This window comes from Amblyomma mixtum, chromosome 5, assembly GCF_055824585.1.
Source record: "Amblyomma mixtum isolate Tamu chromosome 5, ASM5582458v1, whole genome shotgun sequence".
Classification (NCBI taxonomy): domain Eukaryota; kingdom Metazoa; phylum Arthropoda; class Arachnida; order Ixodida; family Ixodidae; genus Amblyomma; species Amblyomma mixtum.
Genome location: NC_143016.1, coordinates 142,226,366 through 142,296,759, shown reverse-complemented (window position 1 = coordinate 142,296,759; position 70,394 = coordinate 142,226,366). Strand labels below are relative to the sequence as shown.

Sequence of the window (70,394 nt, the reverse complement as noted above, 5' to 3'; positions counted from 1 at the left end):
TACGAGAACGTGGTTCGAAAACTACGAATCTTCCCTCACGACCTGGGCGACGTTCAAGAAGCAGTTAGTGGGTTCTTTCACTAGGGTCGTACGGAAGTAAAGAGCGGAGGTCCTGCTGCAGTCACAAACTCAAATCCCAAACGATACCGTAACTGCAAGGATAATAAGCTCAACTTTCTTATGCGTGGCGTAAAGGAGCAATTGTTCGCCGGTTTGAGCCAAGCTCCTCCAAAAACCGTCGCCAAGTTTCTAGTTGAAGCTTCTACCATTGAAAAGACCCTTGACGCCAGGACCAGTCACTACAATCGATCACTTCGAGTGCTGACGGCAAGTCCCCCAGAAGATACCCTTGAAAGCGGGGATAACCTGCGAGGTTTCAAGTGTTGATGGCAAGCCCCGCAGAAGATAACCTTGCAAGCTGGGATAACCTGCGAGATTTCATGTGAAATTGTTCGCGAAGAACTTCGTCGGCTGCTGCCATAACCAACGCAGCAGACGCACCAGACTCAGGTGGCGTTGCTCACGGATATTATCCGCGAAGAAGTACAGCATGCTCTTGGCTCCCCGTCACCAAAGACACCAACGGAAGTTGAAGCCATGAACTACTACGCCGCCGCAGTACGCAGTCCTGCTCCCCGACGAGACCTCCCAAGCCCTTCGATGGGCACTAGCTCTACAAGAACGACGACCTCTGGCTCCCGCTAGCCCACCTCACGAGCGAAGCAACGGAACTAGGAAATGAGAGCAATGGAGGACTCCTGAGAAGCGCCCACTGTGTTTCTATTGTGGCTATGCCGGGCACATACTTCACCGCTGCTTGTAGAGACGCATCGGCCTGCGAGGTTTCGCCATCGACACCCCATGGCCGCTCCCCGGCCAGCGACCACGAGAAATCGACGGCTAACTGCGCAGAGGGGAGTACGTGCCGTAAAGCCGCCTTTCCCGCTCGCCATCGGCGTCCACCGCACGTTTTGCATCACCGGGCTGCACCTACGCCGCGGCTGTCCGAGGAAGGTCCCCTAGCCCCCGTAGGGAAAACTATACAAAGCAACCTGTGGAGGTCAGGTTGCCTGCCAAAGAAATGACGAAAATCCTCCAGCGACCCCGTCGTATGAAGACGCCGTACCCACTACACCGACGCCGCATACAACGACAACCTCGACCACGACGCGAACCACCTTCAGAACGACGCCGCCATCATTGAAAAGCTCCGACCACAAGCCCCACCCACGATTCACATACCCGACGAAGCAGTGACCCGAAGCCGAGGACGACGTGCAACTCCAGAGCCAGGACATACGATTAGCAGTGGTTATCGATGGCCGGAAAGTCACCGCTGTAGTCGACAGAGGAGCCGATTATTCGGTGATGAATGGACCATTCGATGCGCAGCTGAGGAAGTAACGACTGCGACGGCCTACAAATTCTCACCGCAGGGGCCACCTCATTACGCCATCAGGACGATGCACAGAGCGAGTGACTCTCAAGGGGCATACCTATCCCGCGACCTTCGTAGTGCTACGGTAATGCTCCCGCGAAGTGATCTTGGGCATAGATTTCTTTGATGAGCATCAGGCGATCATCGACCTGCGAGCCACGCTGATCATACTTTCCACGGAGGAGGCCATCCCGTCGATAGGAACTCAGGAACAACACGTGGCACTTAGTGTCCTGGAGGAACAAGTGAGCGGCCCACCTCACTCAAGCGTCACCGTCACCGTAGGTGCCACGGAAACGAACAACACTGAAGCCATTATAGGGGGAACATGCAGTTGCTTCTCGACCGAGGAATCCGCATCGCAAGAGGCATCACACATTTCCGCAAAGGACAAGCCGAACTACTGCTCACTAACTTCCGCGAAGAATACCGGCACGTTAGCAGAGGAACGACGATTGCATTACTCGACAAAATATCCGACGTACGAGACTTCTTCGCCCTCTCCGACCCATCGGTAGAAGATTCGCCTGACCAAGAGAACTCGCCAACTTTCGACATAAACCCAGCCTGCCCCGGAACAAACAAGACTAGATCCGCAATCTCCTTCGATGCTACAGCGAGTGCTCCTCGTCATCGCCGAAGGTCCGACGAACGTCGATTGCCAAGAATCGCATTATAACCGACCAGCACTCCCGACCTCTTCGCCAAAGCCTCTACATAGGGTCGCCGCGAGAAAGACAAGCCATCCAGGACAAAGTGGAAGAAATTCTTCGCGACGACGTCATCCAAGCTTCAAAGAGCCCCTGGGCGGCGCCGGTTGTTCTAGTGAAAAAGAAAAACGGCACACTTCGATTTGCGTTGATTATCGCCGCTTGAACAGTATCACAAAGAAGGATGTATACCGCCTTCCCCGCATCGACGACACACTGGACCGGCTATGCAACGCTAAGTATTTCTCATCTATGGACCTCAAGAGCGGCTACTGGCAAATTGAGGTCGATGAAAGAGTTCGCGTGAAGACCGCATTCGTCACTCCAGATGGCCTCTTCGAGTTCAAGGTGATGCCGTTTGGTCTCTGTTCCGCACCAGCGACATTTCAGCGAGTAATGGATACAGTGCTGGCAGGCCTGAAATGTCAGATTTGTCTGGTATATTTAGATGACGTCGTTGTCTTCGCCTCGAACTTTGAGGAGCTCCTAAAAAGGCTTCGAACACTACTAGGCGCCATCAAATCGTCCGGCCTAACCTTGAAAGCAGAGAAGTGCCATTCTGCCAATGAAGAGCTGCTGCTTCTAGGCCACATCATTAGCAAGGATGCAGTACACCCAGACCCGCAGAAAACCGCTGCTACCGCAATGTTTCCGTCAACGCCCGATAAGAAAGCTGTGAGCAGACTCCTCGGACTGTGCGCGTATTACCGACGATTTGTCAAGGACTTTTCGCGCATCGCCGAGTCACTGACCCACCTGACAAAGCCAGGCGTGCCATTTAAATGGGAAGCGCCTCAAGTGGAAGCCTTCAAGGAACTTCAGCGACATTTAGAGTCCCCATCGATCCTCGCGCACTTCCATGAAAAGGCCGAGACTGAAATTCATACCGACGTAAGTAGTGTAGACCTAGGCGCTGTCCACGTTCATAAAACTGACGGAGTGGAGAAGGTCATCGCATACACTAGCCGTTTCCTGTCTAAAGCGGGGGCTAATGTTTCGACAACCGAGAAGGAGTGCCTTGCCATCATCTGGCCCACGTCACACTTCCGCCCCCCCCCCCCCCTCCCGAACGGACGACTATTAAGGTGGTCAGCGCGCTGTGCTGGCTTGCCAGTTTGAAGGACTCCTCCGGCCGCCTCGCTCGATGGAGCCTGCGCCTCCAAGAGTTCGACGTCCCCGTCGTTTACAAGTCCGGACGCAAGCACTCTGACGCCGACTGCCTGTCACGAGCCCCTGTAGATGCACCACCGCCGGACGACGATGAGGATGCCTTCCTGGGACCCATAAGCTCCAGCTGTTTTGCACAACAGCAGCACTCGGACCCCGACCTAAAATACCTCATCGAGTACTTGGAAGGGAAGGTTTCTTCACTCCTTGCCTCGTTCAAGAGAAGAGTGTCTTCGTCATGTTTACAGAATGATGTCCTCGTCAAGAAGAACTTTGTAACGAACAAAACAGCCTACCTTCTTGTGTCTGCAAGTATGCGCGAAGTTCTTTAGGCTTCACACGACGAGCCGACAGCTGGACATCTCGGGTTTTCTCGCACCCTCTGCTGCATTCAAGACAAGTATTACTGGCCCCGACCACTGCCGAAGTCGCACATTATGTGAACACCTGCCGAGATTGTCAGCGACGAAATACCCCTCCAACCTGACCAACAGGATTTCTGAATCCCATTGAACCCCCCTCGAAGGCTATTTCAGCAGATCAGCATGGACTTGCTTGGCCCTTCTCCGAAGTCAGCATCTGGAAATAAGTGGATCATTATAGCGACTGACTACCTGACCCGCTACGCCGTGGCAAAAGCCCTGCCGAAAGGAACAGCAGCAGAAGTCGCCAACTTTTTCGTTCAGTGCATTCTTCTGCGACACGGCGCTTCCGATGTGCTCATCACGGCCAGAGGAACCGCATTCACGGCGGAATAGACGCAAGCCATCCTGCGTTACAGCCAAACCAGCCACCAGAGGAAAACTGCAAACTGCATGCCATCCAAATACCAACGGACTGACCAAGCCCTGAAAAAAACCATCGCCGATATGCTCGCCATGTATTTCGATGCCGAACACAAGACCTGGGACGTTATCCTACCTTACGTCGTCTTCGCAAATAACACCGCACTGCAGGAGACCATCCAGATGACGCCTTTTAGACTCATCCATGGCAGGGAGGGCGCGACCACGCTAGACGCCAAGCTGCCCATTGTTTCCGAAGAAGATAACGTCGACGTCGCCGCCTACCTTCAACGCGCAGAAGCCCGAAGACTTCCCAGATTACCGATCAAAAACCAGCAGCGCACCGACGCCAGACACTACAACCTACGAAGACGCAACGCGGAATACAAGTCAGGAGACCGAGTTTGGGTTTGGCCGCGCAGTCGCCGCCGCGGATTGAGTGAAAAACTTTTGCGCCGCTATTTCGGCCCGTACTAGGTTCTTCGTCGGCTAGGTGAACTGGACTACAAAGTCGTCCTTGACGAAATGACGCCATCCCAGCGACGCCGCGTACGACCAGAAGTTGTCGATGTCATCCGGCTAAAGCCCATTTATGCGCGCTGAACACGTTGTGTTTATACCCTCGGTGTTTATTTTTACGCATTCCGTTTTAGTTGTTTGTGGCCGCATTATGTAATAAAGCATCGAGTCGATGCTTCTTTTAGAGGGGAGTAATGCCGCGAATGTTTGTAGTGTTTGCTTGTTCATTCTTCAAAGCTGTCGGCACACTGCTTTATCGAATTGTTTGGGATGCAAGGAACACCTAGATTTATCTCAATTTATCGCATCCAGGCGGAGCCGATTCTATGTTGTACAAAAGTGTTCTAGTAACGTTCCAAGTTTTATCTCGAATGTTCGCTATCAGCTTTAAAAGGAACATGGCCGAGAGAGGCCGGCATTCTGTTCGGCGACCGCCGAGCACGCTTATTGCTACGCCGTCCCCGAGTGATTCAATTCTTTGCGGGCGCAAGTCAGCCGAAATAAGGGGTTTCGTTTCGAAGACATCGTCGCTGTTTTCCTGTTCGCCGGACTGCAGTCACCACTACATGGCAATATGCTATTGCGGCTAGTAAATCCCGATACCCTCGCCGATTTTCCTGAGCATCGTCGAGGGGTATTACTTATGTCTTCTTGATATTTGGAGCAATTTCTTTCCTGACTTCAGCGTTCTGCTTACAAACACCAACGCTTGCAATGTGTTAGTCTAAATGCACTGATACACGAGCCTTTAAATGGAAGAAACAGCGCAGACAAACATGGACACACGAAGAATCGACGCACACACACCCGATCGCTCACTCACAACTCATTTCTTCTTGTGTCGTATTTCTTCGCGCTGTTTCTTCCTTTTAAATCCATTACCAACTAGCCCCGCACATTGCTCTTCTGCACAAGAGCTTCGTCTGGACGCCACGGACCACGGGAAAAGAAACACATTCTTCTAGCTTCTCCTCCCTGCAAGATTTCACATCAGATTTTGCAAGGTCCGTTAATGTGGTCCTTGCAGCTTATAACTAATTGTGTCTACGGGTGTATATTGACGGATGCAGCGGATGTAAAAGGTTGCGATGGATCATGCCCTCTTAGAGTGCTTAGAGTGTGGAGCGTCGCGTGGTGCTTCATTATGCCGTCGGCTTCATTGCAAGCGTTTTTTCCCCATATTGATCTGCCGATAACATCCTCATAGTAGACGGGCAGTTGTTAATCTGGGCTGGTAAATTTGGCAGTGATTTTTAAAGTAATTAGATGCGTCATCGCTGACATATGACACGGGAGTATACAAAGACGTCTAACGTCTACCTACTTGCGGACCTTCATAAGAGCGTAATACGCGTGGGCAGAATAGTGGGCCGTGTCAGCACTTACGCAAGTAAAAACATGAGCTCTTTGCCTTTTCGTGACGAGCAATGTTTATGTAGACAGTTGGAATTTTTTTCAATGGCACTACTGCTTTTCAATAGGCACTTAGTAGGCAAGGGTACGGACATGAGAAGTTGGTTGTGCAACACATTCCTAGAAAAACAAGAGTCACCGAAACCAAGGAAAGCAATATTTTGGTGTGCTCATGTTGGTAGTGTAATAATATTTACAAGGGAAATCAGTAATTAGCAAGTGCAAGAATAACACGGTCTCATTCAGGCAGTGTCATAAGACCTACGACCCCCGTATGTCGCGCACGGTGCTCTCTACACTCAGCTCTGGCGGTGGCAGTCCAGCCTTCTGTTTTCAAGTGCATAGGTCTTGAGCGTAACCTAACCCTAAAACATTCCACATCGCAGCTCTCGTCCTTTTGCATCGAGCGTAGAGCATTCTGTAATACCGCAAGTGAGATGTGCAACGTGATCGAGCGGTGAGGGCGACGTTTGTGAAAGAACCCTCTTGCGACCAATGCATCGAGACTACCAGAAGTGAGGCCGTCATCAAGGTCAGTTAAAAAGTAAGAAAACCTCATTATTAAGTTGCATGCAATACGAATACATTCCAAAACAAAACCTTGGACAGTCGCTGCCATAGCTGAGTTGGCAGAACACCGATCGCAACATACAAATGCAGTGGGTTCGCAACCTACTGGCAGTATGCAATCCCTTTTCTCACGCTTTCGAATAAATTAGCTGTAAGGAAGAAATGATTTCACTATTAATTTCCGAATCATCGACCCCTAAATCTTCATAAAATGACCGCTATGCATTCCTTGGTGTTGGGGAAATGTTTGCTCTCTACTAATTTCTTCAGGGAAGAGAAGTGAGCAATTTCCTGCTTAATCAAAGTGGCCGTTAATGCTACATTTCAGCAAGAACTACGTTTCTTGAATAAGGGCTTTCCAGTGAAGACGCTTACTGTAGTCATGAGGTTTCTACCTCTTGACAAACTCTTGAAGGAGTTCCAGGAACTAGTTCGGATTCGCTTCCTTTGTATTTCGATCACCTTTTCCGAACGTTGCGTGCACTTCCTGAAAAAAGTAAAAGCCTCCCTGCGCTGCCTTCCGGGCCCTTTTCCACATCTTACTAGCCGCTGGTATGCTTTAGTTAAACGAGCGTACATTCACCTACCATTAGACCTCTACAATCACCACATATTGAAGCGCTCTGGACACCGCCGCTGTCAGATATATGGCGCCTACCATGACAACACACGCACTTACTAGACCTGCCTACTAGCCACAAAGGAAACAAGCTGTTTCCAACGCGGATTCCTACCCAGCCAGATACCCTATTCTTAATTGGCTGATAACCTAGTTTAGCGACAAAAAGTGTTTCTATGTTGCAACTGGTTGCCACGGTGTTGTGATGCGTACTTAAAAAAAGAGGTAGTGGACTACACATGCATTTCAGCTATATATTTTACTTATAAGTTAGCGACATTAAGCTCTTCACCCTGGCAGCGACGATCACATTGAAGAAGCCTGAGTGACGTCGACCCGGTTGCGCCGCCGTCTGCAGCAAAACTACAGTAAGCACGGTCGCTGCGTTGCACAGCGCGCGCCTACTCTCCGGCCGTGGCACACTTTGGTGAAGTCGGCGAGATTGGGGAGAAGCTAGACAAAAATGGGAAGGACACAAGCATTTGTTTCCTTTGTCTTCTTGTCGTGACTTTCCCCTTCCCACCTCCGCACCCCTTGCCCGAACAATGATCTTCGCATTCCCCTAAGCTCCTTAATTGAATCGTTCAGTCACGAGCAAGCATTTGACCGTTGGCTTATTTCGTAGTGGATCCCGAGCGCTCCAGTGTTGCCTGATATCCACGTGGTTCAAAAAACCTTTTAAATATTTTATTAAAACGTATTTGCGCACGAAATGAGCTCATGTTTCGCGCACGTGTTCTGATATGCATAGCTTACAAAATTCTGCAACAAGCAGCTAGAGTTTGAAAAATGGTGTCATGACCCTTTTACACGATCTAGGTCACTCCTTTTTTAACACTCCGCCCAATACTGTAACCACTGCTCGTGATCCATATAGCCAATGCGTTGGGCGATATGGGCTCCGATTTTCCGACTTGAGCCGGCGACCGCTACCGTGGTTCTTCTTTTTCATCATCCTCTTTACAATGGCACATACCTGCATGGGGGGATTGGCCAAGAAACGTGAATGTTGAAAAATGTATCCATGAAAAACGACAGAAGAATATTTAATGTTAAATAACAAATAACATTTCGGTGAAAAAAGAGAAAAACGCCAAGGCTTTTAAAGGAGTTAGCTAATCAACGTAACAGTTAAAATTTTGTAATCATGGATATTCCCACAAATTGAACCCAATGCAAATCTTTTGGCGCTCTCACCGAACGATTATAACACTGGCAGATATAACGGGAGCCCTAACCTGGAGAGAGGGACCTCCAGGTAAACCTTTCTCTATAGTGTGAACTTTGGACAGTAGAGGAGGAAATGATTCCCAGATTCAATGTTCTCGCATGAGTCACATAGGTTTATCGGTGATCACCCACATTTGCATCAGTATAAATTTAAACTGCGAATCCTGCACCGCAACCGCGTCATTGATACCTCACACTGCCTGGTTTTACACGAACGGAAGTAATTGTTTTCTTTCTCCCTTTACTTGACGTTGATAATTCAAATGCGTTTCACTTCTTCACCAACCTGCTAGGAGGAAAAAGAAGACTATTCATCTGTTCAGGTCGCTTCTTGCCACTTCACAGGGACGCTGCCGAAAACGCCATGAACCAGTAAGTCTTTTCAGGTCACAGTATACGAAATCCTTCCACTTACCACCGCACGCCTCAATTTTAAGGAGGTGCTGTGAAATGAGCTCTTTCTATTCAATAAGTCCTTCGAATGCATCCTTTATTTGAACCCCTGAATTCTTTGTCCAACCTTTTTGCGTCTGTGCGAGGTAGTAATATTTATTCACGTTAATCGCAAAACTATGAAGCGCAGTCTAACGTTTCTTTGATCGGCCGCACACTCGCGGCCATACCTTCACATGCTCTGATGCCATTCAGCCCTCGATGTATTGAAGCACTTAGACGACAAGTTTCCTGTAAGAAGTGCTAATGTGGATGACAGTCTAGCCCTGACTATATTCGCGGGTGAGTGAATTGGCGCGGCCTAAAACCACCACTCCATGTTTCGTAACTCCAATTTAAACCAGCGTTGCCGGTTTGGGGGCGCCAGAAGAGAGTCAGACGACTTCTTGCTCTGGCCATTGGGTTGTCATCGTATGAGCACCGTTGTTCTCGCGGCGTTCACGGTGGGAGTCTACTGCCTTTCAAAACTTTTCGCGCTGCGTGCAACTGCCAAGTCGTATAGGTCTGGCAGATCCATAACCAGCCCCGATATTATCATCTGCGGCACATTATACTTAGCACAACGCGACGCAGTCATTGTGCTGGGAAGCTTCGTTGTGAGCTTACTTTTCGCTGCCTTACTTTCAAAGAATGTAGATAAAGTGGTGCCACACTGACTGAAGAAATGTGGTTTCGTTGATGTTCCTTTTGAATTACATGCTCAAGTGCTAGAAACGTTGCTCTCTCTGAAGTGCCTAGGTACTTGCCTAAGGCCGCAGAGCGTGCTTTGTACTTTCCCTGATCCCTTTTAGTGAATAGTTCTTGCATAGCTGGTGGAGACAGTTCCAACCAGTGGCAGACAACATGTGCATAAGGAAATGAATACTGAGAAAACACGACGTCTCAGTGAAGCTACAGTGTGTCGCAGTCAACTACTATATCAAGTAGCAGTCGTAATCACATGCGGTGTTATCGAATTGTCGTTTGGCGTGCCGTCACCATGGTCTCTTTCTGGACCACATTAGCGCCTTCCACGCGCACCCCCGTCGTTTAACCTATAAAAAGCTAAATGCTTTCGAAGCAGCTCGCCAATATTATTTGTAAAAGTTTTTCGCCTGAGCACATCTACACAAGTATAAACTCAGTGAACGTGCTAAACACGTTCACTGCGTCGTGGGTCACTCGTGGGGCATGTCGTATACGCCTTCTGAGTGCCACGCATACTGAGTCACGTGATGAAGGGGCGATACAACTCAGATTTTTTACGAGCATTGCAAAATGCACACATGCCGGACCGTTACTGCCCTGTGCTTACGGTTCTGAAAAGTCGGCTTCACCGGTCAGTCACTTGTGGGTCACGTCGTACCAGTGGTCCGCGACGTACAGTGATTAGGGGGGCGGAATTTGCTTACTTTGTACGTTAAAATACCCAAGGGGGTTAAAATTTCTGTTGTCCTTCACTACGGCGTCCCTCGTAACCTGAGTCGCTTTGGGACGTTAAACCTCAATAAACCAATAAACCAACCGAAATCGCTTTCACAGTGAACGTGCTATCGAATCCAATTTGGCTTTGCAGCACGAAATGACGGCTCCTAAATTTGTGCACATATGCTCGAAAGCCCTATCATCCAGTAGCTGGATGCTATAACGAACGCTCCAGTGGCCGTGAGGTCACTGATATTTTTTCGGACATATACAGGCCGCTATAAATGAAAAATAGAGTTCTGGTATTTCGAACCATGATAAAGTTCTGTCTACGTGATTATATCGAAAACGGCACGGTGTCAAACTCATTAGAGATTAAAAAAAGTTGTGGGGGGCACTTTGCTCTCATTAAAGTGCAATAAGGCGAAAGCCATTTTCACCCCTGTTGCTGCCCCTCTTACGGTGGTGAGGACGTCATAGGTGACGTCCCGCGCATGCGCCAGCGCCTGCCAGGGTGGAGTCGGAGTGAGTGTGTGGGTCTGTGAGTGAATTTAGAAGGATGAGGGTTCGGGCTCGTGGGTAGTCAACATGAGGATCCATAGCGCATAAACTTCTAGGGGCCCAACAGGAGCGCTGATCTTCCACTCAACAATCTTTATTTGGTGGCTGACAGCCTCATGAAGATCAAGTACGGTACAGGTATAGGCAACTGAGAACGATTATGTTGTCAAGGCCGTGATGTGTCAGGGAATGAGAACAAAAAGCACATTAAAAACTACCAATCAGTGAGCACGTTTCACACTATCGCCCGCGGCCTTGAATCTAAGAAAGCTAAGACTTTCCTTGATAATGACACCGAAGGATCGCTGACCAAATTTTACAATCCCTCTATTTCCATCGCTGCAACTTCAATTATCTACCTCGTTTTTTGAACGCTATTTTTTCTTAACACTGAACTCTCCTCGAACTTAGGCGCGCACTTGTGTCCACGGCAGTGACGAGCCAACTTACCTGTCCCCTCATCTCCGACGTTTCTGTGATACTCGCTGAGTACCGCTTTCAGGCACCGGCCTGTCTGTCCAATATACAACATGCCACATGAAAGCGGAAACCTGTATAGAACGTTATTGGTGCAAGTTACCAAGGGGTTCTGGTGCCGTACAGAGCAGGCCTTCCTTTCCTGCTCGTCAGGACATGTGTCCTTACACATGCGGGGCTATTTTTCTGGGGCTGACATGCAAACTTTAAGCCCAATTTCCTCTCCAATCTTTTTGAGACCGTGGGAAAGCCTGTGAATAAAAGGCATTACTTCAATTTGGTTCGGACCTTCTTCTTTATCTGTCAGCCGTGCGTTTTTCATTGTCTGCGCATGCTTCCTGTTACTGCAACTACGTGGAACCTCTGGTAACCCGCTTTAGACATAGCTTTCTTAGATCAGAAGACTTAGCGATCTGAGATTCAAGGCAGTGTGCGATAGTGTGAACCGTGCTCACTGATTGGTGGTTTTTATTGTGTTTTTTGTTCTAATTCCTTGGCACCATGACCTTGTTAAGATAATCATTTTTATGTCTATACCTGTACCATACGTGATCTTTTTAAGGCTGTCAGCGCCTAATAAAGATCGTTCAGTGGAAGTTTAGCGCTCGTGTTGTGTCTCTTGAACTTTGTACGCTATGGATCTCGTGTGTGAGTCAGTAGGGTGCGTCATTAGAAGTGGAAAGTGGGAAGGCAATAGCTTGTCTGCTGGTGGCTAACGACCACGCCCACTGCCGGCGTGCCGACTGAAGCAGGGAGGGGAGGGCGATGGTGCCGGAGCGGCAGTCGGCGCACCATATATAGACTGTGATGATGACGTTATAGGTGACGTCACGCGTATGCGTAGTACATTTCCGGTTACGACCTACTACGCTGTTTGAAGACGTCCTTAATTTTTGTTAATTTTAATTTTCATTGTTTATCAAATATATTCTCATTTTAATTTATTTCTCGTTTCTTTTTTATTTTTATTTCTCATATTTTCGTTTTTATTTTTTTATAAATTGATGTTATTTTTTATTAGTTTTTATTTATTTTTAATTTTATTTTTTAGCTTTTTTATACTTCGTGTTATTCATCTTACGTTAATTTTTATTTCACTTTGTTATTCTTATTTTATGATAATTTTAATGATTTTTTGGTTACGGCGTATTACACCACTGATGACGTCGTGAGGATGATTGACAGCTTTTGTGGGACAGTTTTCGCGAACGGACGGACAACGAAGAGCCATTAAAGGCTTTCCCCTTAGTATCATTTACCAGCATTGTCTAGAGAGCATAAACAAACTTCCTGGCTACGAAGGCTGATTAGCTCGTTTTGGTGAAGAAAATACTGAGAGATGTAGCTTTCTCTCAGAGACATCTAATTCGCCAGTTGGAGATTGTTCATGACTGAAAGAAGGTTACTGCGCTACACAACACGAAAAGAACAGCACACACGAAGGATATATGCGCAGACCAGAACATGCAATGTTGTTTTTACGCGTTCTATGAACATCTTGTAGTGCAGTACCTTTCTCTCACTCATTTCAGACCCGGTGTTAAGAACAGTGCCTTCAGTGGTTAAGTGGTACATCGCGCCAAATTTTTTTATACCTTTCTGACAATTTGGCGCGTTTCTAGCTCAGGCCATTCTGGCACGCAAATGGTCGCAGCAGGCGCCTATCCCACACAGGCCCACAGCCGTGCGGGAGGCTTCGGAACACGACACACATGCTGCCCCTGCTTCACCCACCATCACTGCTGCTTCGCCTGGCATAATTTCCGAATCCCAGAACGAGCCGGAACATGCTGCGCCTCCATCGAAACCACCTCCAGCCGACGGCCGCGGATACAGACAAAGCCCGCTATTTTGGAGCGGCGCTTTCGTGGCAGCGGCAGGGGTTATTGTCTTCATCGTGAAGCTCCTAAGCCTCGAGTCCGGCATTGACCGCCGCGACAGAAACCTGCCCAGTAACAGGTCGCCGCACATCGTATTTATCCTGGCTGACGACTTGGTGAGGGGCTCTTTCTTCTATCGTTATTTCTTCCTTTCTTTCTAGCTTTCTTTCTCTACTATCTGTTGTGCTAGTTCTTCATTTCATTTTGTCTTGCTTGATGGCTTGCTTCCTCTCTTTCCTTTCTTTCTTTCTTTCTTTCTTTCTTTCTTTCTTTCTTTCTTTCCTTCTTTCTTTCTTTCTTTCTTTCTTTCTTTCCTTCTTTCTTTCTTTCTTTCTTTCTTTCTTTCTATATTTCTTCCTTCCTTTCTTTCTTTTTTCTTTCTTTCTTTCATTCATTCTCTCTTTCTTTCTTTCCTTCTTTCATTCATTCTTTCTTTCTTTCTTTTTTCCTTCTTTCTTTCTTTCTTCCTTACTTTCTTTCTTTCTTCCTTTCTTTCTTTCTTTCCTTCTTTATTTCTTTTTGTCTCTCTCTCTTTCTCTCTTTAATAATTCATATTTAAGGCGTGCTGCCATAAAACTGGGTCTTTTTCCCTGCATCAAAAGATGTGCAATGGCTTTACAGCGTCCGTAATCGAGTCCACTTATAAAATTTTGTTCACCAGGTCTCCTGCAGCTGTGTGCAATTGACTGCATAAAAGAGTTTTACAAAATGGTGCTTTATGGTACTGGGTCACTTTTTCGTCGCTGCGCTTTCGCATTTCTAGGCGCAGTTTGTTATCAAGGGCGATTTTCTCGCGGACTTGGCATTGCTGCGGTCACTGCTAACATCTTTCTGCATGACAGAAAACATCACGTAACAGTAAAATTTCAAATTTCTTAAAAATATTTCGTTATCGGCATAGCCGCTGTGATACGTCTTGACACTATATTTCAACCTGCTGTGCGCTTAAGCAATCGCAAAAATTTTCTCCCTATCGTTCTCTGCCATTTTTAGCAGGAAATTAGAACGCTCTGCCACTGAAAAGGTTTAACTCGTTTTGCTACGCTTCATTGCTACACCAAAGAGGAATCAATATGCGAACATATTGAGTTTAATATCGCATTATATTTTCTAGACGCCCCTTCGCTAGTTGGGTTTAATAGTTTTACAGAACAGTGTGAAGAACAACAAGAAAAAAAAGGACAAGAGGTCAGTGAGCCCTGTGAGGTGAACGCCCATTGCAGCCTTTGGCGGCAAAAAAAAATGAGTCTTGAAATGGAATGGCATGAGCTAACTGTGGCACAACAGTGCTTGTGCGGCTAGTGCAGAAGGAAGCCTGAGTGAGAGCATATTAGCTGGTCATGTCACAGCAAAAATTTAAAAAGACCTGAAGTTTCTGCACGGCATGAAAAAATTTGAAGATTCACCTTCAGGGCGGTTTCACTGGAGCTTCAACAATAGCCTTAGAGAATAAAACAAGCGACTCTGGTCTGAACCCATTCCAGGATTATATTTAAGTTAGATATGTGCCATGTGTTGTTACAATACCCAAGCTGATGCCACACAGGAATCTTAGCGCAACTAACTTGCAAGACAGCGATACTATGGTCACGTCATGATGTAAATATCCTATGTTGTGGGTGGGTGTAAAAATATTATTACGTGAGTATTTGAAGCAGCATACAGTGAATACACCTTTATCGGAAGGCCTTTTAAGTTGGCAAAATGTAACGCTTGCAAAAAAAATAATTGTGTATTGTTAGTACAATACCAAACAGGCCATTCGAGAGCATGTAAAATGTTTAGGGGTGTGCGAATATCAAATTTTTCGTACACGAGCCGAATACGAATATTTGGTTCCAAATATCGAATCGAATATCGAATAATCAAGGACAGACGCATTTAACCACTACAAAACATTTATTTGAGCACCTAAGAACATCACAGTTCAACTATCAGCGATGAAATAAGCACAAAAGGTGTGTGTGTCTGCACAAAAAGTATCAAAGTCTCGAGCATTGTTCTTAGAAGAGTGGAAATATCAGAGAAGACGGCTAGTACACAGCATTTATCAAGGCTAGCTTGCCATAAGCCCGAAAGCACGTTGCTGAGATGAACATAAAAGGTTGTCGTGAAGGAAAACCGGCTGCTCCACATGGTCAGGCAGAAGTAGTTCCATTCTAGCTGAAACGACTTCTACAGCCGCAGAAAATCCCCTCTCAATTGGCCCTGAACTGGCACGTCTTGCGAGGTATTTCGTGCACAGCTCTGACTATACCAGCTCGCAGGTATAGCCACAAAGAAACTCACCAGCGCAGTCAGCTACTCCATGGCCCGACGTTACGCATTGCTGTGGGCGCCGCCATGTTGTTATGTCTATGTCGATAGGACTTGCCGACCGAAATGAATGCTGGTGCTCGCAATAGATATATTCGGCTAGAGACGAATATTCGCGTCCTGTCGAATATTCGAAACAACACGAATACTTGGATTTCGAATCGAATACGAATACTAAAAATATAATATTCGAAATATATTCTATAATTTCGAATTTTCGCACACCCCTAAAAATGTTGTTTCGGAGAAGTGATATGCTGGTATTGATTGCAAGATGGCAGACCCCATATAGCTGTCAGTGAAGGCATATGTCCAACTAATGTATGGGAGGTCATAATGTGAGTAATAAAAAGCTAAGGCCCAAGGGAATGCCTTGGGGACGTCCAAGATTGCAGGCAAAGGCAGGATGCATAAGAATGGCCAAAAGAAATCTCTCGGCGGCTCGCTGTTTCAGCTTGGATCCAGTTTATAGTTATGGGATACATGTTAATGCACGAGAAAACCAGCCTTACATAAGTAAGGTAATTAAATGCTTTTTCAAAGGAAAGAAAAAAAAAGCATCACAACGGGACGTTGCGGTGAAGATGCATGTCTTGAAGAACAGGAGCAAGTTGGCTATTGCAGAAGTGTTTATAAAAGCTTCAGGATTTGTAATGAAACAACTGAATTGGCCAAAACAATCTTTCAGGGGGAAGAGTGCGAAATCTGTTTATTTGCAGCACATGCCAATGACACAAATTGGGTCATAGGTGCTTGGCTATGAAGGGTAAGAAATATAGACTGGCCAAGCTATGATGAGGCAAGAAGCTATCTGCACAGCCTGCACTAGATATACCGACACAACCAGCCCTCTGTCCCGTTGTTGCTTTGTGTAAATTTCGCATAACTTGATCAGAATGTACAGTGGGGTGAACCGCTGGCAAGCTAGCGTGTCGAAACACTGCTAAGGAACGATAAGAGAGCAATAAATGTTAACCTGTGCAGTGGTGTTGTTCCCGTCGCCTTTGTTTCTAACGTAGCTTTACCATCCAGTGAGGACACGTTCAGGAGTCTGTAAGTAACCATGTCTGTAGCAAGCAGTCACAGGCAAACGAAGGTAGCAGATAGACATGTGCATGTGCATCGTCATCTTCTAAAGGCTTCGAGAATCTCTTGTGAAACAAACTTCGGCAGCTGACACAGAAAGCTATGGTGGACATTCGCTTAACACCAATACTGCCTATTTCGCGAGCTGCTTGATCTCTGGCAATATCATTGTGAACACATCATCCAGTTGCGTACCGTTGGCCTCCCGATCCAAAGGGAGCGTGTGCAAAATCAACAAATGCTGTCAATGCCCAGGAGGCGCTTCAAGACCATTGCATTTTTCTGATTGCAATGGAAACCAAGACCCCAACACTGCTATGCAAAAAGAGACCAAAAGCAATGGCAAAGTTTTTTCTAAATATTTTTTTTTGTTTTTCAGCAAGAATCCTTATGCCCAACTTGTTGTGTGGACAGTTTTGATTGCATAAGCTGCTGCAGCACTTTTTTTTCGTTACATCAATTTAAATGCTCATGAAGAATAAACTCATGAGTTGGCACATATTAGAGCTTTGCACACTCTCAACCAGCCATGATATAAATGCGGTAATTTTTCTTGTTTGTAAGCGCGTGATACCATGTTGTCACAACCTAAACCGAAATGTTCAGTTCAGTTCAGTGCATTTATTTCAGCCATGTACAATGGCTGACGGGAAAGGAAAAAAAGCCGCGCACGCGGCCTGACAAAGCTCCCATCTCCCGTAGCGGCTTTTCACGGCGATGACAGACAGCAGTAAAACAATAACAAGAGAATGCATAAAATAACAAATATGTACAATATCTTCATAACAGATTCCCAGAATAGTCTCTGTGCTGTTACACCCACGCAAATGATAATTTAATCACAGCACATGGATACTTTGTTTATTATACAGTTGGATATTATTCGTTCTTTTGTAAGAACATATTTCTGACAGCGTGATATGAAACGGAAAGAATGGATAGATTAGTGAAAGTGTTTCTATTGAGGAAAGACGGCAACACATACCTGAGAGTTTCAAAACCGTAATTTGTGCGTGGACAAGGTACATACCATTATTCGTAGTGTCTTGTGTTGTGAACAGCGGTATTTTCCTGTAGATTCGCAAGGTCAGCAAAAAATGTGGTGTCACTATGTACCTGAGATTTGTACTGCTGAATTACACGGTACTGTCCAATAACCCTTGCATCCATAATGCGGTATTTTGCAAATAGAGCACTCGTATGTGCTAAGTATGTAGCGCCCGCAATTGCTCTGACTGAATTTTTTTGTAGTGTCAAAACCTTCTGAATATTAGTTTGCGTCGTTGTACCCCAAACCAAATGACAATGTTCAACATGAGAGTCAAGAGGAAGTGCTATAGAGGAAGAGCTCAGTGACCCATTCATCTCGCAAATGTTCATTGCAGACAAATGTCCACACAGCCGGCACGAAAAAAAAATGAAATTACGCTGCCGAAGATAGATTTGCTCGGTGCCAAAGCTTTCACACAGGCAATACAGTTCCTCCGGAAGTTGTAACCAGAGCACCCATTGTCACAAAATGTATTGAATGGAGCACCAAGGCGCACAAGGATGGCGACGTTGCTGTTGTCGCCGCAGGGAACAGTCCGACGGCCGTGCAGCCTTGCGAGCACCACGTTGCATACATGGCAATTCTCAAGCACTGTGCCCCCAAGAATCGCGATCAAAATGGTAATGAATGCGCAGCAGAAACAAGGCCGTGTGAACGCTTCGGACGAGATCACTGCAACCATCGCAATGAATGCGGCTAGCTGCACAACGTCACGTTCATTCAGGCATTCGGAAAGCACGGCGTGCGCAGTGAGCTTTCGCAGGTTCACATTTCGCTGCCTTGACGTAAAAGCACTCGCGTTGATCGCAATCACTTTCACTTCGCGGGGTCTAGTCACCGTGATATGTAGCTCATGCACGCACAAGAAATTCACTGTGAGCACCTGCTACTCGCCGCTGTCCATGATGATCCTCGCAGGAACGCTTGCAACAACCACAAACAGCTCCATATAAACACTTCATGACACCGCCACCACGTGGGCCTTGCGTCGGTTTTAAAAGGGGCTTTGTCAGCCACCATCAGCGTCGATGATTATAGAATTGATGTCGGCGAACTTTCGCTGGCCGCTGCCGCACGCGGAGAAGTTCGTTGTCGCTATGAACACTCGTAAATCAACATATGACCGATTTAATATGCTTCGAGGCATAGCTGCAACCACCTATGCCTCGCTCCCCGGTTCAATCGATGGACGGCCATCTTGGCCCGGATGAAGCGGAGGTGGAGAAGCCTGAGACGTCACCTAGAAAGCAGCCAATTGCTGCAATCGGTCACCGGCTGGATCTGCTCATCCGAACAAAAGTTGAAGTTGACCAATTTTCTGGCCGGTCGCCGGACCGAGCGGACGCCTACTGCGTGGTGTGCGCGGTCCATCGCCCGCATGCCGTCTGGAAGCCATAAAAAAAAATGGCTGAGGCTTAACTTGGTTAAGCCTGGAGAATGCGAAGCATCATCGTGTCGCGTAATTTGGAGGCGCACAACCACAGCGACGGCGCGAGGTGGGCCACCGTTTCTCCACTGCCGTGACGTCATCGTGTCACGTGGTGTGGCATCATCGTGTCACGTGATTTGGAGGCGCACAACCACAGCGACGGCGCGAGGTGGGCCCCCGTTTCTCCACTGTCGTGACGTCATCGTGTCACGTGGCGTGACGTCATGTATCACGTGATTTGGAGGCGCACAACCACAGCGACGGCGCGAGGTGGGCCCCCATTTCTCTACTGTCGTGACGTCATCGTGTCACGTGGTGTGACGTCATGTATCGCATGATTTGGAGGCGCATAACCACGGTGAAGGGCTGAAGTGGTAGCTAAAGTAGTATGCTTAGCATAAAAGCGATCGTACAACGGCCCTTATTCCACACGAGTTGGCTGGAAATATTCGTGGTCGCTTGCAAATCAGCACCAGCAGCTTCGGGATCCTGCAGTGCGGAGTCTGTCGAGGTAGCGACGTTTCCACTTTGTGCTACAGTCGTCTAAGACAGTCGAATCTCCGACGTTGCAGCATTGACAGCACTTTTGAAATATTCTAGATGCGACAGAAAAGTCCGTGCAGATAAGGGCAATTCACACTAAGCTATAAGGTAAGAACCCCTAGCAATGAATAGCCGGGAAAATTAGAGCAATTCAACCGAAAAAAAGATATATCCACTTAAACGCACTAAGTATGGACCAACACTAAGGACGACTCCATTCAATTATTCTTCTGACTGAAAACTGATTTTGGACCCACCACGGTGGCTCAGTGCTTATGACTGTCGGCTGCTGGCACGAAATACGCGAGTTCGAACCCGGCCGCGGCGGCTGAATTTCGATGAAGGCGGAATTCTAGAGGCCCGTGTGCTGCGCGATGTCAGTGCACGTTAAAGCACCCCAGGTGGTCGAAATTTCCGGAGCCCTTCACTACGGCGTCCCCCATAGCCTGAGCCGCTTTGGGACGTTAAACCTCAATAAATGAAATCAAAACTGATTCTATCTCATTTTCTGGCTATGCTGATGTTCGTTCAGCAACCAAGCAGAAATTCATGGCCGAGAAAATTGGAGTTAAAAATATTTCCTCTCCAGGTTTCAAATTCTTGAGGTCCTTACTCAAAAAGACATGTAGCCACTATTCTGGCCTGAATGGCTGTGTAGCTTGCTGCCAAGTACACTCTTGAAAATGCGGTGTCGACGCATGCATTTTACTTTCCATATTTGCTAGTGCTGGCGACACTGGTATTTTTCTTGTTTTCGCCATATCTAGCTGGTCATTCTATGCCAAATGTCCCAAGCTTCGCGCTTGAATCTCGCCGCTATCTTTCAGAAAATAGCAGGGTTTTGATCGTACTGTAGAAAGCAATTTGATGAAATATTTATGTGGCAAAAACTTCCCGTCGTTTCTGGTTTAGTTTTCCACGCAAGGGCAAAGCTTGTTTGCATTAAAATATCAAGAATGCTAACTGGTCCTTTACATGCGCACGAAAGTTTTTATAAAGAATGTAAAATCACTGCGCTTTAGTATCAGCTATGAATCAACTGCTAGCATAAAGAGGTTTTTTTTTAATATTCTAGGTTTTATTTTAACCCAACAAGAAAAATGCTTATCTTTCTTAGAAAACATATGCTACAGCCCTGAGCAATGCAAAGCGTTTAATCAGCTATATGCGATGTATAGAAATTGGTGGAAATGTTTTACCTCGAATAGAAGAAAGTAAATTAGCAGAAAAAAAAGTATCAGTTTCTGAACATATGTGATTTCCGTCGTACTCTTTCTCTCTTTCATTCTTTCTCTCTTTTTTTCCTGCTTTCTTTCTGCTTTTCCTTCTCTTTCTTTCTGCCTTCGTTTCTTTCTTTCTCTCTTTCTTTCCTTCTTTCTCTTTTGTTTTCTTTGTTTACTCCTTTCTTTTTTTCTTTGTTTCCTCGTTTCTTTTACTTTCTTTTCTTCTTTCCTTCTTTCTATCTTTCTTTCCTTGTTTATTCCTTTCTTTCGTTCTTCCTTTCTTCTTTTCTTTCTCTCTGTTTCTTTCTGTCTTCCTTCCTTCTTTCTTTCTTACTTTCTTTGTTTCTTTCTTTCATCTTTATTTCCTTTCCTCTCGAAAATGTAGGAGTCGGAACTAAAAGCTGTCAAAACAGCCTGACAATGGCCCTAGCCCCTACATAGTGGCACTGCAGCGTGTCAGACAAATACCACCATAACAAAGGAAAAATGAATACAGATACAGATTACAGAGGCAATATAATTAAAGAGCAAAAAATAAATACATGGTCAACATCGCAAGAAAAAAAAACAGATGTAGGCACAACGTGTTCGACATTCTCGACTCAGTATATAACGAATTGAAGCAACAGTAAATTTCTACATGCGGCATGTGTGCAATAATTACAGCACAGGAAATATTTCACATTACAAGATCTAAGAAACCTATAAATTTCTGCCGATAGTATGTTTAGGTTTGTATGCTGGGTCGAAATTCGGTGACTCTCAACTATTGAGTAATGTGGGAATAGTACATTTAAAGGATTTCGTGTTGTATGGTGTGCGAGGTGCAGGTACAAACCATTTTTTCATGCCCCTCGTAAGGCGAGGTCTCAAGTTTTTTTGCAGCTGGGCTTAAGATATTAAAACATTACGTTTTTCTTTCAGAAAAGATTCAGCCTTTGATCCCACACTACGATGTTTCAATTAAAAACTCAAATTGCAGCTGATTGCATATCTGACACGACCGTTCCGCTCAACGTTTTTTAAAGAAGCAATCTTCGTTCTGGGGAAGAAAAAAATTTAGAATTTCATTTTTCCCGGTCCTTTTCATTCAGTTGCTCGATGATCAACTGGCACCGTTCCATATTATAATTATTTCTTCGTTTGGCTTCATATTTTATTTTCCTCTTACCCTTACTTGTGAACGTACGCAAAAGTTCCCTAAAAAACTACTGGCAGTTGAAATAATGGTCAATTAATCACATTGTTTGGGGTAATTGCTACCGTTACACCTCCGCTAAAATAAAAGCTGTTAACACCAATCTGCTTTCCTCTTCAGGGCTGGGGTGACCTCAGCTACAACGGAAACCCTCAAATTCGGACTCCAAATATTGACGCACTTGCATGGAGTGGAGTCCGACTCACCAGGCTCTACCACCAGCCGTTGTGCACGCCTTCCAGAGCTGCCATCATGACTGGCCGCTACCCCATACACACAGGTGCGCTGCTTTTCTCGCTCTTCCCTCGTTTTGCAAGAGCGTGAACTACCAGCTTTACACGACGGGTGTCTACCTGCATGAAGGAAACTATAAACTATGACTATTAGCTGACTTATCATTGTCGCTGCGCGGGAAAAAAACTGAATGTTAACAGCTATGATGGGGCGCATTTCCACTATTTCCCTAACTATGGAAAACGAACCCTTTCAAGTGGTGGGGTAAAATTCTCCGCCTCCGTACAAACAAACTTCGTATACCTAAGACAATACGTTTCGAAAAAGCCAGAAATATATACCCTAAATGTAACCGTGAGTATAACCTTAAGCTAAACCACGAGCATCACCACTGCTTTTCGCTTCGCGATATTCAGGCTTAACATTAGCTGAGGCACAGCCAATTTTTTCTATTACTCGTAATGGTTTATAAGTATGAATTATGAATACTATTAAGGCACGCGTTTTATGTACCAATAAAATGGAATGTAATTTTTCATCGGCGCTTTGTCACACATCAAAGAACTCTTACAATTTTAAATTTTAACTACAATACTGGTTTTTCTACGGCGTACAAGGGCAACAAAGACGTTAATAACTATTCTCGTGGAATCGTAGAACACTTTATTATCCCCTTTATAACATGTCTCGCTGTGTGCCGACTTAGCGTCCCCTCGTAGTGGCAGCGTTTCGGTTACGCTAACACGCGTGGTGTATTTAACGAGGATCGCTTCCCCCGTCCCTGTCCTCCACTTTTCTGACCTGAAATGCTTGGTCTTTAACATTTCTTTATCAGGTCTTTAACAGATTTTTAACATTTTCGTAGAAAACACGTGGCAACGCTGGTTTTCCCTTTGAAAAAAAAAAACGCTCCCTTTCAACAGCTATGGGATGGTAGGAAAGACATTAGGACAAGCACTATTATTACGTCAGTCTTGGAAGGAATTTAAGGCCTAGAAACAAGGAAATACAGTACTAGAAAGAGAAATCCCCAAACTTTCAGACAACAGCAGAGTCTGCGAGTTTAGCTGAAACTTCCGACATGAAATTTTAAACACTTAATTCAAGGCGCGGAACGCAACTGAACACGCTTGTTATGCCAGATATTTCACGGAAGATTTCAAGAAATTTTCAAAAATAGGCTTTACGTGGTAAAAGTATTGCTTTTGCGGCATAGTATTACAAATGTTGGCGAGCACAAGAAAGCCGATCAGTTCTCTTGAGTAGTAAGCGCAGTGATTAATTTATGATAATTAGATTTTTAACTATAACACATAGGCAACTACTTGTGTTTAGAGATTTGCAGCCGGTCATCAGTAATAGCGATATGAGCATTTAGAATTTTGAAAGCGCGATTATTATTAGCGCTGTGGCTCGACAAAATTTTGTTACATCGTTACAAAGTACATGCGTTTTCGAAAAGCACAGGCAAAGCAACCTTACCAGTGCGTATAAGGAGTCATATGAGCTAAATTTTGTCGAGCCACTGTGTCAAAGGTAATCGCGTTTTCGAAATTCTAAGAACTTTTTGGCTATTACTAACAACTGGCTACAAATTTCTATGTACAACTCAGGGCCTAACTCTACTAGTTAAAAAGTTAATTACTAAAGAAAGTGCTAACCGGCTAACTACTTCAGACGAGTCACCGATTTGGCGCCAACACTGGTAATGCTACAATGAAAAAGCCATATTTTTGCTTAAAGGGACAGTAAGGAGAGCTGTATTAATATTGTTTTTAAAGCAAAATCCGATAGTTCGGCATTTCATGGCTTTGTTGCCACTAGGCCGGCAGCGAAAGATGCATTTATTTCTAAGAAATTTGGATGCGAAGTTGAAAAAGTTTTTCCCGGTGCTCTCATTCAAACTTGTGATTCTCTTATGACGACACAGGACTAAATGACGTGAAACATGATGTGCACATGACGTAACGCAGACTCCGTGATTTCTGGCTTCCAGCAGTGCGGCCTAGCAGCAGCCGAAAAGAAAGCTACCGCCGGGCGCACGTTGAAGGCATCTAACGGTTATTGTGGCCGTCACTACCGTCGCTTCGCTTACGTTTGCACCGGCGTTTTGCCAGCGTTACGATGGATCCCGCTCTCGAAGTCGTCAACGAAGTTCTCGCAAATAGACAAATTTAGCATACCGTGTACCTTGTTACCGTTAGCGGAATACCGCGCCGGTGAGCAGGCGCTGATTGGTTCCAGTGCTGCAGGCGCGCGCGTAGCTGCCGGGTACGTGGCGCCATCTGGCAACGTCAAGGAGATTTGCACATGCTTTGGCACGGCCACCTGCATCGAGTGCGCGGCGGGCATTGGCTATGCCTCAGTGATTCGTGGCTTCTCGTGGCCTAGTGTTTCTAGAACCATTGGTTCTGGCAACACTGTTTTGTCGTATTACGTTATCACGCTTGTACTTGCGAGTTTGGACTGTGGCGGCGTACCTGTATTTTGGGTTTTGCTCTTTTCTACGTTAAAAGAGCTTAAGAGTAATCAGGAGCTGGTATTCTGTCGATACAAGCCAACTTCAATTTCTCCTCAGTGTCCCTTTAAAAATTCGGTCTTTGAGAATTATTTAAGCTATTCCCTGAAACACCTGGTATAAGTATTTCGAAATGAAGGATTTTGTTATGAAACCAGATGGATATAAATCAGATCAAGAGTGCCAAATAACGATTAATTTAGATAAAACTGGCCTTGTAGTCGCTTTTAGTTTTCTGGTAGTTCTGCCAACGTTTGTAGCATTCATATAAAAAATCAAATCACATTTGCTTAGCAATTTATGTACGATCTAAACCCGACACACACCAATTCATGTGGGAAATCATGCCATGTTTACGTACTCTCTTCCAGTGTTCATTGAGCGTAAGAGACGCAATGCCACGTGGTGTAAATTGTGAAGTGAGGTGGAACTGCGTTCTAATTTTAGAACTGTTTTGTTCACAGAAAGCTGAAAAATATACACAACTCGCGCATAAAACTGGCTGCTTGTGTTTGAACAGATATGTTTAGTGAACATTATTTTATGCGTTTCTGTATTCAGTCAATCAACCTATGGAAGCAGTGGTCCCGTAATATCTGCCCTACATTGCACAAACATGACACGGGGGTTCACCTTTCATACATTGGCCTCAATCAGTCCTCAAATTACCCGTCGCATTGGCGTCAAGCTGCGGCAGAGTCACGCAAGCGAATCACGGGAACGGCGGCCGCCTTCGTACACACGCAAAATACAGAGCTACTGTGTGCTGTGGAATGCCAAGGCACGTTAAAAAACCCTTGGGATCAAAATTAGTCTGGCGTCCTCCACCAGGACGTGTCCTTGCCTCATTAACACCCCACGCCATACCTGTCGTTCATGGTATTCTTCTACAATGGTCCTATACATTTCTTCCCAGGGATGCAGCACTATGTGCTCCTTTTGGATGAAGCCAGAGGGCTGCCCCTGGACCTGAAGCTTCTTCCTCAGTGGCTCAACGATCTAGGCTATACATCGTACATTGTCGGAAAGGTATGTTTTTGTGTTGAAGGGTTTTTTTCGTGCGTGCCTACGCTACGTTCAGTAAGCAGCCCTACGGCCACAGGGCGCTCTCACAACTCTCTTATGAGGCCTATATGAAAAGCACTCTTTTTGGTCATTAGACTATTGTCACGTACTGGTGGCTGCAGTCCAGCGAGCAGGAAGACAGCGAGAATAGCTTCCAAACAAAACTGTGTATTTGGACTGACTTGCGCCCGAAAAGAACTGAATCAGTTTTCAGCGGGGTAGCAACAGGCGTGCTCGGCTGTCGTCGAACAGAATGCCCGCCGCTTCCGGCTGCATAGCGAACTTTCGAAATTTCGATAGCGAACTTTTCGATAGCGAACTTTCGAGACAAAGTGTGTAAAGTTAGTAGAACATTCTGGAACAACGTAGAATCGGCTCCGCCTGGATGCGATAAATCGAGACAAATCTGGTCGAGTTTTGCATCACAAACACAGCAATAAAGTAGTGTGCTGGCAGCTCTGAAGAATGAAGCAACAAACACTATAAAGATTCGGTGCACTATTTGTTAGCCTAATTATTTCCTGTCCAGTGCTCAGCCTATGCTTTAATGGTAGGAAATGCGAAAGCAGTTTGCCTCGCTATCAACAGAACTGTAGTTATCACTGCTGGCGTGTGATGTAAAATTAAAAACTTTTAAGGTCAAAAATATTTAAGCCTGTTTTAAAACCTTTTGTGGGATAAAATATTATGTTTCAAGAGTGACTACTAATTTGCTGTTTGTATTGGCACTTAAAATTTTGTTTCCACAGTAGTCTGATACCTTAACTCGATTTCCTATAAAAGCTATTCCATGAACACAGCGCCACGAACGGGACATAGAAGAAAGGAAGGCAACACAAAGAATACCGTCCGGGACACAACACAGGGCCAAAATGCCGGGACACAATACATGAAATACCACCACCAACTCGCCCAACAACTTACTTCTAGATGTTGCCGCCAAGGAGGTCACTTTACACGGAGTTAGCGTGATTGTTTCATCATCGGTGCCTTGGGCGCAAGAACACCGTGGTGTTTAGTATGACATGGCTATGCCTCCATTCTCTGCAAAACAAAGCCAAGCATACCCTTACTTAAGTACGAACTTTATGCCGAAGCTAAACCAATTCAGCTCACAGTCATGAATTGTCTTCATCGACTGATACACGAAAATAACATAGCCTGTATCTTTGTCGACAGTAACCAAAACCCTGAAATGTTTTTCAGGCAAGGTTTTGCGCATTCCAAGACGGCTACTTTTTAAGACGTATGTGTTTCAAGTTGCGCGCGTTTCTCCGCTTGTAGGATGCATCGAGCGGAAATGGTGCTGTCTCGGCTCTTGTGGGGTTGTGTTCTTTCGAACCCAGACAAACTGAATCTGCGGCACGGGCTCTCAAAGAGGCGAAGTGCTCGATTATAGACCTGCCGCCTGTCTCGTTATTCAGCCCCAAGTTAGAGCGTATTGGTTTAATTTCGTCATAGAAGGTTGTGGCCAAGTACTACACCAGGGTGGCCAAATCCTGGTCTGGTGAGGTACTACGTTGTAGGCTGTGGTCACCGAGATCAAGCCGCACCCCAGTCCAGGTTAAGCAATTTCATCGACACGCGGAATTGCCTGGCACCGGGATTCGAGCCCAGGTCCTCTTGCACACGAGGTGGATGCTCTTGTCGACGCCACCGCTGCACCACTGGAAACTGAACCTGGCAACATTTAACACTAGAGTCTTATCCAGTCAAGCTAGCCTAACAGTGTGGTTCGAGGAATTAGCGGGTGTAAATAGGACGTCCTAGGGCTTAGTGAGGTTAGCAGGGCAGATGAGGCGTACATAGTACTGAGGGGTGGGCACGTATTGTGTTATCGTGGATCAGCGGATATACGAGAACTAGGTGCGGGATTATTCACCAAACGGGGTACAGCGGCCAACATAGACGAGTTCTAAAGTAGTGACGAGAGACCAATGACGACCAATGACAAGGGAGTGGCAGCTATCGTAATTAGGCTTTAATAAGAGGTACAAGCTGAAAACTGTGCAGGCCTACGCCAATGCATCCATCTATGTTGACCATTCGCTCAGAGCTTCAAAGAAGGTGTGGAATCGGGAATGTACAAATTAAAAATCACACCACACTGTACTAATGGGCTACTTCAATGCGAAGGTATGTAAGCAGCAGACCAGAGACCAGGCGCTTGGTGACTATTGCCTAGGCTCCAGAAATAGCAGGCGGGAATTATTAGTAAAGTTCGCAGGAAGAAATAATTCACAGGTCATGAATACCTTCTTTCGGATACGAAAGAAGAGGAAGCGGACCTAGAAGAGCGCCAATGGTGAGAATAAAAATAAAATTGACATCATACTATGCGTTCTCACTGGTATCGTGCGGGACATAGAGGTCCGCGGAAAGGTGCGATGTATTGACCACAGATTGGAGAGATCTTAAACTAGCTTAGATCTGAAGAAGGAACGGAAGAAATCAGTGAAGTGAAAGCTCATTAACGAGTCAGCGGTTAGAGGGAAAGTAGAGAGATACAGGATATCGCAGAAGAGATATTCGGCTCTAACTAAGGAAGACGATATTAATGTTCAAACAATGAGCGATAATCTCACAGCTATCATTAGTGAGTGACTAGTAAAAGTAGATGGCAGGATGGATCAACAGGATACAGGCAATCAATCTCGGCAGGCGGAAAATCTGATTAAGATACGCGAAAGCATGAAAGCGTCTAACCATACTGGCGGAATAGAATTGGTAGAGCTATCCATGTTAATAAATAAGCTTAAGACAGCCAATATAAAGAAGTTTAGCATAGAGAAAATGGAGCATGCTGGAAAGAAAGGAGGAAGCCTCAAAACAGTGAAGAGAAAATAGGCAAAGGCAAAAACCATATGCATGCGCTGAGAGACCGAGGGGAGAATGTCATTAACGATATGAATAAGATAGAATGGCCGAGTTTTACACTAACCTCTGCAATAGTCACTGTAATCCGAACGCAAATGAGGGAAGCATTAGCGCACAGCAATGGATATCTGGCCAGCAACGAAAGAGGAAGTAAAGAGGGCCTTAAGAGCAATGCGAAGCAGGAAAGCGCCTGGTGAGGATCAGGTAACAGAAATCTCTTGAGGAACGGAGGGAAGATTATGATAGGAAAAACAGCCACCCTCTATACGAAATGCTTTATCACGTCGAGCTTACCAGAGGATTGAAAGAACGCTAATATTATTTTGATTCTTAAGGAAGGAGATGTCAAGAAGTTCAACAATTACAACCCGATCTGCTTACTGCCTGTTGCCTAGAAGGTATTTACTAAGATAATCGCAAACATAATCAGGATAACCCTGGACTTTAATCAACCAAATCAATAAGGCAGGCTTTTGTAAAGGATATTCAACAACAGGCCGTATTCACACTATCAAACAGGAGATAGAGAATATGCAGAATAGAACCAACCTCTATATATAGCGTTCATTGAGTTCGAGAAAGCCTTTGACTCCGTGGGAACCTCAAAAGTAATCCAGGCATTGCGGAAAGAGGGTGTAGAGTCTTATGTGAAAATGCCGAAAGATATCTATCACTACTGTGCAGAAATGCTATTCCCTGCCTTATTACAGTAGGTGTTCCGAAGCCTTGATTGGGAACATGGGGATAACAGTTAATGGAGAATACCTAGATAATTTTATACTCGCTGATGACGTTGCCATGCTAAATCACTCAGCAGGTGAGCTACAATGCATGATCAATGAGTTAGACTGGCAAAGCAGAACGGAAAGTATTAAAATTAACACGCAGAAAAAGAGCGCAGTGTCCAACAGTCTCGCAAGAGAACAGCAGTTCACAATTGGTATCCAGGTGCTTGAAGGGGTTAGGGAATACATGTACTTAGGACAGATAGTGGCTGGAGATCGTGATCACAAGAGGAAATAACTAGAAGAATAAGACTGGGGCGGAGCGCGTATGGCACATTCTCTCAGGTCATGATCGGTAGTTTACCAATATCCCTCACGAGAAAAGTATACAACAGCTTTACAACAGCGCCTGTGTAGAACAGCGCCTGTGTACGTCCTTCCTTGCTTCTCGTGTCCCGTCCTTTGCGCTGCTCCAGCACGATGCAACAGCACCAACTAGCCCTACAACTTGCTCTTCTGAGCTTTATCTTACCGGCACTCACCTACGGGGCATAAACGGGGAGGCTAACGTGGAGGACAACAGAGCGAGCTGTGGATAGAAAAATGTTAGGTTTAGCGTTACGAGAGCGGAAGCGCGCAGAGTGGGGGATGAAACACGCGCGGGTTGATGAAATCTTAGTCGAAATCAAGAGGAAGAAATGGGCTTGGACACGTGATGTAATGCGAAGGCAAGCTTACCGGTGGTATATTAAGGGTAACGGAGTGGATTCCACAAGAAGGCAAGTGTAGTAGAAGGCGGCAAAAAGTTAGGCGGGCGGATGAGATTACGAATCTTTGGGGGGTACTTTGTCGCAGCATGTAAAAGAATGGGTTAATTGGAGAGACATGGGAGACGTTTCGCGCTGCAGTGAGTGTATAATGATAACAGCGTATTTCTTCTCGCCATTCCGCAGTCAGGCGCGTCTTCATACATTCGAACGGCGAACATCAATTACACGCTGTGCCGGGGACCCAAGGAATGTTCCGTTCGCCAACTTTCCTGCCCGCATGGCGCGCTTCCAGTGGCGGCATCCCGATTTCTTACGTCGGGCTGCAAGCCTTCCGGAAAGAATATTTCGTCAGGATAGGATCAGATTCGGCTTTATGTTATTCACTCCTCCCGTTTGGTGTCAAATTCTTCGTCAGGCTCGGGAATGACTGCGGATGATATTAACCTCAGTTTTGATAAGAGGCAAGAGAGAAGCATTTCATGCTTTGAGAATTTGAAAGCGCCGTGAGCTCAATCAAAATACGCCAGCGCGAATGCAGTATCTTGCGTGACGTACACTTAAGACCGCTCGGGCATCGCAGCAAGGGTGAGGAAATATTCTTGCAGGTATTTCCACTCATGACCCCGCCGCGGTGGCTCAGTGGTTATGGTGCTCGGCTGCTGATCCGAAAGACGCGGGTTCGATCCCGGCCGCGGCGGCTGAATTTCTTGAAGGCGAAATTCTAGAGGCCCGTGTGCTGTGCGATGTCAGTGCACGTTAAAGAACCCCAGGTGGTCGAAAATTCCGGAGCCCTTCACTACGGCGTCGCTCATAGCCTCAGTCGCTTTCGAACGTTAAACCCCAATAAACAAACAAACAAACAAACAAACATTTCCTCTCATGAAACGCACTTGGTTGCGGTTAAGTTACTGCACTAAATGGCGCTGGATACTCCGTCAACATCATCATTCCGGCCGCCTGGCGTATTGCTTACACGGCAAGCTAATGTAGTAGTGTAAGGGCTCCGATGGTGACTCTACGACAAAGAAGGTGGCGATGGTTCCCACCCACACCGAAAGGTGAAGGCGTCACTCAAATCACCATCGGTCACCCTTCATACCCTGGCTACCATACTATAGGCGGCGGCAGCAAATTAGGTGGGCGATGGGTTTAAAAGCCTGCGGGGATATGGTGGCCACAGCTGACAAAAGACGGAGTTAATTGGCGAGACATGGGAGAAGCGTTTGCCCCGCAGTGGGCGTAGTGACGCTGAGGATGACCGTGATCAACAGATCGCACTGAATATTTTATGCTCTTGCACAAGTTCTTGCGAAGTTCTTGGACACTACCAGCACCGAGGCCTTCGTTAAGCTGTTGAGCAGACAAGGGTTAAGACATGGAGGACTCGTTGTGACATACATTTGAAGGGAGGCGGTTTTGAATAAAAGCAGCAAACGCAGCCTTGCTGCCATTGGCAGCGTAAGATGGTTCTGGTCCAGTTGTTGTCGTCACTGCTGGACAGCGTCCTATGTGGCACTTCTGGTATGGCACTTCCCTCGCCGCTAAAAAGAGAGGATGGCGCTCGAAAGCTCTGTGAAGGTTAGGTTACAGGTAAGGCGAATACAATCGGCAGTAGAAGGTTGGACAGCCGCTGCCGTAGCTCCCTTGGCTGAGGTACAACCGGACATAGTGGAATCATACCCGATTGTTAGCATGAATTTTTAGGCTTCATTTTCAGTTCACTCATCTGTCAGGTAAGAAATGATTGCGCTACTAAAGTCGCTGATCAATGACACAAAAAAAAAATCATTTCCTTATGCGTTTCCTGCTTTCGGTTACGGTTAGCTTCCTTCAAGCAACACCATAACGTATATGAAGCATGCAAAAGCGATCCGAATTGGTGCTTGTTCATTACGGGTCATTACAGCTCGTAGGGCAGGTTTGAAAAATAGCGCGAATGAGTTAAAACTGCAAAGAAATCATCCTAGTACAGATTTCATGTAACTTGTGTGACCTCGTGTCCTCTTGTACTCTCTTTGCCAAACGTAAGCAGGCAGTTCTTTTGACTTCTTCTGATATCAAGAGTCTTTATCACGCAGAGGGAGACAGACATGACGCAAGTTGATGTGGCGCAGTTTTTTTCTCGTTTCCGCCGACCGCTAGCGACTGCAGCGTAAGCGCAATCCGATTAGTCACTGCAACCTGGCTACTTTTGGTAATGGGGTGTGGGTGACTGTCGCCGTTGGTGTGTCGAAAATACCTACCTAAGCAAAATAAGAAACGTAGTTTAATTATGATACTTATCGACAGGAGGGAAATCGCACATGGCGATCTGCGCTCATAACATTTTGCACCTCATTGCAACGAAAGACGAGAAAAACCGAAACTTTATATCGCTACTTCTTAAACATTTTATATTTGCATGCTTAACTATATTTTTTTCCTTTAAACAGAGCACGAAGTTAAAATTACTGTGACGGGTTGTGCAACATAACACATAAATGCAGATAAACGACTAAAACAAGAAAACAAAAACGCAACTCGGCCTTCTACAAAATAGCAGAAAAGAATAGAAAACATCGAAGGAGTACATGTATACGTGCAGAAATAATGGTAAATAAACGTGCAAGTGTGTGGTTCAGCCAAAAAATACATTTTAACGCAGTAACAAAACATCAGAGCAGTGCTCATGTAGATGCAGATGTAATGCTAGATAAAAATTCATAATGGGTACTTCGCGCAAATATGCGCAAGGTAATGTCCGCCTATCGCAATGACCTATTGTTACTCCGGTAATAATGAATTACTAACTCTCAGTGTGGTGCGTTTTATTCTGTGTCCTTACATGGTCATCTTTCTATTTCCAGTGGCACCTTGGCTATTACAAGGCAGTGCACACGCCCACGAAAAGGGGTTTTGTGAGCCATGTCGGCAATTGGGGTGGAGCCATCGATTATTACACGCACGAAAGAGCTCCTGTGAGTGATCTCATGGCTCCCCGAGGTGCTAATGAAGACCGCTTTCATTGCTTGAAAAGCTCCGGAATACAAAGAGAAAGGGTTACAACGTCGACGTGTTTTATTTTGAAGGAAATGCTGCCAGGTTGTTGACTTGTGTGGCACAAATGAACGGTTGAAGCTATGCTGAAATCAAGGCCCGAGGCCAGTGTAAGGCGAGGCGAAGGGCATTAGCTGTTTTAGAGAGGTTTTTCTTGTTTCCAGCATTGAGTCGTTCAGGTAAAAAGGTAGAGCTGCCACTCAAAGGCGAAGTGCCACAGGGACCTGAAGGTGTTCGCTTGTGGTTGGTTGGGAGTACGTACTCCTCGTTTAATCGAAGGTGTGGTGGATTCGGGTGGTTTCATTACGTGTCGAAGCCCATCACTGCCACACCACATGTGTTATGCTACGGGTGTCTTGTGAGAAGCGTGCGCAATGTCGAGTTCGAAAAGGTTCCTAGTTTTTCTCTTTAGGGAGTGTTTTTGTTGAAATAAGTTGTGTTTCATTAGTTGGCCGTTCGCGGGCTTGTTTGACGGGCGTGATGCAACGATGATTGCAATTAAAAAAGTTACATTTCTGCACGATTTCATCACTGGGGTGGTGTTTTTCATTGAATTTCACAGACAGAACTCCATATATGATTCCAATTTGCAGGCCACCAAAAAAAGCAAGTCTTCAGGAAAAGGCTAGGAGTTAAGGAAAACTAAAACACTTATAAACAGCGTTTCGAAACTAAAAGAAAAATGGCAAAATCATGAACAGAAAAGAAACTGCTTTAAGTATTTAGGGCACATATTCGCATTCCAAAGATGTATCTTTCATATGTCAGAGTCAATAGCGTCGCTTTGGGATTTCTGTTCGAATTAAGATTCGACGGTATGACCATAAAATAAGCAAGGAGCGTAATTTGACTTCGCTCAGCTTATACCTACTGAAGTAACGTTAATGTTGACAGTATCGCGTTCAGGGAAAGTACGAAAAGGGCGTTTGAGAAGCCAGCGGTGGAAACACGGGTATTGACCGGATACCTAATGCATAGTTTTATGTGGCGGCACCCAGAAAAGAAACAACTCTTGAGCCATCCACGGTGTTTCGTTTGAATGCTGGTTTCGTTATAGCTATGACTTATCAGTACGACGCAGTGGCGTTAATGGGTTAATGCCCATATATGCGCACTCGTTCATTCGCTGCTTTACACTCGTAGATGCATTCCAGTCTTTATAGCGCTCCTGGTGCTGGGATGAATGCGCCACTGCCTTGGCAGGTGGCGGTGAGAAGGACTTTCACCGGTGGGGTTTGTGAGACCCAACTTTGTGCTCTTCCCGAGGAGCCTCTCGCGACAGGTTAATTTATATTTCACCTGCCAGGATGACTAGGTTGTGATTATATCACAAGATAGGTTAACAAATTTTCTTTTCTTCAAATTTAAGCAACGCTAACCTTTAAGACGAATACACAGAGGACATGACAGGAGGACATGACAAGAATACACGGAGGACATGAGAGGGCATGACCTTAATCTACCTTTGCTGTCTTCATTGAAAAGGAAAAAAGCGACCTCACTTTACTGTTGCCCCCGTCCCATTCTCTTGGCCTTTCCTTCTGTGGTCTGTCGTAGATGCGCATGCGCTCACGGTCGTCTTTTCTTGTATGTTCTACGAGAAACGTGTTCAATAAACATAGTTTGAGTAAGCGCCCGTCCTCTCATGTCCTCTGTGTATTCGTCTTAAAAGTTAGCGCTGCTTAAATTTGAAGAAAAGAAAATGCGTAACCAACTACCCCCTCAACGTGAATTACTAGGTTAGCAAAGCTCCACGCGTGCCGGCGGTCGATTTTCCCGCTTGCATATACCCTTCTGTTGGTAACGCAATAACAGCATCCTACAGTAAGGCAATCCTGAACTTTTAAAGGCAGCTGGGATGTTGATTAAATGTTTTTTTGGACTGTCCAGTACCTCAAAAAAAGAAAGCCCAATGGTGTCAGAAAAATTAACTTAAATAAAAGTTAAATTCTTGTTCAACAGTCTGCGAAGAGAAAACCCAGTGGTTATTTTCTTCAAAAATAAGGCCTGTGGGTGGTGGGGGGAAAAGACACTAAAATCGGTGCAAACATGCCCAAAACGCAGACACAATTAACTTAAATCCGCCAGAAATCATGTGATTGAAAATAACTATACATAATTACATTCCCTCTTCATCTTTTAGCTCGAATACCCCGTTATTACCGCTGTACATTTGACGGACGTAATGCAATATGTTTCCTTCGTATTTTCCTGCACAATACACAAACGGAGGTTGCACTAGGAAGCTGAGTGCAAAGTCAGACATTTCTTTAAAATTCGTTTCAAACATTTATTATTCGTCTACCTTGCCGTCAGGTACGTCCTTTAGATCTTCTTTACGTGACGTAAAGTCATTGATTCAACATATGAGCTACCGTTTGAGGTAGACATTCTTTAAGCACAGATTAGCTTTGTAGTTGGATGTTATTGGTATCTGTAGCGTTACATAAAACTATGGAGTAGACGTTTGGTCGATACCCGTTTTTTGACCTATGGCTTCGGAAACGTACTTTTCGTATGCATCCTCAAGAAAAAAAAGGCGTCTGATGAATACCAAAGCTTAAGAGGTTTAAAATCTTCACTTTAACTAATTTGTCTATCTAAACTAAGCACAAGACATCTCGTATTTTTCTGCCATGTGCCCAGGTATGTGAACTGGAAAAAAAAAACGCTATCTAAATGGGCCCATTCGAGAGTCGAAATCGAATGCTGGACTATTTTTTGGAAATGTATTGGGGGTGGGTGGAGAATGCGAAATGTCGGTTAAAACCTGGCCGGTACCATGAACCTCCAATTAGCCTTCATCCTTCAGTAGGGCAGTGATGAATGAAATACGCTACCCGGTCATATTGCGTGAGCCGTGATGAGCGTTTCTTTTCTTTCTCTGAATGACAGCGCTCGCAGCTGATTTTTTTTTCCATTGTCGTGATTGCATAACTGCGTATTGTTTTATAAAAAAAAATGCATCAGCCTTCTCCTATATTTGAGTATGCTTCAGTGCTTAGCTTTTTTTTTTTGCATGAAAAAGGCGTCTTCTCTATCTTTCTTGGAAATATCGGCATCGCATGGATGGTGAGTTTGCATCTTCTTTTGATCTCTTTCCTTTTGTGCAGAGAAACACCAGCGATTTGGGCTTGGACTTCAGAAGAAACCTAACTGTGGCATGGAATGATACTGGAAGATATTATACCGATATAATAACTGAAGAAACGTTGTCTGTCATTAGGAATCATCCACTTGACAAGGTGGGTCGCGATGAAGTGTACTGGCTAGAACGTACCTCCTGACGTGCGGTCGTGCCTTTGCGCGGTATAGAATTCTTATTCAGCATCGAGCGACGTCACTGATTCTTTACGTTAGAAAGCAGTACATTTCGTTATGAGGCGAAAACTACTCGACGTTTTATGATAAATGATGATCGTAATGATCTGCTTGACGATGACACGACGGACAACTCTTTAGCTCCGAGTTTGACACAGAGTGGTTGAAACATGACGACATCAGGCTACTTTGTACATAGGAGGCTCGGTAGACACAGAAAAAAGCGGCATTTTCTCTCTACAACGACACGAAGCTCTTCCAAACTATTTTCTCTGCGTCACTGCCAGCTCATTTTTCTTTTCAGATCCGAGACAGTGCGTCTGCTGTCCTTCATGCATATCTGTTCGTTGTTAGAAAGCTGGAAATGAATTAACTTGCTCATCTAATAGCTTGCCTAGTTGTACATCGCTCCGCGGAACAGGAGACGAACACATTACGCCTAGGAACCAGTTTGACCCGCCAGGCAATTGCTCTAGTCCCCGTGCACATGTGAATGCTGGATAATGTGCTGCAAGAATACACTTGACTTGCACGCAGGGAAAGTTGGTTTACAGTCGTTCTATGTATTGTAGCGAAATATTGACTACTGCCTGTAGTGAGTGTGAATGGGGAGCCGCCTGAGAGAAGACTGCTCGCTTTGGCCGTCGGCTTCAAGTCTTAACAATGACTCTTCAAAAATAATTTTAAATGGTTAAGCGTTCTTAATTGTCGTATTCGTAATCTGTCACACTCTAGTAGCACGCTCCCAAAAACTGCGCAGTAGCAGTTGGCAGCACTTGCTAACAGCTAAATGGTTGTTTTCATTTTTCAGGCACTTGTCCGATGGACACTGCACTTTCGGTGTCGAATAATTTATAATCTTGTGTGTTTCCAAAAGTATTTCCAAACACACGATGGTAGCAAGATAGTTGGTATTTGCGTTGCGGATATATTCGAATGCAGCAGGTGATTTCCCTTTTTATGCAGGAGTTGATTACGACTTTTTTGGTGGCGGAGGCGATTGTGGGCTTCGTTTTTCTTTATTTGACTGCGTTTTTCTCACAGTCAGCTCTTATTCGCTAGTGGTTATTACTTAACAGTGGCTAAACCATTTCAACACTTCTTAAAAAAAAGTGATAGGGTTTTAATGTAGCTAAACCGAGTAGAGTTGCGAAAGCCTGTGTTTACCCTCATTGGCCCATGGTTTTATTTTGCTTGGTCATCAAAACGACTGACGACGCCATTAGACAGGTTAAGCTCTGATCGAGGCTAGGCCGACCCGATCTGTTCGCGCCGCAGATGGAAAGCGATGACGACAACGATGAGCAATTCGCAGAGCGAGAGTGTGTTGCAGTTTAACACGCGGCGTTTTCGGCTGAGGCGATAGCATAGTTCCCTCGTGCAGTGGCCAGCGAAACTGATTCTTTGGCGCCGCCGCTGGTTCTAAAACCAGTCGCGGCAATATTTATTCTATTTCCGCATGGGTTGTTGCTACGCATGCTTTTGACAAGGTTACCTTCCAGGCCAATTATTACACACACTATGTGAGAAGGTTAGACATCGTTAAGTAGTTGTATTGGTTTTATTGGGGTTTAACGTCCCAAGGCAACTCTGGCTATGTGAGACGCAGTAGCGAAGGGCTCCGGAAATTTTGACCACCTGGGGTTCTTTAACGTGCACTGACATCGCACAGTACACGGGCCTCTGAATTTCACCTTCATCGAAATTCAGCCGCCACGGCGGGGATCGAACCCGCGTCTTTCACCTCGTGAAGTAGTGCTTTCGCTTTAAAATAATTCGATATTATCCATATCAATACAGTAGCAAAGTGCTGAGAGCGACTGATTATGTGTACATAATGAGAGGACGAACTTACAGCTGTATCGGATTGGGAACGCTCCCGACGTACCTGTTTAAAACTGTGAAGACCGTCTTCAGTGCTAACATTATATTTTCGAAGTGTTCATGCACTTGTAAAGCTGCAAATGTCAGTACCTTTTGAGTACTTTGTTTGTAATATAAGCATCGAAGAACGCCGGCTTTTAGCAAAATTATTAGTACTAAATTGCTTCCGGACCATGTTGTTCCCAACACCGAAGAGCAAAATAGCCGCTATAGCGCTCGGGAGCGTCACAGCCGTTGTAAGACTCAGCGTTAAAAGAAATAGGCGTTTAACTGACGCGTGACAAGAGACTCGCCTGAGGCACCGCTTTCTCCGTTCTCGCAGCCTATGTTCCTGTACGTCGCACACTTCGCACCGCACTACGGTAGCGAGAAAATTCCCTTCCAGCCGCCCCCTCGGCCCGTAGAAGGCTACGATTTCATTGGCAACAAAAATCGCACGATGTATGCAGGTGAGTACTGGCGTTACCACAGAAACTCTGACATCCAAAGACGTTCAATATCAGACATGTCAGTGGTCTGCTTGTGGTTTTCTAAGCATGAATGCCAGGTATGTCAAGGAGTGACGAGGATCACTTCGTGACGAAGCTGCTCGAAATGACAGTTTTCAGTGACCAGATCATTTCTGGCAGCTTCGAATAAAGCACTTTTCAAGACGTGAGTAATTGCCCATTGCGAAGGCTGGTTATCCATGATCCAATTGTGCACACGCCTGGTGGGTCAGAGTCGGTCATCTTCGTTACCATCAGTCCATCCCTCTTAAGGCAAAGCCCCTCATCAGGGACCAGAGTATTAACAACCTAAAGTTACAGAGACTATCAGCCGCTCTGACTTTGGAGGAATGACATTGATCAGGAACTGGCAACTTCGGGGATGGGACTTTGAAACGGAGCAGTCACCAAACTCCAGCAGGTTCGCGGACACAGTCACTTTCTTAGATTCGGTGAGAACAATGGCAACGTTTACACTCTGTTGCTATTGGTACTCACATTCGAAGAAGCACCTTATCATACGGGCCTTTACTGCATTTATGCATGCATTTTAATTCTTAAGATGAAAGCGTAACTAGCCGCATTACGATGAAAGCCGGCGGCGTGTGTTAGTTTGTTAGCGTGTGTTCTCACAGTTATCATGGAAACGCAGCGCTTGCAGACGACTACACACCGAGGACAAACATACAACTGCGCTGTTGTGTGCGTGTCCTCTCTTTGTCATCCTCTCTTTGTCATTTGTCATGAGGGGCGGAAGGCTGTCCCCCCCCCCCCCCCCTAATTCCACAATTCAATAGGTTTCAACTGCGTTATTGTGGCTGTAGTGTAGCGTTACCATTTAGCAGGGAATGTTGTAGTATCTTTTTTACAAGCCATTTAGGTGGTATAATGGCAGCCATAGCGGGTAACGTTACGCGGGCTGCTTTCGCATTTCTCCTGTTTCGTTGAAACTCGGTTTGTGTGTGCCTGCGTGATGGGAAGGCGCCATTGAAGGTAGAATTCAGCGGACAGTGGACGGGACTGTCCACTATCTCGTGCCAAACCACAATCGCTGCAACGTGCGTGCAGTACGCGAGTTAAATTTGATGTGAGAAGAAAGACTGAAAAAGAGAGGCGAGTTTCAACAATCTTGTCAGCCGAAGCGACGAGGACGGCTTTAGCAACAGATACCTCCGGTGCAAGGCGCCCTCGCCACTAAGTGAGTGACTGAATAAACTTTAATCAATTAGCTGTTATTGAGCTGGCATCATGTGAGGTTTATCGATAGTTGCGGCCCCCATTTCAGGCCTTCGCTCTCTTTCACAAGCCTGTTCGCCTTTGTGACCAGAAGGATCTGGTCTTCTGGGTCTGAGCTGACCAGCAATGCCTCTCAATGATCACGGTTTGGATTGCGTACATGAGGTTCTGTATTGTGCGATGTGCAGTCTTTGTCAAAAGTTTAGAGCCCAGGGGGTTTACTTCTTAGCCTTGTAGTGAGACTCCTGAAGCATTCGTGGCAGCCCTACCCAATGGAGGAGGCAGGACCAGAAATCATCTTACCTTCAGGAAATTTGGAGCGCTGGAGATGCATTACGGACCACACAGTGTGGCTCAGAAGCAAACTCCTTGGGCTCCAAACTTTTGACAAACGCTGTACACTACAATGTTATCTGGTACAGAGCTGATGTTCACCCAAACCATGGCATATGTCCCCAAAACTTGTGGGGTGTAACTTGTTAACTCATGTAAGTTTACGAAGGTATCCGCCAGTAGACAACGCAATCGGTGGCCTCTTCCGTCGTTTTCTGTGTCGCTTGCCTCTGGAGTAATTAACATTGTGGAGTAGTCGGAATATATGGGCGTTAGGCACTCCCCCGAGGATGTGTTTAGGGCCCGGTAGTTTGCATATTATCTGGCCACCATATCCGCATGTAGGTTCCCTTTAATCCATTCCTGTCCCGGCGCCTATGTTATCGTTTGGGTAAATTCTGTTTGCTCTTCTTCGCTGAGTTTGGTCAGGCTCTGGTTTGCAGTCTTACCGATCGCTTCTCTTCGGAAATTGAAAATTTAGCTTTTCAGGAAAGGAAATGGCACAGTAATTGCCTCAGATCTCGGTGGACGCCTGAACCGCGCCGTAAGAGAAAGAAGGAAGGTGGAAGTAAAAGAAGAAACAGAGAAAGAGTTGCCATAGTTGTGTGCTCCGGAATAATTCTGACCACATGGAAATTTCTGCTAGCTGTCTGGGAACCTGTGAAGATTGCTATCGGGTACATTGATTTTCATCCTTCTTAGATAGAAAGTGCGATGACGACTACTTCCTCTTACGTGATGAAGCAGTGGGATATCGACACGCCGGAGGTTAAGGCGAAAACCTTTCTTGGCTCATGAGTGGCGTGGACGTAAGCTGTAGGCGGAGGCTGTCAGCAAAATGTGCCATATCGGTCAGTCACAACAAGAAAAAAAAATAAGAAAAAAAACTGCTGTCTAGGTGGCAATTGAACCTCGGCCGCCGCTTACGAGACAGGAACGCTGCCACTTCGCCATGACACTTCGACGTTTGAAACTGAATAAAGGTGCGTCTAGTCAATGCACAGTTCCGCATCTTCGAGATAGGTATGTATTAAGCCCTAATTGAGTAATTATGAGCATGTTAATTGCAGATGTCACAATCAAGCGAGTACCAAGTTTGGCCCGTTTATGGTAAATTTCCTCTATGCTTGGCGTGCCGTCGTAGGGCCATCAAGCAGCGCCTACTCAACTCCCCCCTCCCCCCACCCCCCTCGCACTGCACGGCGCTGACTCAGCAGATGGCGTATACAGCGCTAAAAAGACACGGACACAACGGAGACACACAGGACGGGCGCTAAGATGGCGTAGGTGGCGGACCGCACACAGCTTTTGCATTTCCTCATGTAAGGAGGCTTCAGTGCACCTCATAAATTTTGGTTCCTCTGTGGTCGGTCACCACTGCAACTGCTTTCTTGGCGTTGCTTGTGTGGAGTGCGGCGTCGGTAAATAGGGCTTCATTCATAAATCTGAATTTCTTTTTGATGTATTGGGCCCTTGCCTGTCTCCTTCTGATGGTGTAGGATAACTCTTGTTGTTTAGAGGCTTGGTGTTAGGCGTTGGAACAGAGTCTCTCGACGAGGTTGCTGCCTGTGATTGGAGGAGGCGATTTTTCTGCAAGCTCAGTTGACCTTCAGCTAGTTCTTCCGCGGTATTGTGAAGTCCATGGAACAAAAGTTTCTCATTCGAAGTGGTCTTTGGTAGGCGTGGGAAGTTGTGTACGCCATTCTAATGACATCATCTGCTTTTTTCCTCTCCACTTTAGTTATGTTGCAGTTGGGCAGGCTGTATATTATCCTGCTGGCTAGTAGGCTCATTATTAGGTGGTGAGTATCTTTCTTCTTCATGCCTCTTTCTCTGTTTGTTACTTGTGATGTCATACGGGCGTTTTGTTGGCCTGTTGTTTTCTTTAATTAGATTAAAGCCACATCCCTTGAATCCGCGCAGTCGTTTTCTCCGGAATGATGCTTCCATTGATTTTGTCTAGTCTGAGGTTAGGGTCCCTGGGTACTGCTTGGTGTCCTTCCCCTATCTATATTATTCTGACTTCATATGTTTCGGGTGACCGCTGGAGTCCTGTTTGATGAGCGTATCATTATATTGTAGTGGCTGTTCTTTGAAACAGTTCCTATTTTTTGACCAGGGGCCCATGATTAACCATATCGTGATATCATCCGGGTAAAATCTTCTTATACCTTGGTTTTTTTGCAGTTTTCTGGCCAGGCCGACCGTAGTGGTATTGAAGATGGTGGGTGAGATTATCGCTGCTTGAGGGGAGGAGGATTAACTTTAGTTAATAATATAAAACCTCTCTGGGTGAGGTTCCTTAGTCCAATAGCCGTCTCGCCTTCCCGTCAAGCCTACCCCGGTCAATACACTTGTGCTGTTCGTCTGCTCGTGAGGCCAGGAGGGTGGTCTCCCTGATGGTTGAGGAATGTGCGTGAATGGGTGGTACAAGTTGCGTTGTGCGCAAGCCCAGTTGTAGGGATGAATTCTGAGGGTCACCCTTCGCGGGTGGGACAGTATGAAGGGAAGTGGGTGGGGTGAAAGAATGGATGAAACTGAAGGGATGGGAATGAGTTCGTCTGAAGTTGTCCCCAGTGTATGATCTGCAAGCGGTGCAGTGTGGAGTGTGGAGGGGGTATGTCATGAGGCTTTGCCTGTAGTGCTGTATGACAGAGTGCTAGTCAAAAGGCTGGTTATAGGTTTCAGCGTATGTTTGTGGATTGGCGAGGCCATGCAGCAGCGCCCCAAAGCCATGTTCATGGGCAAAGGCAAGAACGAATTTATCTCCGTAGATAACATCATGCCCACGGCCCATTATTGATGATTTGTTGCTTTTGTGTTGGTAGCGTGGATATTAGAGGGGCTGGAGATGAAGGAACGGTGCCTTTACGGAAGAGTCTGTACGCTACTTGGGACTCTGTAGAGATGAAGGTGTGGTCTGTGAGCAGGGTGCACATGAGTGCTATAGGCATAGATATGACCAGGCATTCTGCCTCTGTGATTCTCGTGGTTCTAAAGGTTGCTGCTCCTTTGGTATTGCCTGTGTCCAGGAAAGCGACTGTGTGGATGCCTGGAAAGTGTGGGCGCGGTGTTGCGTCGGTATATAGGATGTCCTGCATTGCGTTGTACAGTTCTGTGAGGTACGGAGCTCGTGCTTTCCTGCGACTTTGTGGTGGGTTGGGTGCATATTTCGGGGGAGTGGTTTCAGCTGTAGGGGTCCCCTTGCGGACACCACCGCCACGCAGCTCAAAGCGTGATTGAAATGAGCCACTTATGCGCATTTCGTTTCCTCAAAACCAATTAAGTCTAAATCCTCTGCTTGTTTTGAGAAGCGGAAAGGCGCATGAATGCCTCAATTTGTAACCATCACCACCACGCAGCGCTATCGAGGTATTCACTGAGCAACTGCGCCAGCTATGTGCCCTTCCTTTCCCGAAACCAAAGAAGTGTTTACACTACGAATAAGACAACGCTGGGAACTAGACTATTTGGTTCTTGCAAGCGGGTCCTGGAGTCCATGAAGTGTGCCGGGAACGAGATCAAAATGAGGACCGCAATCAGAAGAAGGCGGAATATTCACGTGAGCGTACAGACTCGAAAATGGGCCTGCGAGACGTCCTACTGGGCTGTCGTCAGTGAAACCTCAAAATGGGCCTGTCACTCAGACCTTTTGGCCGCTAGTGGCTCTCAGCGTTCGCCAATTAATGCGCTAAGCCGGTAGGCTTGCATCCAATAATTTTTTTTTAGATACAACTCTTGTTTCACAAAGCTGGGATGTATCCCGAAGAATGAGATACTATTTTCCCTCAAAGTAATTCACGATGCTTAGAATGATATATAAAATGGCACTTTGTCGCCGTGCACCGCATTCAAGCCCACTGATTTTTGTTTCTTTTCGCGATGTTTATTCTTGAAGTGAATGCGGCTATATTGCGCACCTATTCTGAAACATCTGGGCTCAGTAATGGATAATAGTTGAGCAGTAGCGGCTCTCGTTGCCTTCATGCTTACAGGTATGTTGTCCGCTCTTGACGATGCCATCGGGCAAACTTTTGCCGCGCTGCAAGAAAGAGGCTTTCTCGACCACACGTTTCTGGTCTTCTGCTCGGACAACGGCGCTGCAGCTACTTTTTGGGGTATAAACGCTGCCTCGGCGTGGCCACTGAGGGGTGAGAAGGCTACTCTGTGGGAAGGCGGCGTGCGAGTTCCAGGATTCATATGGACCGCCAAGTCCCTCTGGAACGGACCCGGTTCCGAATACGACCGCTTATTCCACGCTACAGACTGGCTGCCTACACTCTACGAGATAGCTGGTGAGCACATGGAAACACCTATTGTTGATCTGCTTGGTAGGGCATGTAATACTGTTATTCACTCGGCAGAGAAAACTGCAGCTTTTTGTAATTTACTTTGGGCACTTTCATTACAGCTTGTAAGAAATCCTGAGGCGCTGTTCGCAGCGTAAACCACCTTCTTTGCTCCCCTAAAAAAAGGCGTCTGATTCTGAGCGTCACTACTGGAATAAGTGATTATGTAAATTATCCTCTATTTAATTATAAACTCTGAAATTAACACTTTTCGAGCTAAAATATGATTGAGCTAAGCATAAACTAATATTTTTCTCTCTGGATTTGTGCTTACTTTATAGGATATATTCAGTCATGTTTTCAAGATGTAAGAGAGACTACTTGCTCCACCGGACATTCCTTAATGCTCATGCTTGCAGGGCATTGTTTCGAGGTAGGCACAGCCAAACGCTTTGGTAAAATCAATGTAAGTGCCCTATGTGAAGGCCCTAATTTCAAAAGCACTGATTACGAAATATCTTTCTCGTAAAATAGCAAACTTTTTTCATACTTTTCTTTCAGGCAGGCATATTGTCGAGAATTATTGAATGCGTGTTTGTGAAAAATTTTGAAGGTATGAATACAACGTTTTTTTGTGGAAACTAACTTATTTTCTTCTTGCACCCAAACTTACTTCTCGACTCCTTTATGGAGGGCCATCACTTGTGTAAAGAACATGTCGTCGAAAAACACTTTGAACGTGAAATAGATAGGTGCTGTTGTTTACTGTAGTAAGAGCTATGAGGCCTCAAACATACAGGAATGGTTCTATTTGCGTACAATTCACGTTCTGCGATTCAGAATTTTTATTGCTTCGAAGTCTTTAATTATGCCAGCCTGAGACCTTGAGTAAAGCACCATAGCGCTACTAACTGTGCGAGGTACAGGAAGAGCGGCAGAATTTATTTTGGCAGTCATCTTCATGGGCACTGTCGCTATTAAACTGTTCGTTGTGACCATCGCAGTTTTCTGCCAGTGATAACATGTTTGTTTCCCTCATTAACAACTGCGGTTCCCCTTTTTTTTTCTGAATCAGGCTTGTTAAAAGCTTCCGAATTAGATAAGCGTTTTAAAACTGAGCTCTAAAATTCGTCACTTCATTAGTTCAGCTTACGTAACGGAGGTTTAACGTCCCAGAGCGGCTCATGCTATACAGGACGCTGCAGTGAAGGGCTCCGGAAGTTTAGAACACCTGGGGTTCTTTAAAGTGCACACATTTCGCGCAGTGCACGGGCCTCTAGAATTCCGCCTCCATCGATATTTGACCGACGCGGCCGGGATCAAACCCGAAAGTTTCGTTGTCACTTGATTATTGCCTTTGGCGTATTTATTCTTACCAATTAATCGACTGTGAACCAATTTCGTGCTAGAAACTTAGCCACAGCATTTGCTACTCACCTTAAATCTTTCTTATTTAAATCGCGCTAGAAACACTTGTTGCGTTGCAAGAATGTTTAAGCTTTCTACTAAGGCAAAATGGTTTCTTTCAGCGCTTCTATCAGAGGACATGAATACATCCTACTTAGAAATCACATATAAATCAAATATAATCACATATAAATCACATATATAAATCACATATGAAATTCAAGGGGGCACTTTGTTGACTTAAAGTGCGATGAGGCGAAAGCGTTTAGAGCGGTGCTGCTGCTTGTGTCACTGATGTGTGGCTGAGATGTTAATTAAGCACTCAATTGTTGTGAATCTTAAATGCTGGAGACACTGGACGGCGTTCGGGAGGCATCCGTCTGATCCGACGCGTTTCTCCAAGCACTCTCCAGCGTCCTAGACAAGGAGAACTACTTATGTGTTGGCAGGAAGTAGCGTAGCGATAAGCACGCTCGGCTACAGAACGGAAGGATGGTGGTTTGAATCCCATCGTGCGAAAAGATTTTTTTTCTGGCCTGACTAGAAAAGCGTCACACCTCTGCTGACAACCTTCTGCTGACAACCTTCTGTCGAAAACGATGAGGCATTAAAGGCTTTCGCCTTAATATGATTTTTAGCGTGCGCCCTATGACCGCGCCGCTTCTCGGAAGCGCGGTTGCGCCAAGTGGCGTTTTTGAAAACTAGTAGAAAGGATGCTGCCACTCCAGCAATGAGGAGTCTCGCTCACGTCTTCAGTTCTGCATACTCGCAACTAGCTTCTCTTCCTTGAGATGGGCGCGACGACCCTACCATGCTTTCTGGCGCAAACAAGGCACGGTTTTCGGGATAAATTTTATTGCAGAGAAAATTTGAAGCTTGTGGCGTCCGAGAGCTTCAGTAGGTGATAAAGGCGAAAATTAAACATCGCAATATCTGTCTCAGGTCGAATAGAGCTCATTATATGAAGGTAAGGCCTTCGATGTACAGACCGCTACAACTTTTCGAGCGCTTGTGTGGTAGCATGAAACACATCTGGTGGTGACAGAATCTACGCCGAAGCTCTGCACGCATGCTTCGATTTGGGGATGCAGTAGGGGTGGTATTCTCCCGGTGTCGCCTTTTGCGACATGTCGCATTCGCTCTTCGCTAACTGGCTCGAGCCGCGGTGACGGCGGCGTGACGACACGGATCCGCTTTCCTGCTACGTCATCGTGACGTCGCCCCAATTTACTATGCTTAGTCGAACAACGGAATGCGCTGAAGAGATTCGCGCGGGCGATGGGATACGACATTGATACTACACGCCATGGATCCCACTCTCCTTGCCAGGTTTTTGAGTTCCGAAGTAGAGTGGCGTGTTCGCCGACATCTCGACCAGTTTGCCTTGGCCGACAAATCTTGTCGGCGGGATTACCGGCTGTCTAAGAGCACAGCACTGTGGCTACCGTCTGCTGAGCCGGACTGCCATTCGCCATGCGAACTTACTTAGCACCGTCGTAAACAGACGGCGAAGCAGACTTTGCCCGCTGCGACGAGATGACATTGGCAGCGCTTGCGCTCGTATCTACATGACCCTTCAAGGCGTTTTAATGCACATTAGTGCAACGAAACAGTGTCTGCACGAGCCAAAGAGGATTTAAAGCAATGTGACGGCTTTTACAAACCCACAACTGAACCTTACAGAGTTTTAGTATTGCGGGCTTTGCGTAATTGCGTGCATAGCGGAATAGCGGGTCCAGAGTGCGCATGCGCAGAACGCTAATGGGGAAATAGCGTTAGCGTACGAATCCAATCGGCAGTTGCGGGTTTTGCGCCCTTAGCGTGAAAACATGGCGGCGTCCTTCCAAGCGAGAGCCGCCCCTTTTAGCCAATTCAGCAGTCCTTGCGATTCCGGTTGGCATGTTTACCGGCATGTTTACTGGTGTTGTTGCTTTTCGCTATGACTTACCTTGCTTCGACAATAAATTTTAATCTGCAATTCAGCCTAGTTTTTGAGATACGCTCTCGATTCTGGAGCGCGCAAGCCTAGTGGGACCTCCAGCTACACTGCTACCGTCTGCAACTGCCCGAAACGCATAGCACAACCGTCCGGAACGAAACAAAATAGATTTGCAGCTTTTTTGTGGTCTTTTATAGACTGAAATGAAGTAAAGCGAGTTTATATTAAATTTGCAAATGTTTTTTGAACATTAGACGTCATGTGATGGCAGATATTCTTGCTATCAAAGATACGAAACTACTGCGGCTAGTGAATCAGCAGTGGTAAATTGTCGCTTCTCGGAGTGAAGGAAAGCACCGCCGACGAAAGTGCCGGCGGCGTTTTGCGTTTCTTCGAGCAACTGTACGCACTTTTTTAGGCCCCACCATAATGCGAGATGTCGCAAAAGGCGACACCGGGAGAATACCACCCTAGGTCATCGCAGCCCGTGGAAGAATGGCGCGCTATCGAGCGACTCTGGCTTTGCGTTCCTCATTTAGTTCTCAAAACAGTAGGGTAACATTCGAACCTATTTCGTCCCGTCGCCTTGGAAGAAATAAGAGCAGTTAACGACGAACTAGCGTGTGAGGTAGCTAAAATGTTGCACCTGCTGCTGGATGGTGCACATTCCTGTTACGGGTGTTTTTCTACATTTGTGCTTGCAGCTGGGGCCGCAGCCGGAAAGACTGCCTATGAAAGAAATAGCACGTGGGAGCCTTCAAGCGATAAGTCGTCCCGTTGGCGAGGAACGGACGACGTTTGAAAGGCGGCTGGTTGTATTATTGGCAGGAGAGCAATTTCGCCTTCGTTTTCGTACGTGCCGCTTCTCGGCCCACTGTGCTACGTGGAAGCGTTGCACACACTTCTACAATTAGAAGTCACATTGAACGAGCGACTTCACGAAATTTTGCTTCTTAAATAAACTGTGCTTACAACATGAATGTTAAGCTCACTGCGATTGTCGAAAGATAAACCCGAAAGGGAATGCTATAATTAACTTAAGAGATGAATAAGGTTTTTCCGCCTGTTTGCGACGGGGTAGCTGACATTTTTCCTTTTCAGATTGCTGCCCTACAATGTTAGCAACAGCCTACCGCATTTATCACCAAACTTCGTGCACGCAGGAGGAGATGTCTCCCAGCTGGCTGGCATCGACGGTATCAGCCACTTCCAGTCTCTGTACAAGCCTACGGCCGCTGCACCTCGAAGCGAGGTTCTTCTGAACATAGATCCCACTGATGGGAATGCGGCGATAATCCAGGACCGATATAAAATGATCGTAGGGCGCTTTCCCAAGGGTCTGTCAGAATGGCTCAATGTACCCGGAGCGAGAGAACCGGCTTTGAACGAGACCGAGATCGCTCGTCAAAGCTGCCAGAATTCACAGGCTTACCAGGTTCGTCGTGACTATTTCCAATTACGTGTAAGACAAGACAAGCAAGCGGTTCTGAAGTGTAACTTACGAACATTTATGTCTGAGTTAGTTCTACGTTGCAGCAAGAATTGTGCGAGGCATATAACACGAAGTGTCGGATAGGAAACGCATGACAGATTTGCTCACTGAGCCAGAAAGCAGAATGTGGCACACTGAGGAGAAACTGAAGTGGACCTGTATCCGTAGAGTACCGCTTCTTAAGGACGCAGGTAGTTGAGATGGTCAGGAAATAAATAAAATACAGGTACACCAGTTGCAGCCTTTATGATGGCAAACATTGATTCGTCCTAAACGTTTGCAATGCGGATGCCTCATGCTTGGCAGCATCGCTAGTGACCTTTCAGTAAGAATAAATTTGGAGGAAATTGTTCTTAGTGCCCTCCGGGGAGAAGTAGACATGGCTCGAGATATGAGAGAGAAGCCTAGTTTTCAACCCTTTCCGCTGAAGAATGAATTGGGAAGAGTCGGGGATAAAAGATAAAGGGGTACACATTAGCAATATTTGATTCACTGATCACACTGCCTTGTTAAGTAACTCATGGGACGAATTGCAAACCCTGATGTTGGGCGTCGACAGGTAAAGCAGAACTGGGGCTCTAAACATTATTCTGCAGAAAGTATTGCAATGATCAAAAATCTTGGAATGGAGTAGCAGTTTACTAAAGGCAGCCAAGCGTTGGAAGTGGTAAGGAAATACGTCTAGTCTGGGCAGGTGCCGAGTGCAGACCCGCACCACGAGAGTGAAGTAACTTCGAGAGTGTAGATAGGGTGGAGTGTATTTGCAGGTATTCTAGTATTATGAGTAGCAGTTTACCAGTGTCCCTCAAGAGAAAAGTATATAACTGCTGCATTGTACCGGTACTCAACTATGGAGCAGAAACGTAGGAGCTAACAAATCGGGTTCAATTTAAATTCAAGACGAGAGAGGCAGACATGGAAAGTGAAATGACAAGTGTAACTTTAATAGACATGAAAAAAGCGGAGCTGATCAGGCAACAAACACTAGTTAATGGCACTGCATTCGAAATCAAGATCAAGAAATGGGCATGGACACGGCATGCTATGGAAGGCAAGTCAACCGATAGTGTATTATGGTAATGGGATTGATTTGAAGAAAGGGAAAGCGTGGATGGAAGTAGGAGAAAGCCAGGTGAACAGTTGAGATGTGGCAGTTAATATCCATAACGTGACCACAGCTGGCTTGGGAGAGAATTATACGGAGTGATATGAAAATTTCCTCTGCCCTGCAGTGGGCGTAGTCATGTTGTTCATGATGATAGTTGTTAGATTGTCGCCTTCCGCAAAAAGGAATTTTTTTTTTCAATCACGTTTAAAGTGTGAAGTGCTATAATAATTTCTATGCCTCAACTCAGCCTGACGTCCCCTATAAGCGAGCGGGCTGCTGACCCCTGGCAGTTTTATGCTTATGTTCTCCATGAATGGTATCGTTTTCCTCGCACCAAAAAGGTTCTCGTTGCCCGTGGCTCGAATCCCAGCTGTGGTTTGGGAGACGACGTGTACTCAGTGCCTGTCGACTGTGGGGAGCGGAAATCCACCATGAAACCCTGCAGCTCCGAGCCGGGGCCTTGCCTCTATGACATCATCGCAGACCCTTGCGAGTACTACGACGTAGCCAGTGAAAATCCCCAGGTGACAAAACCTGCTACCATACTGGTTCGCTTCAAATAGCCGAGTACTGTACCGTGCAAGATTCTTTTTCACGGTACGGGAAGAAGTGCGGATTTGTTGAATGCAGCTAAAAACTACCGCTGGGCACATGTTGGGCACAGCGCCAATAACCCATAAATGATGAAGTGAAATGGAAAAGAATATGTTAAGGTAGTTGGAGTCCAATGTGACGTGCTCGTTTTGTGCGCGTACAGAAAGGAACAATGTCTCCATCGCACAAAAAAGTGTTTCAAATCAATACGTCTGTCGTGAGTGTCAACTAAGAAAAATCTTGTCATTAGATACCCCAAGCACAGAGCTCGCGTGATTGAACGAAGTTAAGGGCCGAGTTTAAATTATGCTTCTCTAAACATAACGTCTGCAGAAAGTAAATGCGTAGCGTTGATGTGCTGCGGAGACGGTGGAATACCGCACTTTTTACGCTGACTGTACCACATAGCAGCGCAACGGATTGAGTTTCCTTTGTACTCAATTTGTTCGGTACCAGACAATAAATGCACGCGCCAAATTTCTCCTCACATGATTCGCCTATGTGTGTGTGTCCTCAACAGGCTATGCACAGGCTGTGTCCCGGAATCCCGCTCTTTATGTGGCGATCGGTGCTAATTAGTAGAGAGTCTTAGGAGGGGTTGCATAGCTCCGGAGGACTAAGACGCAAGATAGAGACTCAGAGCAGCAATTACTCTTCATTTGACAGTCGGCGTCCATACCGCGTTGTCCTTTCATTTGTTTGCCTCCTGCTTAGGTAGTGCTTGCTGAGACCTACCACTAATTTTAAATTGGCTTTCCTGATCAGGTATCAACATCGCGTTTACACCACAATAATACTGGTAACGAGGGTCGTCAAAAACATGTTAATCTTATTAAATACGATTATTGTTAACTTAACTCTTATAACTCGCTTGCAACTACTCCTTCTAGGTACGTAATTCTAATTACACACTGGTAGCAGGCCTTCAGTAAGTGCGATATCAATTTCTAGAGTTTCGAAAAAGTGGTCGTGCTCGACGCAGCGGCAGGGTGATCTTTTTTCTCATTGCGAGTACTTTTTGGGAATCGTGCGACACTGCAGCTCACCTCAGAGCGCCTGCGTGTACACGTCACTAGGTGGCAGAAGCGCTGCGTGAACAATATTCGACCCACGCTGATCGGCCGGAGAAGCGAGCAGAGACTTGCGTGATGCGTGTCCCTCGAGTGATGCGTACTAGTAGCACATTTATGTGAGCTGCTGTGGCGCGCGGTTTCCGATCGACGCGATGAATGCTTAGAATTCCCCACGCCTCAGAGCCGACAGCAATCGCTGCGAAGGAATTATAGAGAAAAGAACTTATTTCGAATGATCAACTGAAAACGCGTAATTGGAACCGGACGCTGAGCTAGAACAGGTAAAAAGTTATCAATTGCAATTTTCATTACCATCTTGCATGATTCCCCTCTTTCATTAAAACAAAAATGTGCGTCGAACAAAACGAAAAACACTTAACAAAGAAACAAAGTTCCGACTACCGCATGGGAGCCGAAACGTGGTTTTTTGTTTGCTTTGAAAGGAAATGAAAAGTTTTGTTTTCTTCCTTTCATCGTTTCTAACGCGATAACTTTAAAATCCCCGTTTACGAGAAATTTTGCTGTCAGCGTTTTCATCCTCACCGACAGCGATGTCAGCGTAAAATTGTGGCATGGATCTAGAAGTTGCTCCCCGGACCTAGGTGGCCTACCTAGGTCACGTGACCTTGTGGCATCTTTCCCACTTCTACAAAGGAAAGTGACCAAATGCCCACCGTGTCAGGTGGGAGTTAAAATAATGACTGGTCACTCGGCAGTGGCGCATTGCTTAACCGCTGCACCACTGCGCAAGGACGAGTATGAAGACTACCAGGGATCTATGCATGTAAAATAGAGAATGATAGTCCGGATATATGGGAATTACGCTCAAATCGCTTAAGGAGGAGCTTATATGGCCCCTCCAATTTTTTTTTTCCTTTTTGAAGGCGTACATCGACCTCGACCAGACGACATTTCTTCGAACTGTCTCTTCATTCCCCTGCTTACTGACATGCGCCATTATGTGTATTAGTATCCCGCAAAATACGTCATTTCCCCTGGAAAACACATACCTAAAAAATGGCGGTCGATGTGTGCAGTGAGACCAAATGCGAATTAGGTGCGCTGGCAGTTCGGTATTCACTGCGGTTCTGGTATCCAGATAAAGTGTTCACAAATGCCAGTTGTTCGGATATCAATAATGGTTTAATTTCCATATATGCGGAATTCGACATTATCTGCAGTTATAGATCCCTGACAGTCACCTGTCTGTCCAGGCGCAGTGATGCAGGAGGAAGCGATGCGCCACTGCTCTTCGGTGGCAGCTGCTGTCGTCGGTGGTTTGGGTTGGTTTGTAGCGGTTTAACGTCCTAAAGTGACTCAAGCTATGAGGGATGCCGTAGTAAGGGAGTAATTACTCATTGACGTCCACCCGAGCGCAGCCATACGGCCACAAAGGAAAGCTATACAGCTTTCACAGAAACTACGTCAATGAGTAATTACTCCCTTATTACAAATCTACTCCACCTTGGGGGATTCCCCTAAATATTTGATCAACACTGTTCCCACTTCGAGTTATAGATCAATTCGCTCTCGCCCTACCATAAGCTTGCCGTCCCGGTTAGCTCAATTGGTAGAGCGACTGCTCCGGTGTAGCGGTGGTCCCGGGTTCGAACCCCGGACCAGGACGAATTTTTCTTTAACTACGAAGTTTCTGTTAAAGCTGTATAGCTTCCCTTTGTGGCCGTATGGCTGCGCTCGGGTGGACGTCAATGAGTAATTACTCCCTTATTACAAATCTACTCCACCTTGGGGGATTCCCCTAAATATTTGATCAACACTGTTCCCACTTCGAGTTATAGATCAATTCGCTCTCGCCCTACCATAAGCTTGCGGTCCCGGTTAGCTCAATTGGTAGAGCGACTGCTCCGGTGTAGCGGTGGTCCCGGGTTCGAACCCCGGACCAGGACGAATTTTTCTTTAACTACGAAGTTTCTGTGAAAGCTGTATAGCTTTCCTTTGTGGCCGTATGGCTGCGCTCGGGTGGACGTCAATGAGTAATTACTCCCTTATTACAATTCTACTCCACCTTGGGGGATTCCCCTAAATATTTGATCGAGGGATGCCGTATTGATATTCTCCTGAAATTTCGACCACCTGGGGTTCGTTAATGTCCACTGACATCGAAGAGTACACGGGCTTGTCGTGTTTCGCCTCCGTCGAAATTAGACGGCCTCGGCCGGGATCGAACCCGCGTATTTTGGGTCAGCAGCCGAGCACCATAACCACTGTACCACCGCGGAGGCTGCGTCATCGGTGGCAGTTTGGTTGCTTGGGTTGCATTTTGATCCAGGGTGCTATTAAAGAGCTGCCTCTCACGGTTAACAAAGCGGCCGCTATACATTGAGGGCAGGCTGCCCCAGAAAGGATACTTATATTTTGTTTTTATTTTTTTTGCCTAAACCTGTCATTGAATTCTTGCAGGTTGGTAATAGACAATTTATTAAGCACTTTTCTTTTTTTCGCGACCGCCCCTGCTGCTGACCTAGCTGTTTTGCATTTTTCTGTTATTGCCTATTGGATGCTGGTTTTTGCTCTTGTTTACCATGAAGGACGCATGCTCCTCTTGCAACGCAAATTTTGCCGATGGTGACACGTTCATGACGTGCGTCGACTGCACTTGTAATTCCCACATCGGAAAATGCAGCGGCGTGACCGAACGATCGTTTAGGATGATGAAAGAAACCACTAGGAAAGCGCTGAAATGCCCAGCTTGCAAGCAAGCAGCTGGACAGACCGATTCAGCGAATGTCTTGGAAAATTTCCAAGCAGAACTAGCGGAAATAAACAGAAAACTGTCTGGCATGCTCGTACTGGAGACCAAATTAGACAAGCTAATGAGCATGCAGGAAACTGTGTTGAACATCGAGAAGTCAGTACAGCTTCTGTCTGACACTTATGATGACATAAAAGTGAACCTACAACGACAGGACAAAGAAATAGGCGACTTGCGGCGTCGAATGGAGGCTGTTGAGAGTGGAAGCGGTGAAAGTACTGTCCAAACGCTAAAACAAGAATTAAATGAACTCGAACAGTATAGCCGCCACCAGAACATTGAAATCCATGGGCTTGAGCTGATTGAAAATGAAGACCTCATGGCTGAAATTAACAAGATTGCCCGAAAATTGGAGCTCCCTGATTTATCCGATAGCAACGTTGAACATGTGCATCGTTTGCCCCCAAGAAGGACAGAAGGCCTGTGGTGATTGTAAGGTTTTCCAACCGAGCCCTCAGGCGCAAATGGTTTGAAGCACGCAAGTGCGCCGAAGAAAAGTTGACCAACATCAGCTTCTATGAAAACTTGACAGCAATGAACAGGCGATTGCTATGGCTGGCGAAGATAAGGGCAAAGGAAAATGACTACAAATTCGTGTGGACTTCTGAGGGTAAAGTGTTTGTAAGAAAACAAGCAAAAGCAAGTGCTATCAGGTTTGCAACCGAAAATGACCTGATCAATATTCTTTAGGTCAGTGACGACGGCTATTTTGATTTCAATAAATCAAGATGGCGTACCACACGACAACTTCGTTCAATGATCTGGTGAAAAGTAACAAGTGTTTTCGTGAAAAGGGGCTTTCTTTTTTTCATTTAAATACACAGAGTCTGAGGAACAAACAAGATGACGTTAGTACATACCTCTCACAACTACAGTGTTCCTTTGATTTCTTGGCTTTTTCAGAAACATGGTTCTCAAGTGTCACTGATGTTACGAATTTTTCCGGGTACAGTCACGTTTCTGTTTATCGTGTGCAAAAACGGGGTGGAGGTGTGTCCCTATTTATCCGCGACTGTTTTCACTATGATACCATAGACGACTTTACCTGCATGCGTGACGACCCTGAAACTGTTGCCATCATGTGCAAAAACATTGCCATCGTATGCATCTACCGACCGCCCCAGGGCACGCTGTCAATTTTTTTAAACTACATTGAATCACTCATGGATTTTGTCAATTCCCGGAAGAGGCGTGTAGTGATCATAGGGGACTTTAATATCGATCTTAACTCTAATAACCCTGCTAAAGTTCAACTTCTTGAAATTGTGCTTCAAAATGGTTGTGAGAACGTCATTGAACAGCCTACGAGAGTCACATCGAATACAAGTACGCTGATCGACTTATGTTTCACAGATTTTTCTAAGTCTGCTAGTTGCTCCGGTGTACTTTGTTCAGGACTGAGCGATCATCTACCAATTTTTGTAGCATTACCGATCGCCACACGTACACAATGCACAAATAATACTATCCGGACCATCAATGACGGTGGAAAAAAGACCTTTCATTCACTTGTTGAAAACTTGAACTGGGCGAACGTATATAAGGAACCCGATCCATCTGTATCCTACGATATTTTTATGTCCGAATTACAAATTTGTTATGATGCTGCATTCCCCCTCACAACAATTGTTCGGCACAAGAAAAAAAGAAAAGAATGGATTACGAATGACCTTTTTAAGCGCATAAAACACAAGGATAAGCTGTTCGAACAGTTTCTGCGGACGCGTGATATTGCAAAGCTGCAAGAATTCAAGCGGTTCAGAAACAAACTTAGCTCTGACTTAAAGAAAGCCAAGTGTAGATTCTATCAACATAAGTTCGAAAAGTGCGCAGATAACCCCCGAAAAACATGGAAACAATTCAATGAACTAAACGCCACGCACGTTTCTGGTATACCATTTGAATTAGTTATAAATGGAGCCCCTTATTCGGAGCAAAACTTAGTTAACCTTATCAAAAATCATCTAGCTAACGCAGGTGCTGGAAACTTTTCATCTCTTTCATTGCCTCACAGCAGTCTGGAGAGATATATAGGGCAGACGCTGCTTGAAAGTGCATTTTTAACGCCCACTTCTGAGGATGAGATAAACCTTATCATAAACTCGTTCGATAACCGATCGGCAGCTGGCCACGACGACATTAAAACCGCACCTATAAAAGAAACTGCCCACTTAATCTCAAAACCGCTCGCTTACATCTGCAACCACATACTCGCTTCGGGAATCTTTCCTGAGAAAATGAAGATAGCTCGTGTCGTCGTCATTCACAAGGGAGGAAAATACATTGACCTGAACAACTATAGGCCGATTTCAGTTTTGCCTCTTTTTTCGAAAGTGAATGAACGTGTCATACACAAACGCCTCGACAACTTTTTGTTGCAAAAAACATCATATCAACAAAGCAGTACGGGTTCCAGAAAGGAAGATCAACTGAAATGGCCCTCGTACAAATAAAAAATAAAATAATTAAAAATATTGAGGATAAGCGGTACACCGTTGGAATATTTCTAGATTTTCGCAAAGCCTTCGATTCCATCAAACATCATATTTTGCAAAGAAAACTGGAAATATGTGGAAATAGGGGCATAGCACTTCAACTCATGCGCAGTTACCTTGAGTCGCGTTTTCAGTTCGTATGCCTACATGGCTATAAATCAAACCCAAGGACTGTAAAATATGGTGTACCGCAAGGATCTATATTAGGCCCTTTGCTCTTCTTGATCTATATAAACGATATAGTTAACATTCCTCAAACTGACGACATAGTATTATATGCAGACGATACGAATGTATTCTTCTCTGGAACAAATCTTAATGAACTTGAAAACACTGCTAACACGTGGCTATTAAATCTTAGTGTATGGCTAAACTTAAATAGTCGAACTCAACGAGAAAAAAACTAAATTTATGCTTTTTTTGTGCAAAAAACAAACCAATAGATTACGATTTTAAGCTTCGCTACGGCTCTTGCTACCTTGAACGTGTCAGCTCCCATTCCTTTCTAGGAGTTAAATTCCATCACAACCTAGGCTGGAGCGACCACATAGACCACACCCGTGTCAAGATAGCGAGAGCTATTGGTATGCTTTCCCGGCTTCGAGATCTTATACCTTGCTCGCTGAAAAGACAGTTGTATTTCTCTCTTATTCATTCTCGCATCAGTTATTGTCTTCTAATCTGGGGTACTTGTAACAAAACTGACTTAGAAAAAATATCAGCCCTGCAGTCGCGTGCAGCTCGGTTACTTTTACCTGCAGGAAACAACACAAATAGTTGCTCGGCAAATACACAGTCTCGAATGATCCCTGTGAAAACCATGTATGAACTCAAAATATGTGTGTTTATTTATAACGAAATAAAAACAAATTACATTAATTTTTTAACACGTACCTAAACAGATCTACTGGTTACAGCTTGCGTCAGACTTCTGTTGTGGTATATAGGCCTCGTACTAACTACGGAACACAATCAATTGAGCACCAAATCATGTTGATGTGTAATTCTCATCCGTTTGTAATAGATGCAGCTAAAAATATTTCCACGCACAGGGGTTTTAAACGCATCTGTTCGTCTTTCTTTTTGTCTAACGTTGTGTCCTAACAAAATGCTTACTTCTGGTTCCGTTTGATGTAACCCTGATGGGGGGGAGTTCTATGGTGCGGTGGCCTCATGGATCGTTCATCGTAGGATGTCGTGCAGTCTGTGTGGCATATCGTGCGGTCTGTATGATATACCATACAATTCGTATGATATGTCGTGCGGATGGAGTGGTGTGTCGTGCAGATTGTGTGGTGTTCTGTGGTGGATGGTCTGTGGGGTTGTTGCGTCGTAGAGTTTCTTTTTCAGCAGGGAATGCTGTATCGGTTCGAACAACCCTAATGTATTGCATTTCTGTACCATTTTTGTGTATGATTTAGTGTGTATTATTATTTTATTATCTGTATATATTTACAAGAACTGTTTATGATGCGTCTGTTTTGTAAGCGATGGCAAAGACAGCCTTTTTTTGTTGTATAATGCAATACCGCTCCTGCTGCTGTACCCAGGCGAGGACAAGACCCAGTCAGGAGGTTTAGCACCTCCTTTTGTCTTGCCTCGTGGATGTTTTGTCTTGCCTGTATGTTGCCCGAAGGAGAAATAAACAAAAAAAAAACCTGTCCTCCAAGTCCTGATCACCTGCCAAGGCCTAAATGCGGAGAATGGACACTACACGTGTTAGCGCACTAAAACTAGCAGCGTGCTTCTCTGTCGCGTTTGTTTCTTTCCTACGTCACTATTCGTTTGCGACATCCTATCATGCATTCTAGTCGGTACAACCAACCAGCCCGCCTTTCTCTCTTGATTTCGCTGGAGACCCAGATACAGTATTTCAGTAAAGATGAACCACATTTTGGGAAAAGGTGGTGTTCTTTGAATATGGGTTTCTTATACTAGCGCGAAGCTTTCTAGTATTTTTTTCTTGAGATATCACGTTCGGACCGAGGCCTTATCTCATACTTGCGTACTTATGACATGAGCAGAGCTCCCCGAAACACTCCTGTTTGGAGTTTCTACGGTAGGTAAGGTTTTTATTTTTTCCCGTGTTTCAGCCGTGCTCGTTTCGTGTGCGCATTTTAGCATATTACCGCGATGCGTTGTAGGACTTTTTTCCATCTTATTTTACCTACGGACAAAGATTTTATTGCACTAATTATTTCCTACTGGAGATATAACCGGAGCACCCTGCTACAGTCATGCACATGCGCTGCAGTATCTACGCGTGCTCCTTATCTCGATAATTAGCAGTTATAAAAAAATTCGGTGTGCCTGGGATTAACACGCATTTTATTTGGGCGACGATCCGGTCCAACTGCTTGCTATCGCGGCCAAGGGCAGTTTTGTGTTTATGTGCATATGCCTGAACAAAAAAAATACTTGATTTTGGCGCCAGACTTCTTTTCTGTCATCTACTGCGTCGCCCCTTTTCTCACAGTTACGTCGCAACAGAACTTGGCTCAATGAAATTTATAGCAGAAAACGCTTTCGGCTAAGTAAGCCCTAGATTCTATTCAGACAAGATACTGTTTCAAATTATCTACATTCAACGCATGAAAATGGCAGTCGAGCCACAAACGTCTACCTTTGCAATATGTATGCGTATTCTCTTTCACAAAACGTCTTGAATTTTTAAGTTTTCTTCACTTTTGGTGAGCGCTTCTCACCGCACCGAAATATACAGCGGACATGCCTGTAAAAAACAACCAGCGCTATCCGCGTAACTGTCTGTGAAGAAGCAGATTCGTGAGTGAAATAACTGCGTTTAAATAGGTTTCGGCTTGCATTTTTTCATGGCAATCAGGTACGCGTGCTTATTCTTAGGAGAACGAGCTTCAATGCAGATATAAGGCCTAGCTAACAGGAATGACATGCGACAGTAAGAAGGAGTCGAAGTAAAATATTTTCTAATATATGCTTAGAGCTTCCACTTTGCCCATTTTGCAGGTGGTACAGCGGCTGCAGGAACGTCTCGAAGATTTCAAGAAGGGAGCCGTGAAGCCAAGCAACGTCCCGCAAGACCCAGAGTCATTCCCCTCTCGCCACGGAGGCGCATGGGTCACCTGGAAGGACGAGGTGCCTTTATGAGCTGGCACACCAAGCGTTAATAGTAAAGTCGAGGCGGGCCAGCAATTCCCACTGTGTAACAGCTGCTGTCGCCGTATTTGATTTGCGTACAAATGGAAGCACTTGTAGCCGCACATGCCGATTCCCGTCTCGTCACTGGTTTTTTCTGCAGGGGGCGATTCTCGTCCTCATTCACGACGTAGAAACTAGAACGAAACCATGTAGCCGGAGTCTTCAGTGCAATGAAATCGAACACGATGTCGACTAGTCAAAGCGCAATACTAAACGTGAAGTACTTACAGGCCCACTGAACCAGGTTGGCTAATCCACTACATCAGAACTTCCCGGCGTATCTTGTATTGCTACATGCAAACAGGCTGCTGTTCATGTCTCTGCGTTATGCATATTATCTTGCAGATTTTAACAAGATAGCCTTACAGGTCTCGCTCGCCAGAAAATCCGGTGTAGGCGTTATCGATGTCCGCATTGTGCGCGAAAAATCACGACCTTGGCTCTAGCAGGTGGTCCCAAGAGCAACCTAGGACGCAGGTGGGCCATTAGGTCACGTGATATTGCGGCGTCATCACAGTCTGCCCACCGTATATGAAAAAAACTGCCCAACATGGCAGGTAGAAGTTAAATTATACATTGGTCGCTTGGGAAGAGAAAAATGGGTCGCACAAGGCTGGCCGCTGTGACCACCTTCGGTTCAATTCGTTATTCGACAGTTTGTGACATTTGCAAACTGTTAATACTAAAGAGGTGTCATGAGCAATTTTAGATAAGCCATTAGCTGAATAAGGTAGAGACAGAGTGCGTAATGTCAATTAAAATGCTTTTTGTAGTGACAATCCTTCGGGTCAAGAGTCCCTAAGACGTAGGATTGAATGAGATTTCGAGCTGCTTGGGAGGCCACGATCAAGGGCTAGTGCCATCTGAAACTGTTTTTTTGGAAAGTTTTCCGCTTCAAATAGACACGCGATAGTAAGTGGCCCCATTTTCCAAAAGTTTCCTTTTCGTTACTTTGTACTCAGATACAATGTTTAGACCTGAAGAAGCACTGAATACGACACTCGGTTGTGTAAAACATTTATATGTACTATTTACAAGAGAGGTATTGTTTGGACCTGGCCTGGGCCGGGCCTGAAGGGCCCGGCTCTCACAATCACTAAGAGGGGTCCCTAGTCCGGGCACCTGTGGCCTCCGCGGCGGCCCGGGCTCTTGTCACCAGGGCTCGTTGGTGCTGGAGAGTTCAGCAGATGAGCAGGGCAGCCTCCCAGTACTCTCAGGTGGGGTGGGGTTGGGGTGGGAAAGCAAGATTGGCAGGGCATGCCCACACCATGGGATACGTGTCCGCAAACACTTCCCCACAGTGTGGACACTCGCCCGGAAACGCCAAATTGAAATGTTTAAGCACTGCCGGGCACAGTACCGTGTTGGTGTAGAGCCGAAGAAGCCAACGCTTCTCCGCCTTCATGAAGCCTTTACAGGGGGGTGGTATCGGCCGTGAGCGGTTTGATACAGGAGAGAGATCTCCCGAAAAGTAATAGCCGGATTGAAATTAGTTCCCGGATCAGGCAGCGAGAGAGGTGATGCCTGTGGTTCAGCGCTCGAGCGTTAGCCTCTGCTACCTTATTTACCTCTATCCCCGCATGTGCTGGGGCCGACGTGATGGTGCGCAGGGGTTGAAAACACCCGGTAGACACATCTCTGTAAAATTTGGAAGACACGATCTGGAAATTGTCTCTGTTCAAACCTGGGGTGAAAATGACTCAGGATGCTGAATCCGCGGCTAAGAGTGCAATAGCAACTTCCTCCACGCATGTAGTGTTGTGGGCACGGAAGGTGACGCCCTGAATTGGGTTGTTTTGAGGGACGACGGCAGCCGTGTAGCAACCTCCCTGGTGTGGACCCGCCGCGTCCGGGGAAAATACCCGTGGTCGAGCAGCATACAGCTCGGAAATGGCCTCCACTCGCGCGAGGCGGCGGCCATCATGGGCATCCTTTGCCATGTTATTGTGGAGAAGGCGAAACTGCAGGGCGAAGTGCCAGGCCTCGGGCAGGGATGTAACACTTAGCGCGAGTAAGAAATACAGTATAGATCGTTCTGTAGTGCCACGGCATAGAAGACAGTGAATCTGGACAGCGGGGTTCATGGAACAAATGAGGGGCATTTGCGAATCATGAGCAAGACCCTCGTTTATCAACCTTCTGCCCGAATTCACAACAATGGCGAGGAGTAGAGAAAACTCTGTAAACAAAAAAAACCTAGGCTCATATGGGTCAAAAGTGACAAAAAAGCCTTTACGGTGTCGCGATGCTCAGCCATTTAAATTCGGAGCACAAAAAACGGAGTTCTCGCTTACCGAACAGAAATGTGCTACTTTCTTTCCCTGTGCCTTAGTTGTAAAAATATGCTCCCCCCGACGGGTATCCAAAATGGATATGCACTGAAATGTACACGGCCGGACCACATTGTCGAAAGCGCTGGCCTCAAGGTACAATGCGATATTCATTTTGAATGAATATTTTGTCACGACGAAAACAATGAACCTGAAGCAGAATATGGCCATAATTCATGGTTCCTCCTTTTCACAGTTGTACACCTTGTAGTTAGACATCTTGTACTCGTGCTGAACGACTGATATTTAACGGCGTTTAAGTGGTGAACACAGTTGATTTGCTTGGTTTATTGGGGTTTAACGTCCCAAAGCGACTAAGGCTATGAGAGACGCCGTAGTGAAGGGCTCCGGAAATTTCGACCACCTGGGGTTCTTCAACGTGCACTGACATCGCACGGCACACGGGCCTCTAGAATTTCGCCTTCAAGAAATTCAGCCGCCGCGGCCGGGATCGAACCCGTGCCTTTTGGGTCAGCAGCCGAGCGCCGTAACCACTGAGCCACCGCGGTGGGGCTGAACACAGTTGCGGAGGAAATCTAGAGACAATGAATATGTTAGCATTTTAACTCTGGATTTTCTCATCCTGCTTGGTATCTTTGTTTAATATTCTACTATAATGTTTCTGCACTCGCTGCCTACAACGTTAGCTGAAATTACTTGTCTTGTGTCGATGTTTGCTGCATGATTTACAGCCGGTTCCCCTCACAATATAAGCCAGAGTTGATATAGCTGAAGCATGTCAGCTTGCTTCAAACTAAGACGAAATCAGTTTATAATTAATTTGATGCGATAGCTTCACAGGTTAGATTCAGCGGAAAACCCATCGCAGTTCGAGTCGTCACCGCTGTCTGAAACATTGAAATCTGGTGATCAGAAGGTCGCAAGATGAATCTAACGTTATTACTACAAGCTAACTGTACAAAGTTATGATTTTTGCTGAGGACACTCGGGTAAACAGGCGGAAATAGAACCGCTGACCATTGAGCTGTCAGTCAAACACCCTTCTCTAGGCCACATAGGCACATTCATGCGGCTTGGTTAAAACAGATCTTTTACGCATGTTTTGTTGTCTTTCATACGTCATGGCAAGATGATCCGGTGACGGGACCCATAAACTCTGTTACCCTTCACACGCTTTAATGCGGAGCTTATATATCTCGCGATTTTTTTTAGGTTTGCCTTTTCAAGCACACTTGGCCAGAAGTGAACTGGTTGATGAACTCACAAAAAGCGAATTCTACAGCTGTTGCCTGCAGATGTTCATTTTCTTTAGTGGTTCCACAACACGCCGCATGTTTTTAAAGCAACAGTGGCTAAACAATATGGCTGCCGAGAATCCAGGAATCTTCGAATCACAGCCCGGTCAGAAGACACTTGAGGTGCATCCATTCAAAGCGAGCGGATAAACCAGGCGTTCCAAAGACGGCTTCTAGAACGGGATGTTTTCCATGTGCACAGCTTTGCTTTATTAGCCAAGCATGACCTACTTACACACACACACACACACACACACACACACACACACACACACACACACACACACACACACACACACACACACACACACACACACACACACACACACACACACACACACACACACACACACACACACACACACACACACACACACACACACACACACACACACGCACGCACGCACGCACGCACGCACGCACGCGCGCGCGCACACACACACACACACACACACACACACACACACCCACACACACACACACACACGCACGCACACGCACACACACACACACACACACACATACTAAACTAATAAAACAAAGCTGTGCACATGGAAAACATCCCGTCCTAGAAGCCGACTTTGGAAAGCCTGGTTTATCCGCTCGCTTTGAATGGATGCACCTCAAGTGTCTTCTCACCGGGTTGCGAGCCATGTACATATATATATATATATATATATATATATATATATATATATATATATATATATATATATATATATATATATATATATATATATATATAAGGGAGGGGGAATGAGGGGCTCGTTATAAATAGCAGAGAAGCCAACAGCCACAGATGCCAAGGGACACAGGGGATTTTTAATTAATTTATTTATTTTGGGCTGTTGTTCGATTTAGAATATTACTGAATGTGTTATCGCTTAAAGCTAATTGATTACAAAAGCAGAAGAAAAAAATGGCTGAGGCTTAGCTTAGGTTAAGCCTAGTCAGATGTGAAGCATATTGTCGCCGAGTCGCATATCGAGCACGCCGCTTGGCTAGACGTTCTTCACGCTCTTCATCAGTCTCTGTAGCACGCCGCAACTTTTGCTTCTCATTCCAATGAGCAGCCCTGTCTCCAGGAGGCATCTCTATCCCGTGTACGCCTAGCAGAGGCAGGCGCACCCCCTTGTATACCGCCGCTCCAGCATCACGTGTTCAGTACAGGGCACCTAGCGGCAGAAGCAGGAAACACATTGGTCGCGACGCCTCGCGCGACGGCCCGAGCTGGGGCCCCGTTTCTCCTATGTTGTTACGTCACGCATCACGTGGTCCTCCTTGGTCGCGACGCCTCGCGCCACGGCGCGAGCTGGGCCCCTGTTTTTCATCTGCTGTGACGTCACGCATCACGTGGTATGACATGGAGGTCACGAAAAGTCAATGGTAACGACACCGCCGCGCTCGAGGAGCTGGGTTGGGCTATTTTAGTATGCTTCGGAAAAAAAAGAACCCCATGCCGCCGGCGGGATCCGAACCCACGACCTCCGAATTACGCGTCCGGTGCTCTACCGCTGAGCTACGGCGACGGCTGTCGAATCTTCTGCTTTCGGGAGTATTTATGTTTTGTTTTTTAATGGAGCTCCGGCGTTACATAAGCGTAAGCCGACTATTCGACTAGACACTTACAGTTTCAAGTGTGAACCGAGTATTAAATTATTAGGTGTTGTCTTTGACTCTTACTTAAGCTTTATTCCCCACGTTAATTATTTGCAAACGAAAATTCTTGCATCTACCACCAAGCTCCTTAACTGGTTCCATTTCCATTTTCGTGTTTCTCCTTCTCATATGCGCCAAATTTATCATCAGGTTATTCTCCCTACAATTACCTATGCAGCCCCAGCTTGGTGGTTTCATTGCCCCCTTTCTCGGCTAAGAGATCGTGTTTTATCCCTTCAACGAATTCCCCTTCTGGCTCTTACTGGTGCCTATCATACTACGCGAACCGCTGCTCTTCATGTTCTTGCGAACGTTCTTCCTCTGCCTATCTATCTGGACCAGTTATGCGCAGAGTTTATGCTTTTCACATTACGTCAATCCGTAGTGTACGTCAATACTTTTTATGATCCCTCTCACATTCAACCTTTATTTGATCCCTGGTCAGACCATCCCTCATTAAAATTTAAATTTTCTTTTGTTCAACTTAGTCCTCATGAAACTGTATTCTTTTCTTGTCAACGTGCCCTGCATATTTACACTGATGGGTCTTTCACTCCTCGCTTAGCTGGTGCAGCATTTGTTGTTCTTAGCTCAACACAAAATATTGTCCATGTACACCGTCTGTCTTTAGAACCACCCTCTAGCGCCTATGCCGCTGAGCTTGTAGCCTTTCATTCTGCTGTTGTTTATGCTATTCACAACCATCCCTCTACGCCTGTTCATTTTTACACTGATTCTCTATCTCTGCTTTCTGCGCTGTCTTCAGTTACTTCTTACAATCCGACTATTATTGCAATTAAGAAAGATCTCTATCGTTTGTCTTCTTTAGCCCCATTTCTTTTATTTCATATCCGGGGTCATTCTGGAATCTTTGGAAACGAGTTAGCCGACCAAGCTGCTGGTAGTGCCGGCCAGTTTGGAAGTTTATATATTTCTACCCTTTCACGCCGTTGCGTTCGTTCCCGTTTGCATCATTCTTCACTTCTTTTATGGAGCATTTTTTGGCGCGAGAATAATGGTGGCACTGAACTATTCAACTGGATCCCTGATACACTTAGCATTCCCCTTATTCGTCTACCCAGGAATCCTCTAATAACGTTACTTACTGGGCATGGTAGATTTCCGTTCTATTTTAAAAGATTTGGCCTGTCTCCGTTTTCAACTTGTTCCTATGGATTGTTATGTGAAAATATCCGTCATTACTTCCGGGACTGTTCCGTTACTGCTTCTTTAGTTTCTCGTTTAAAATCTCTTTGCTCATCGGACATCACACCATCTGTTTACCCCTCCCTTCTCCGAAACCCTGCTGCTTGTGCTCTTCTCCTTCAAATGGTTCACCTCATAAGTAGTACAATTCCAAATTATTCACGCTGATTTCTCTCTTTCCTCTAATCTCTCTTCCCCAAGCTTTGCACAGCGGAGCGCCCCATGCTCCTTTATTGAGCATAGGTGGCTTTGTCGTGGCGTGACTGTGACTGTGACTACGTCCTTGAATGTGTGACTGTGACTCTGTTTTGACTGCGTGACTGTGACTGGTCCTTGACTGAGTGCCTGTGACTTCGGTTTTTTTTTCTTTTGTCTTGATTATGTTTTTATTTTTCTGATTTTTATTTTGTGGCCGGCGCTCAGTGCTTTCTTTGACTGTTACGGTGACAATGACTTTGCAGTGACTTGGGTTTTCTTTTTTTTATTATTATTATCATTTATTTCGCGGACTGCACGCTGTGCTTTGGCTATCTGCCTGCGTCTAACTTATTATGACGAGACTTTTGTTTTCTTTTCTTATGAGTTTTTTTTAATGCTCTGTTTTTCGCTTAATTTTTTTTTCTTCTTTGGAACATTTAGTTATTTTTCATTTATTTTGAATCGGCGTTAAGCCTGGCAAAGCATTGCTGGTCCAGGCATCCTCTCTCTTTCTTTTATGTTTTTTTTGTTACCTTTTTTTTGAGAGGACCAATAAAAAAGGGGTATTTATGTTTACGAATAACCTAACCTTGAGAGTGTTCATCAGCTCCACCCACGTTCTTAAGCGGCGGTCGTAGCACGTCCTGAGTTACCGCTGATTTGACGTAGAACGTCATCGAACGGCGAGGGTGGAAGCTGCGTGAGAACCCTCTTATGCTTCCTACGACGCAAGGCTGCTAGAAACGAGGGCCTCGCTAAGCAATCAAGCAAACAAGGGAAGGGGAATGAGGGGCTCGCTATAAATATGAGAGAAGCCAACAGCCACAGATGCCAACGGACAGAGGGGATTTTTAATTTATTTATTTATTTTGTGCTGTTGTTCGATTTAGAATATTACTGAATATGTTATCGCTTAAAGCTAATTGATTAGAAAAGCGGAAGAAAAAACAACCGCTTGCCGGCGGTGGCATCTGTGGCTGCTGGCTTCTCTCATATTTATAACGAGCCCCTCATTCCCCTTCCCTTGTTTGCTTAATTGCTTAGCGAGGGCCATAGCTGAGAGGTAGAGCACCGGACGCGTAATTCTGTGGTCGTGGGTTCGGATGCCAACGGCGGCATGTGGTTGTTTTTTCTTCTGCTTTTCTAATCAATTCGCTTTAAGCGATAACATATACAGTAATATCCTACATTGATCAACACCACAAAATAAATAAATTAAATAAAAATCCTCTGTGTGGCTTCTCCTATTATATAACGAGCCCCTCAAAACACCTTCCCTTGTTTGCTTAATTGCTTACCGAGGGCCTCGGTTCTGCCAGCCCTGACGCCATGGAAGTATTAAGAGGGTTCTCACACAGCTTCCACCCCCGCCGTTCGATGACGTTCTACGTCACATCAGCGATAAGTCAGGACGTGCTACGTGCGCCGCTAAGTACGTGGGTGGCGCTGATGAACACTCTCAAGGTTAGGTTACTTGCAAACATAAATACCCCCGAAAGCAGAAGATTTGACAGCCGTCGCCGTAGCTCAGAGGTAGAGCACCGGACGCATAATTCGGAGGTCGTGGGTTCGGATCCCACCGGCGGCATGTGGTTGTTTTTTATCCTCCTTTTCTAATCACTTATCTCTAAGCGATAACATATACAGTAATATTCTAAATTGATGAACACCACAAAAATTAATTAATATCCCCTGTGTGCCTTGGTTTCTGTGGCTGTTGGCTTCTATATATGTATATATATACACGCTATTGAGACCGGTGATGTGTTTGAGTTGACAAATTTTTTGTAGACTTTCAGAATAACCTTCTAGGAATACAAAGGGGAAAAGTGAGGGATATTTTTTCAGTAGCACTGATACCACCTGGACTCTATCCGTATTTTCCCACCCAGTGGGCATGCCGCAAATCACTTAAGATATAGCTCTGAAACTTGTGCGGCTACGTACGCACGTTAAGATTGAGTTGGCCGTACTTAAATTGGGTTGGAAAGCAGTTTTTGTCAAATTCAGTAAAAGCCAAATTTCGGGGGTTCAGTGGGCCAAATTTCGGGGGTGGCCCACCTACATTTTGAGATTACAATTGAGTTCGCCATACTCAAATTAGAATGGACACCTATTTTGGTGAAATTCTATGCGGTGAAATTCCTATTTGGTGAAATTCCTCCGCACTGCTACCATAGTCCTCCATAAAATCTGCAATAAAATTCCAATAAGGAGAGGTGTCAGGCAGTGCTATTCACCGCTTTTTTACAGGAGGTATTCCGGGGTGTTAAATAGAAACTGTTGTGGATAAGAGCTAATCGAGAACACCTAAGTAATCTGCGATTCGCTTACGACACTGCCTCGGAAAGTCACTGAGGACATGAACTGCAAAGCATGATCAATGAGTTAAATAGGCAGAGCAGAACGGCGGCGCTTAGAAACTAACATCCAAAATCAAAGTGAGGTTCAACAGTCTGGGAAGGGAACAGTAGTTCGCAATACGTAGCGAGGTGCTGGAAATAGTAAGAAAATATGCCTATCTAAAGCAGGTAATGAGCGCTGATCGGATCATTAGAGGTAAATAACTGGAAGATTAAGAATGGTATGGAGCGCATATAGCAGGTTCTCACAGATCATGAATAGCAATGTTCCAACTTCCCTCAAGAGAAAAGTATACAACAGCTGTATCTTCCCGGTGCTCACTTATGGTGCAGAAACGTTGAGGCTTACAAATAGTGTGCAGCTTAAGTTAAAGACCACGCAGCGAGCTATGGAAAGAAAAACCATTATTGTGACGTTAAGAGATATTTAGCGGACAGAGTTGGTGAATGAACCAACGCGGGTTTGTGACATCCCA

General features: G+C 45.6%; 1 protein-coding gene and 1 non-coding gene across 2 annotated transcripts; both read left to right on the top strand.

Moving 5' to 3' along the window:
• The first annotated feature begins 10,985 nt into the window (after nucleotides 1–10,985).
• On the top strand, nucleotides 10,986–60,855 carry LOC149343937 (arylsulfatase B-like). The gene is made up of 11 exons (XM_089547104.1): nucleotides 10,986–11,007; nucleotides 12,969–13,342; nucleotides 22,193–22,352; nucleotides 25,741–25,853; nucleotides 33,108–33,218; nucleotides 36,411–36,542; nucleotides 38,825–38,951; nucleotides 44,555–44,854; nucleotides 49,358–49,629; nucleotides 51,136–51,318; nucleotides 60,715–60,855. The coding sequence occupies exons 1-11, from the start codon at nucleotides 10,986–10,988 to the stop codon at nucleotides 60,853–60,855; spliced, it is 1,935 nt and encodes a 644-aa protein (XP_089403230.1).
• An 8,216-nt stretch (nucleotides 60,856–69,071) lies between these two features.
• TRNAM-CAU (transfer RNA methionine (anticodon CAU)) lies at nucleotides 69,072–69,143 on the top strand. The gene has a single exon. It is a non-coding gene; the product is annotated as a tRNA-Met (tRNA).
• The last annotated feature ends 1,251 nt before the right edge of the window (nucleotides 69,144–70,394 follow it).

What these genes read in the sequence shown, in the direction of transcription:
- LOC149343937 (XM_089547104.1), top strand. Translation starts at nt 10,986, where the DNA reads ATGAAGATCAAGTACGGTACAG. An exon ending in CATCGTACATTGTCGGAAAG is followed by an intron (nt 25,854 to 33,107) that starts GTATGTTTTTGT and finishes TTCTATTTCCAG; the next exon opens with TGGCACCTTGGCTATTACAA. An exon ending in GGAATCATCCACTTGACAAG is followed by an intron (nt 36,543 to 38,824) that starts GTGGGTCGCGAT and finishes CCGTTCTCGCAG; the next exon opens with CCTATGTTCCTGTACGTCGC.